This window comes from Silene latifolia, chromosome X, assembly GCF_048544455.1.
Source record: "Silene latifolia isolate original U9 population chromosome X, ASM4854445v1, whole genome shotgun sequence".
NCBI classification, from domain to species: domain Eukaryota; kingdom Viridiplantae; phylum Streptophyta; class Magnoliopsida; order Caryophyllales; family Caryophyllaceae; genus Silene; species Silene latifolia.
This window is the reverse complement of record NC_133537.1, coordinates 329077304-329149392: the sequence shown is the minus strand read 5'-3', so window position 1 is coordinate 329149392 and position 72089 is coordinate 329077304. Positions and strand designations below refer to the sequence as shown.

At 34.8% G+C, this 72089-nt stretch overlaps 4 protein-coding genes across 6 annotated transcripts; 3 read left to right on the top strand and 1 right to left on the bottom strand.

Annotated features, from left to right (window-relative positions):
- The first annotated feature begins 28542 nt into the window (after positions 1–28542).
- On the top strand, positions 28543–30790 carry LOC141620815 (uncharacterized). The gene is made up of 8 exons (XM_074437584.1): positions 28543–28602; positions 28675–28945; positions 29027–29111; positions 29190–29317; positions 29434–29518; positions 29909–30194; positions 30281–30460; positions 30674–30790. Exons 1-8 carry the CDS (start codon positions 28543–28545, stop codon positions 30788–30790), a joined length of 1212 nt encoding a protein of 403 aa, XP_074293685.1.
- Positions 30791–38442: 7652 nt separating this feature from the next.
- On the top strand, positions 38443–40596 carry LOC141620814 (uncharacterized). The gene is made up of 3 exons (XM_074437583.1): positions 38443–38624; positions 38712–38983; positions 39746–40596. The coding sequence occupies exons 1-3, from the start codon at positions 38443–38445 to the stop codon at positions 40594–40596; spliced, it is 1305 nt and encodes a 434-aa protein (XP_074293684.1).
- A 677-nt stretch (positions 40597–41273) lies between these two features.
- Positions 41274–45445, top strand: LOC141620813 (uncharacterized). Its single transcript, XM_074437582.1, has 4 exons — positions 41274–41885; positions 41992–42505; positions 45107–45252; positions 45428–45445. The coding sequence occupies exons 1-4, from the start codon at positions 41274–41276 to the stop codon at positions 45443–45445; spliced, it is 1290 nt and encodes a 429-aa protein (XP_074293683.1).
- A 671-nt stretch (positions 45446–46116) lies between these two features.
- LOC141618486 (glutamate synthase 1 [NADH], chloroplastic-like) lies at positions 46117–59496 on the bottom strand. 3 transcript variants are annotated; one of them, XM_074435600.1, is made up of 22 exons: positions 58815–59496; positions 58156–58275; positions 57247–57360; positions 56622–56774; positions 56188–56288; positions 56000–56096; positions 55459–55568; positions 55054–55157; positions 54787–54966; positions 54164–54507; positions 54005–54075; positions 53248–53717; positions 52160–53029; positions 51593–51747; positions 51177–51338; positions 49472–51082; positions 49083–49301; positions 48594–48862; positions 47953–48258; positions 47429–47696; positions 46950–47207; positions 46117–46712 (listed from the first exon to the last, which is right to left on the bottom strand). In XM_074435600.1, the coding sequence occupies exons 1-22, from the start codon at positions 59196–59198 to the stop codon at positions 46446–46448; spliced, it is 6633 nt and encodes a 2210-aa protein (XP_074291701.1). In that variant the 5' UTR covers positions 59199–59496; the 3' UTR covers positions 46117–46445. The 3 variants fall into 3 exon arrangements, with proteins under 3 accessions (XP_074291701.1, XP_074291702.1, XP_074291703.1); XM_074435601.1 differs by having other exon boundaries at positions 49083–49295; XM_074435602.1 differs by lacking the exons at positions 56000–56096; positions 56188–56288; positions 56622–56774; ... (1 more) ...; positions 58156–58275; positions 58815–59496 and adding an exon at positions 55812–55924.
- Positions 59497–72089: the final 12593 nt, after the last annotated feature.

Genomic DNA, 72089 nt, shown 5'->3' with positions numbered 1-72089 from the left:
CAACCCCCTTAAAAAATATTAACTTTCCTTTTATATATTAATTAAATAATTTATTCATATCCTTATTTGTCATTTTACAAAAATCTAAACAATCTGCTAATTTAAAACTGTCAATTATCAAACACCTCTAAAACAATTCTGCTAAATAAATCTGATAGTCAAACCTGCTAAATCATTATGCTAGTCAAATCTGCTTTCTAAATCTGCTTCTGCTAATATTAATCCGTTGTTTACCAAACAGGACCATAAAGGTGTTCATTCTCATTGATAGCAACATCATATAATTTGAACCCTTGAAAAACGGATATAGGGAAATGGACGGAGGTAGGGGTCAGACATGATGATCACATTCGGAAAATGTCATTCCCGTAACTCAAATACTCAAATAGATCCGGAGCTCGTCGACATAATGTTCGATTGCAAATCTAAAAATCAAAATAGATGATTTCTTTGTAAGTAGCAAGTAAAAAAAAAAATATGACTACACATTACAAAATTAAAATTTAAAATGATGGATAGTTTACATATATATTTGCAAACTTAGAAAAGGAGAAAAACTCGAGAAAACAAACATTTTTAACTCTTGTTTATTTTGTCTCCGAGAGACAAATAAAGAAGCATTTGTATTATGGAACATATACTCCTTCATCCCAATCTTCTGTTCACCTTTTTTTTCTTTATAAAGAGTATTTTAATCAAAAGTAAACATATAAATGAGACGAAAGAAATATTATTCAATTAATGCAATATTCAATTGTATAACTATTAGAGGTTTAGGGTTTAAGTCAGTTTAAAGTTATACTCGTAGTTAATTGTACGAGGAGGTTTTAATTAATTTATAATTACAAAATCAAAGGGACCATTAATTTAAATGCCTCAAATATGACTTACCATGCAGTGATACAAACTACTTAATGGTCCCTTTGATTTTGTAATTATAAATGCCTCAAATATGACTTACCATGCAGTGATACAAACTACTATGGATTATTTAAAGGATTAATTAATGGGAATAATCCATACTATGGACGCCCTTCCTATAATAATCTAAACTACGTTTTAACTCACTATAATCCCAACTATCCCACTTTCTTCCGACATTACCCCCAAATGACCAGCTACCTGTTATTCAGGTAACCTATGCTTAAATGATCACATGTCTTTATTTTCCTATTTTCTCACCTACTCAATCTTAATCACTCCCTTAATCTTTGTCAATCTTCTTCCTACTCTTACCCAATTCTAAACCATATCTCAACTTACCCAAAAACACCAACAAATTACAATTCCTACTCACATGGCCTAATTAATTAAAACTTAACTTAAAAGCAATTACCCCGTCACTAGCAATCCCCACCCAAATGCAAAAATTTCCAAGATTTTTACCCACAAACCATCCTATGCTTCATCAATGGCCATTCCACCATCATATTCATAAGATCATGGCAACTGACAATTTTTACCATCATTTCCAACACCAATAACCCTACCTGACATTAACCCACAACCACCAAGCAACCCATCGACAACCAGCAGCACGTTCGCCCACCATTCGAGGCGTCATCGGCTCGGCCCATCTGCATCCGAGCATCGCTTGTGGTGCCACCACCACCATTGTTCAAGTCAACCCACTCGATTTGCGTGTTCAGACACCAAATGAAACAAAATGAAGGAGATTGTGAAACAAAATGAAGGAGATTGTGAAGCACAAAATCAAACCGTGATTTTTCATAACCTTAGATCCCCATTTTAATTGGGTAGTAAACGTTAATTTGAGATTAGGACGGTTATGGAGTAGTGTTGTTATGGTGGCCGTAGGAGGTCCATGAGTCGGGGTAGCGGTTCTGTGGTGGTGATTGTGGGTGGACAATAACGGTTGTGGAGGTGGTGGTGACAGGGGCGAATCTAAGAATAAAATTTTGGGGTAGCGAATTTTTCTAATATTGTTTTATATTTATGTTAAGGTCCACATATAAGAATTTTAGGATAGCAAAAACCGATAAATTTAAACATTTTCCGAAATTTTGGGGTAGCGAGTGCTACGCTTTGCTACTAGCTAGGTTCTCTTCTGGGTGGTGATATGGTGATGGAGGAGGGATTGGGATGGCAAACAATTAAGAAGGGGGTGGAGTCAGGTAACTAAAAAAGCACACTAAAATAAAGGAGGTAAGTTAACTTGTTAAACTAAAGATATTTAGGAAAGAATGAAAAAAAAAGAAAAAAAAAGGTTCAAGGAAGAAGAAGAAGATAGAGGAAGAGAAAAAAAAGTTGCAGAAGAGGGAGAGAAAGAATGGTGAAGGAGAAGAAGGAATAAAAATAAGGACTGACCGGCTTTTACAGGTAATAAAAATGACCAAGTTCAATCAGGGAAGGGTGTGGGATAGTTAGGATTATTGTGAGTTAAAACGTAGTTTGAATTATTATAGGAAGGGCGTCCATAGTATGGATTATTCCTATTAATTAATCCTTATTTAAATGACTCCCTTTGATTTAAATGCCTCAACTATGGATTATTTCTGCCAAGAGGAGGAAGGATTCCAACGTCCAGTATCCAACCCGCAACTTCTTTTAAAAAGTACTTTCTAAATGATGATGAAGATTTACCTTCATAAACAACCCCATAAAAATATGGAAAATGGAAAATATGGAAAATGAGTTAGCGCAGTAATAATCGTATATGCAAGTCCAATTAGTTGCAATCTTTCCTTTGTTTAAAGGAAAATGATATAGTGACACCTGGTGTTACTAAAAGTCGGTAACACCAATGCTATTTTAGTAAATTTCTCCTATACCTTATTTCTCTCAACAACTTTTTGAAATTCAAATTAGTTATAATAAAAGGGTAATTTTGACAATTCATTATTTTAGATAGAGAAAAAAAAATAGAATTTTTGATTTACCACCAATTATACATCTCTTCAATTTGCTCTCATCACTCAATCAACGAAGTTCATCATCAATATTTGCCTCATTGTATTAATAATTTGAATGGCGATTCTTGACTTTTTGAATTATACAAACAACCTTTTTTCTTTACTTCATCCAACAATAGTGTTATGTGTCTTTTCGTCCCACAAGTACTCCGTATGTGACAGAGAAATTTCATTATATGAAAACTATTAATTACCATCGTGTGCTCATGATGATCAAAATGAATTTGATTATTGGAGAACCATCAAAGCGACATTCATATCGTACTGGAATTCTGGGAAGTTGATGATTTAATTTGTTATACTTTATTAGGAGTATTTGTGTAACTGCAAATTACCATCATAACCTTTTAAGTTGGCGCAAACTTAGAAACATGAATTATCATTTCTGATTTTTATATTCTATTTTAAATTGGGTGTTACGAAACTCAGTAACACCCGGTGTCGCCCTAGCACCTCCCTTGTTTAAACTATTTCGCTGCCCATTATGCCAACCAAAGTTCTTCCTTCTCTTGACATACTCCTTGTAAAATGAATGATAAAACTAAAATGACAAAATATGGGAATTAGTCACAGAATGGCAACAATAATAAGAATACAAAAACTTGTGAAGAAAGAAATAGGAAGGATTTGTTTTCTAATCAATGTATGATGTATGATTTTTAAGAAGAACGTTACAGAGTATTTGATTAATGAACATTCCGTATGTGCGATTTTAAAACTGGGACCATGAAAGTTAATTAGGATTATTGATTCTTCCTTTAATTGTATTGAGATTTGCCCTACTAAATAAATATAACTATTGAGGATTGAATATTTTTATTATGGAATGTTAGATGTTTTGTGCGATTATGAGGCCATAATCTTAGTTTTCAGTTGCAGAAAACTAATCAATTGAGATTCTTAACATCGTTTATTAGTTACACTTTTGGTCATAGATGTATTTTTAATTAGTAATAATAATTATAATTATTTTATTTAAGGACAGTTAGATATTTTTTTTTTAGCAATTGAGATTCTTAGCATTTTTTACGTGATTGCAATTGCAATAATTTTTTTTTTTTTTTTATAGAATTGCGAGTGACACGTGGCATCTATAGGGGCTGTGACACGTGGCGATCAAAAGGGTGGGCGGTTATTGCTTTAATATAATATATGATTGCGAGTGACACGTGGCATCTATAGGGGCTGTGACACGTGGCGATCAAAAGGGTGGGCGGTTATTGCTTTAATATAATATATGATATGTAAATTACTACAAATACGGAATAGTTCGTTTAACCATCGCGTGATATCATATAATTTATTATGTTAGCTTTTACAATAACCGATTCATACACAACCCTGCTAAAAAAAAATTACATATTATAAAAGCTTTATTTTTCAATCTTCTCCTAAAAAGTAATAGAGCAAAAGGGTAGTTAAATAATTTCATCTAGCAATATTATATGAGTGGCCCTAAATACACTATTAAGATGTCCTAGATTAATTTTCAACCTCTCAAATGCAATTATTATAATAAATTAGGGGTATTTTCGTCAATTACTTATAATTGAAATATTACTGTAGATTTTGTGAGTGTATTTATTTATTTACACCGTATTATATTAGCAAACACGGGCTCTGCAAATAGGACAATCTCTGGATGTAGCTCCAGCCAAATGTAGCATCCACTTATTGACGCAATCAGCATGGAAATAATGATCACATCTAGGTAAACGTCCAATTATGTCCTTCGCTTGATACTCTACCATACAAATTGTACATACATCTTTTTCACCTTCGCTTGTTGAGCTTATATCCGTTTCTTTTATTTCACTCAAAATAATAGCAGGTCGAAATTTTGGGTCAGTTTCGAATCTCAGGCGCAACCGAGTAGATTGCCTAGGCAACTCTACATTGGACTCTTCACGCCTAGGCAACTGTACATTGGACTCTTCACGGCCTGATTCTACCAAACGGGCCGGTCTTCGTATCACGATTGCCCAACGGATTAATGTCATTAATCTGTGGATTAATGTCATTACTCTGTCGCCCCATAAAATATATACAGCATAACTCCCAAAGCCAAGTACGCATAGTAAATAAAAGGCTGACACTACACCCAAGATTATAAGGGCCTTGGTTATATCTGAAACAAACATTTTTCCTTCATTAATTTGTCATCATATGGTATTGAAATTTTTAAAGAAAACAAAACACAAATTATGTTTTACATTTACGTAAAAATATATTTTGAAAAAGTTATAAAACCTAAACTTTTAAATCTATTAAAAAAAACTAGGAATTTTCCCGGTTAAATTACCCTCAATTATAAATTGGGCCTTAATAGTAAATAGGTTTGATTATTTTAAAATATTGGGCTTAAACTTTTGTTGATTCTATACAAATGTTGGTCTACTTTATAATTCTTATTTCTCAATATTTGTAGAGAAATATATCAAACTTAAATACTTTAGACTACCATATATTTTACGTATAGTTCTGGGCCCATTTGAGAGTTATTCTTTTAGGCGGAAAAACTACTAAGGGGTCGTTTGGTTCAAGAAGGTAGAATGGAATGGATTAGAATCTTATACTATAGAGGTATGGATTGAGATCCCCATACATGGGCGGATTTAAAGGGGGTGATGGGGGTGAACCCTCACCCCCATTAATCTTGAAGAAAAACAGATATATGCTTATTTATGTGCCAATATTTCATCAAATCTTAGTGGCTTAGTGGTAGAAGCAATCTTCCACCATCAAAGCCACCCGAGATCAAGCCCCAATAAATGCATTTTTTACCTTTTAATTTTGCATATAATTAATTGAAAATGTTCTTAGGAAGGATCGAATCTGCGTCATCTTAATTGCAATTTACATTCATTCAACCAACATGATAAAGGGAATATAATGATATTTTAAAGAAGCCTAATCATATTTAAAAATAAGTACTTCGTATTTCGTCGAGCCTGCCATTACTAAATTGTTTTAGTATTTATCAAGAATTAGTATATTAAATATAAGTTTTTATTAATAGGGGCCTATCTTTTAAATATCGCATAAGGCCCCCAAAATGTTAGGAGCTTAATCGAGTAATTATATTTTGGCGTTTTTTTTTATGTTATAAATTTTATTAAACACCCCCATTTCATAAATCCTAGATTCGCCACTGTCCCCATACCACTTTAAACTTGTTTGGTATGTTTATTTTTTACACTATGGGGGAATGGAGTTGGAAACTTGGGTGAAAACTTAGGTATGAGATTTTAGGGGGTTGGAATGGAATTAGAATTCATCAGTATCTAACTCCATTCCAAAACAAGTCAACGAAACACTAGATTTGCCCGAATCCATTCCTATCCATTCCAAACCCCTCAACCAAACACCCCCTAAGAGTTTTATTCTCTTAGTAGTATGGGAGATTCATTTTTATTTATTAAAAAAAATTTAAAGATAACTACTAAGAGATACTCCCTCCTATTCATTTTAACTCTCCCCATTTCCTTTTTCATCTATTCACATAACTCTTCCCCTTTCCTTATTTAATAAAATTTTATACTTATTTTAATCACCTTACCCCACAACAATACCCCACAATACTCATACTTTATCTTATTTTAATCACCTTACCCCACAACAATACTTATTTTAATCATTTTATCCCACAATAATACCTTCCTTCTCTCCAATTACCTTATACTTTACAATAAAATAATCCTCCCCTTAATTTGCGTGCCTTTTTGAAAGGGGAGAGTTAAAATGAATAGGAGGGAGTAGGTTTTTATAATGTGAGAATGACAAAATTATATTGCGACAAATAAATATACATTACATTTTGTGAGGGTTTAAATTGTGTGATCACGAGTGCAATTGAATAATAAAAACAAAAGTAATGAAGACCTTTAAATCAATTAACAAAAATATATTTGGAAGAGTCATTCTATTTATTAAAAACAAAACCTAAAAATAATTACTAAGAGATAGGTTTTTATAATGTGAGAATGAAAGAATTATACTGCGACAAATTAAACACACATGAGATTCTGAAAGGGATTAAATTGCGTGCAATAAACAAGTATGTATTTACACGTACAGTGATCACGAGTGCGATTGAATAATAAAAACAAAAGTAATGAATATTAAGTACAATAGTGTTATTATAAACGAAATGAAAAAATAGAAAATATATTACATTTTTCTTTAATACTTTCAATTAAATATGTATAACTCAAGCATAAAACATATTACATTTATAAAATGTTGATCATGCATAACTAACTATCACTGATCAGTTATAATTTAAATTATTTAAATTATATTTTAAAACATTGAAGTTAAAATTACAAAAATAAGATTTGATAAAGATTAATTTATTTTATTTATAAGTAAAAATACATATATGAATTATATTATTTTTCTTCAATTATAATAATAAAATTTTCAAGCGCGAATCGCGGGATACTACCTAGTCCATTATATAAGCTGGTGCCCTTTATTCTTTTTTTTGTTTTTTTCTATTTCTAAAAATAGGATTGAATTGATGAATTAATTTATTTAAATAAGGACTTTTGAATAATTAGTTATATATTTTATTATAATTGTAAATCTACAAGGAACTCATTTTTTAGAGCAAAATCAATTGAACTTTCATTTTCGTAATTTTATTCAATTATTTTAACAGAAAACTAACGGGTCCAGAATTAATGCAGAACAGAGACTTGGTAAACAGATTGGGTCGTGTTGAGTCCGTGTTCGTGATACATGTAAACAAGTTACAAAACCTTCAACCCAAACTCGACCAACCTAAATATCGTGTCGTGTTCGTATCGACATAAATGGGTCATTAAATGGGTTATCAAACCTGAACTCAAACCCGTTAATTTGTTGTCGTGTTGTCGTGTTATGTCAGTGTTTGGAAAGTGTAAATTACATAGTTATGTGATGGAGTGTGGGGAAAAATAGGATTAATTTTGGAAATAAGTCATTCGTGTTTATTAGAGAGCTCAACCCAAACCCAGCCTAATTAAATTTGGTGTCGGGTTCGTGTCGACCCACTTACATAAATGGATCATTAAGCCTAAACCCAAACTCACTAATTTCATGTCCGGTTTGTGTCGTGTTTTCTAGTCGTGTCATTGTTTGTCAGCTCCAACTAGACCTCTCAAACGGGTCGGGCGGGTCAGGTTTCGTGCCGGGTCAGAATACGAGTCGGGTCAGATATGGGTCGGGTCATACGGGTCACGGGTCGGGTTAGGATCAGAATACGGGTCAATAAATAATTTCTAATGTCTTTTTTTAACGATTTTTTTAATCAAAAAACTTTTTTTTTTAAAATGTAATACAAATTTAAAATTAATATTTTAATCATATTTAATGTTAATATTAACTATATCAACATAATTATTAAAATAAAGTTTTTTAAAATTATTTTATTATTAAATTTATAAAAGTGGTATAAAATTGACATTTTAATTGTGTTTGTAATTTTAAGTAATAAAAAAAATTAACTATTATTCAAATATAATATATAAATATTAATATTTTAATAAAATTCTTGATTTACATTTGACCCAACGGATCGACCTCTTCAGGTCGGGTCTCGACCCTAAAAAACGGGTCATTTCGGGTTCGGGTCAAATGAGTCACCGGGTCGGCTTGGGTCAAAATTTGACAGGTCTAGCTCCAACAGAACCAGAGCAACAATAATAGTAACTTGAGGTTGTTTTGGAATAGATTTGTTGAGATCTCTTCTCATATGCGTGTGAAGAGAATTGTTCCACATTGATAGAAAAATAATAAAAGGACTAGCTTATAAGTAAATGGGCTACTCCTCCGATCACCAATTGATTCTAAGAAAACCTCACTTTCTTGTGCGCTGGTCTTATACACCTATTTCTAAAAGCGTATTGCAGAGAGCTCAACGAGATTCAAGCTTGATATTATTGTGATAGACCGGTCAAATTTCGAATTATTTTGGATAATTGTTTCTTGATGATTAATATGAAGAAATGGATTAAATCAAAAGAAGGAAGAAGAATACCTTTGCAAGTTGGAACATTTGAACAAACTATATCTTGAGGTTGTGGAGGATCATTAGAATTAGTCATCACCGCACACATGCGACCGTTGAGCTCGCATGGTTGACACTCTGGCATAAACCATGAGAGCCTAAGGTCCTTGTTGAGCTCCAACGTCGTCGAAAATGTTGCATAATCACGCAATGATTCCGGCCATTGAACCGGAACCATGACCATTGATGCTATAACAACACAAGTAGGTGGCGGCAAGACGGTACCCTTTGATAATGTAGCATAGACGAAATAATTTGCACCACTAAGGCAATTTATAGGACTTACCATATGAATTGAATTATTAATCATGGTTGAACAATTGAAGAAATCATAATTTTGATGGTAAATTCCGGAAAATGGAGTGTTAGAAAGATTGAAATTAAGTAGTTTTTTAGGGAGGCAATTGTTTGGGTCATTAACCCATAATTCTTGGGCACCATAGTTTATATACTTGATGGACAAGTTTCCGAGGCCTGGGAGGTCAAGTACGGTCTGCTTAGAGCCGAGATCACAAGACACGTCGAAACCCGGGTACCCACATGTAATTGGTTGCTTTGAACCCTTTAAACGGAATGGAAACCGGATACCCGGGGAGCGGGAATTGGCGCACTTAATGGTGCTAGGGCAACGTAAGCTGATCACATAGTTAGGGAAATGGGTGAAAAAAAGAAGGAAAATGGTGGTGATTGGTAGAAGTAAACCCATGGGATTAAGGTGGTTTAGATGTGTTCTTTTGAAATAAATGTTGTAAATATTGTGGAGTGTTAACTCTTAATGTATGGTATACTTGATCGTTTTATATCCCATTTCTTCTTTCAAATAACTAATTAATATATTTTAATTTTTCATTATCAATATAACACGTTTTGTAGTGTAATTAGATTCGTTAGATCGTAGCAGAATTTGATCTCAACCGCTAAGGAAAATGAATTTCCATTTACTTTTAAACTGGAGAAAATTCTTACACGTTTTAAATTTGCTGGTAAGTTTATAAGTGTTAAAATGATCAAGTGTAGGATCAGGCTCATCAAACCTATTCAATATATTTTATTTTTTTCATTTATTATCGATATAACACGTTTTGTAGTGAAAATGGATTTCCATTTACTTTTAAACTGGAGAGAATTCTTACGCATTTTAAATCTGCTAGTGAGTTTACAAGTGTTGAAATGATCAAATGTAGGATCAGGCTCATCAAACATATTCAATATATTCTATTTTTTTCATTTATCAATACAACACATTTTGTAGTGAAATTAGATTTGTTAGATCGTAGCACAATTTGATCTCGATTGCCGAAGAAAATGAATTTCTATTTACTTTTAAACTGGAGAGAATTCTTATGCGTTTTAAATCTGCTAGTGAGTTTACAAGTGTTGGAATGATCAAACGTAGGATCAGGCTCATCAAACCTATTCAATGTCGACAATTTCTCATGTATGCATATGGGCGTATTATTGTATTCCTTATATACTACAAGAAGCGTTCAATTATGTGTATGATCAACTTTGCAAGGTATTCAATGAAAATGAAACAATACAGTCTATGTTCTATTCTTCGTGAGGATGTTCTAGGTGTTTCTTTATCTCATGTCGTAGCTAGTTAGTTTCGGGGCTTTGCCCCTCTTGTATACAAAAAAAAAAAAAAAATTATCTCTGACTCTCAGATATTCATCAATAAAGCTTGTAAATTCGGTGGTCAAAATCGAAGGCCCGATTCCGCTGCCCGTAGTTGCCCATGACCTTAGACGCCCCTGCCCATATCCTCTTCTATTCATGTAGGATACTCACGGGTGGAAATATTGATAATAACGATCATTATTTCCGTAATATTCCGAATATTACCTCCTATTACTTGATCAACACAATTTCCGATGAGAAGCCTGTTTTAAACCGTCATTGAAGAATGCTTGATTTAAACAACATTCACATATCTAAGACAATCCAAAAACATTACAAATTTCCAATTGTATACTCTAATCAACACGAGTTCTACAAACAGGACAAGTCCTTGTTACAATTCCGGGCCATTGTAGCAACCACTTATTGATGCAATCAGCATGGAAATAATGACCACACGTTGGTAAATTTCCAATTTTGTCCTTCACTTGATACTCTACCATGCAAATTGGACATGCATTTTTTTCACCTTCCCTTGTTGGGCTTGAGCGACCCGTTTCTTCAATCTCACTCAAAACAATATTGGGCTGTAATTCAGAGGACCTAAGGCCCAATAGAATGAATTGTCTAGCAAACTCTGCATTGAAGTCTTCTAGGCCCAATTCTGCTAAATGGGCCGGTCTTTGTGTTACGACCGGCTCGGGAATTGACCAGTCTTCGTATCGAGCTCGGACCCAAATGTATAGATAGGCTAGTAGGAATATAATGGTTGGTGAACAAATGATTAGTCCCACGGCAATGAAGGTGGTGATGGGTAGTTTTTCTATCTTTGTACCTGAAAATATGATATGCATGAACAATTTTAAAATTTACTCTGTATATAAGACAGTGAAATTAAAACTTAGGTTTCGTTTAATTGTCCCTTGTAAAATATGTGAATTGAAAGTTTTAATGAATTACAAAATGAGAAGTTGTTTGGTTTACATTTTTTAGGCAAAATGTAGGTAATTGTTAACTCCTATGGAATTCAACGCCTACATTCGCAAACAAATGTTATATTTTATCGAATTCAGGTGAATTATCTACTCTTTAGGAAACAATTCACATGAATTGCATTGTCCTGTGTTGATTCAATTCGTTGATCAACCAAACGATACCTCAATGTAATTTGTTTGTGAACTCATTAGAATGTAGAATTTAACCAGTGACGAAGCTAGGATTTCAGCTTAACGGGGTGGAGTTCAACGAGGATGAACGGGTAATGGCGTTATAGTATAAGCTAAACTTAAAAGAACCAAAATTTTAACTACAATCTTTGGAATTTCCATCCTCCAGCAATCCATCCTGCGAGAACAAGCGTCCCTGCTAACCCTACTGTTGAGCTTATTGTGTTGATGATGACAAACCAAATGTTACTAATGTTTTTTCTTAAGTTTACTTAATAGGAATTGTCGATTTGTTGATTCAAGACGATTGAAGCGTTGGATGAAGACCGCCTTGTATTTAATTTGGGTCATTAGAATTGAGATAAAAAATATTGAGTTTGCTATGTCAAGGCAACAAAGTGTCGCCACCGTTGTTTGTTTCTAGACGGATAAACCATGCTTTTCAAAGATGTCTTTTAAATTATTGAACAAGTTTGTGAGGAATCCTAACCAACTATTTGAGTAATTGGTTTAGTTGGTAACTTGTAAACTTTGCCCAAATTGGTTAAATGTTTTAGGATTGATTTTTTGAAAGCACTTTCAAAGCCTTCCTTTCTTGTGCAAGTCACATGTGTGACTCTTGACAAGGAAAGGAAATTTTACTTTTCAAAAGCTTATTTTTCAGATTAACCACTTTGGTGCAAGTAAGAAAAAAAATCAAATCTTTTGTCACATATTACTTGTCTTTGGATTGACTTTCAAACTTGATTTTTTATATTAAAAGACTCCTCCTTTTTCTCTATAAAAGGAGTGCTTCACTCCTTGAGAAAGACACACCACACATAGCTAAAATCTGAGAAAGAGATAGAAAACATTTGCAAAAGCTCTTAATATTTTCAAGTGTCTAAAATCTTTTGGTTGCAAATTTTTCTTATTTCTTACAAGTCTCAAAATGGTTTATTCATCTAGTATGACATAGCTCAATATCTTCTTTCTCTTAGTTAGATCGACATTGAGTCTCTCCCGTTCTTAAGTGAACAAATTAGAGACATTTGATCTTGTAACTACTTGAGAATTAGATGAGCTTTAGAAACGGAGTAGTTTCTTGAATAGCACAATCGGAGTAGATTGTGGGGATCTCGTTGTAATAGAATAATTGTAGTTAGAGTTAATTACATTATCAAATTATTAATGAGAAGTAGATTGGACGTAGGCCTATAGAGTGTAGGCCAAACCAATTCAAAACGATTGTGTTGAACTTATTTTGTTTATTCATTTCTCACGCAATTCTTAGTTTGTCGTTTTTATTATCTTCACAAAAGTCTACTATATCATTGTCACGTTGGTCCGTTGTTTACGCTTTATACAAAGACAACAAGTTACAGTCCGTTACACTGTTGCCTTCATCATAACCAACGACACTTCTTTTAATCTCCATTTAAAAGAGGTTGTGTTAGGTATTTGAGATATCATTTCAATTAACTAACTTAAATCAATTAAGTTAAGTTAAAATTTTTAAAAGGTACCTAATTCACCCCCTCCCCCTCTTAGGTACTTCGGGATCCTAAACTCTTCACCTACTCTCGCTCCACCCGTGAATTTGATCTCAGTAGAGAGCAAATACCGGCGGGCCAACGTTGCTTGTTACATAATTAAGTCAATGTCTTGTTGTGTACTAAGATGACGCTTGCTTGCTCTCAACTGAGTTTCTATGCATGAACGTTTTCACAAGTACAATATACGTAAGAGTAGAGGTGTTCTCGGGCCAGACTCTTCTGGTGAGGCCCTGATCAGGCCCGTGAGTGAGGCGGGCCGGGACGGATTGTGGGAGATATAACCCGGGCCAAGCCCGTGTTCTGTTTTAGGTGGGGCCAAGGGCAGGCCGGGCTAGAAATTTAGGACCCGGGCCAAGGACGGGTCCGGCCAAGGACGGGTCCGGCCAAGGTCGGGTCAGCCCATGCTGATGGCCAGCTCTATATGAGAGTGATCAGTGGAATTTGAACTGAAATTCGAGCCTCCAATTTATCATCCACATGACCACAATACCTTCATTTTACATCCTTGTGATCAACTACTGAGTATCATAATTTGCAATTGAGATCCTCTCTATTTCTTTCTCATCATTTTCTCTCCCAAGCTCATTTAATAATATTTTTCTTTTACACACTATTAACCCTTTTATTTCTATGCATTAATGTGCAACCGTTCGATATTGATAAGATGCAATCTAAACCGTTAAAAGGAACTTACCTCTCCATTTCTTTTTAGAAAATGGAGAGGATTCTACTCTTATTATGATAGATACGGTCATGCGACTCATGCACATCTTTCTATTCTCGGATAAAGGCCCTGTTTGGTAATCAGCAGATTAATATTAGCAGAAGCAGATTGGTCAAGCAGATTATAAATGACAGATTGGATTAACAGGTTTGACTAGTATATTTCAATTAGCAGATTTAGTAGAAGTGTTTGGTAATTAGCAGATTTTGGTTAATAGAATGTTGTATCTATATGTAGATTGTTGACGGATTCATATTTGACAATCTACTAATGTGAATATGCTGGGTAGAGCAGCATATTGAAAAACAGTAGATTGAGCTCCAATCTACTCTTTCAATATGTCATTTACCAAACACTCAAAATAGTAGATTGGTGAGTCAAACATGCTAAAAGTCTTGAATATGCTGAAAAATTTTCAATCCGCCGTTTACCAAACACCCCCAAAATGTCTTTCACTACTCTACGTAAAGTATAACTACTAGTCCTACCATTAATCCATTACCACTCCACAACTATCTATTTTTGTGAGATCCTTATTAGCAACTAGCATTTTTTATCAATATAATATTCCTAATAACTTATTATTAACGGTACGTAACCGTTTTATAAAGGTTTTGAATTAGAAGAACGAGTCATTATTCATACTCCGTATTACATTATTGATTCAACTATTATCCCAGATAAAATATGGTTTTCTACGTCAAAAATCCTAATTTTTGAAAATGTTTAGTTTCGTGTCATGTCAAATTGTCCGAGTATTGTACAAGCACCACGCCAAATAAAATCTAATTATATGCATCACATTATCAATTTCATTATCCTTTTAAACTTATGATGGCGTCTTGTGACGCTTTATTATTTTCCTAATAATTCAAAACGATATTTAATACCGTGCAAATAAATCCAAAGGAAAATAAAGTCGACCCAGTTTATTTTCAATAACAAATAGAGTTTGCATAACAAAAGTCACTACAACCAGCCAACCAGGGACGAAACTAGGTTTAAATAATGCATAGGGCCAGAATATCGGCTTGTGCTTAGCTCCATCCCCGACTACAACCATGTAGTCATAGTACGTACTATAATTGAAACTAGGTTTCAATTTTATTTCTATAATAACAATCATGAATGATGACTTTCACAATATTAATTAACATAAATAAATTAATTAAATAATTAGTAACAAGAAGAATACCGTTGCTAGATGGAATATTCGAACATACTATAACTCGCGAGCCACTAGAATTAGTCTCCAGTCCACACATCTGACCGTTGAGCTCGCATGGTTGACACTCTGGCATGAACCACGACAGCCTAAGGTCCTCATTCAACTCCGACGATGTCAAAAAAGCCGCATTATCACGAAACGAAGCCGGCCTTTGAACGGGGATCATCACCATCGTTGCCATAACAATACATGTCTCTGGTGGTGAAACCGAGCCGTTCGAAGGAGTAGCATAGACGAAATAATGTGAATTACTAAGACAATTTATTGGACCGAGAGTATGAGTTTTGATCATGGAAGTACAATTGAAGAAATCGAAATTTCGATGGTAAATTCCGGAAAATGGAGTGTTGGAAAGATTGAAATTGAGGAGTTTTTGAGGGAGACAATTGTTGGGATCGTTAACCCATATTTCTTGTGCACCGTAGTCTATATTTTTGATGTACAAGTTTCCAAGGCCTTGGAGGTTAAGAAGGGTTTGTTTTGAGGTACGATCACATGACACGTCGAAACCTGGGTACCCGCAAGTGATTGGTTGATCCGAGTCGTTTAATTGGAACGGGAATCGGATATCCGGGAGACGGGATTCGGCACACCTAGAGACTGGGCAGGTTGAGCTACTAGACACATGATTAGGAATATGGGTGACAAAAAGAAGAACATTAATGGTGATTAGTGAGGTTAAATCCATGGGATTAATTGTGTTAATTTGAAATATAATTGCGTTGATTTAACTGTTAATGGTAGTTAACGGATTGTAATTATATAAAGTTGGTCATTTTCATGGATTTGATTAATTAGTCAAGGAAAGTGATTGGTATGTTGCTAATAGGTTGTACGGTACGTTTGCAAGTACAATTGCCAACTTGAGAAACTTTTTATGTGCAAAAGAAATAGAGAATTGACATCAACTACGTGCCCCGATAGCGCCAAGGCACAAGTAGAGTTGTAGAGATATAGAAATTTATACATAATTATATCCGAATCTGAATATATCTGAATCGATAAGAACTGAATTGATTGACTTGAATAAAAAAAATGTTTATTTTTTCATAAATACACTCAAATTTAGGTGTTTTTTCATTTATTCTTTATTTATTAATAGTATTATGAATTATTACATTCAAGTTGAAAAGAATAAGACCCATTTAAGCTAATTTTTTACTCTCAGTTCAAGAAAATTATGACCCGAAATTCAACTGAACTGAAGTAAACCCGGCATTGATCGTACCGACTTGCTTGAAACAACACAAACCGATTAAAGTTGTTAACCGAAATGAACCTGATCGAAATCGGTTTGAAATCGAAATTAAGTTCAACCCGAATAAATTAAACCGATTAAACCCGATTCAAAACTGAACTAAATAACTCATTTACCAGGTCTAATTCTACTACTAGATAGTTGTAACGCATGGGCTAGTGCCTAGGCCCAATAGAACCACCACTTGTCTACCAAACTCACATCAATCTCATTAACTCCCATTCAAAATGAGTGTCTTTGTTTTTTGTGGGGTAAAAAGAATTACAAGGGTGACTATTTTACTTACGAAGTTGAACACAGATCGTAAATATCATTATTTATAATTTTATCAATTAAACTAATCGACGTTTGGAGAATAAGTGTCCTTGTCAAATTGTCTGTCAAGTTGTAAATCTTGTGACCAGATTAAGTTTCAAACTATCAATCATGTACGGGATGAACTTGGTCTAAGATTTAACCGGGTTCACATGTAAGGAGTAAGTTTGAGAGACCATCTCTCACTACCTTAAATGAAAGATAATCATTAAATAACCAAGAATTAGTAAAAAAAAGATAAAATTAAATAAAAATGATAATTGCTTATTACTCCCTCTGTCCCGGTCATTTGTTGTCCTTTTCCATTTTGGGGTGTCTCAATCATTTGTTGTCCTTTCTATTTTAGGATTGCATTTGATGAACAATTTGATCATTCATACTCAATTTCATCCACATGTCATTTAGTAATTGGTCATTTCCTCTTTCCTTGGTCTTTGTGCCAAAACGAAAGGACAACAAATGACCGGGACGGAGGGAGTATAAGAGAGGTCTCGCTCACTAACATTAATGAAAGACCGTCTCTCCCAATTTGTATGTGACGGTCTATAGGCAAAGAAGCGTACGTTTCTATACCTTAAATACCTCCATCATATACGGTGTCGGAATTACGGATAACATACAAGATTCCCCGATTAATAGAAACTAGGTTAAGAGCAAAAAGGGTTCGTACCTTATATGGTACTCCGTAACAAAGAACTAGGGCAACAAGTCATACTAGATTAAAGAAAAGGTTCTCAACAAATCCGGCGAAAAATAGGTAAACTATGCTTCTACTTTATCAGTCAATGTTCCTCCTTATTTTCGTGTTATTGGTAGATGTACAAATTTGATAAGTACGGCTAAGCGTCTTGCTAATCTCAGCTAATTTGTCCACTTGATCGAATACCTCTATTTAGTAATTAATCCACCGCTAATGCTGATAACGTGTCGAGTAGACTTTGAGTTTGGCAAGTACACAGCCTGACGAGCTACCATGAGTTACCGCTCCAGACTTAAGGTTTGAGCCGGTGTGTTATAGTGCTCGTACGAGCTGAGCTTTGATCAATTTTTTACCGAGTTGAACTAAAATTGCTCGCGAGCTGTCACGTCTCATTATTATACTATCTACCACTATGTTCCATTTATTAATTCAAAACACCTAATTAATAGAGTAATAGGTAATCAAACTAGATTAAGAAGATCTTGGAATATAACCCTAAAATAAAGGACAACGGTTCGACATTATTCTATCTTCTATAATGACGACAAAAAATAATGACCTTATACGCTATTACTACAAATAAATAATGAAGTTGAACTAGGAATATCCTTTTAGGCTCATTCAAGTTGATCAAAATCCTTGTCACATAATTTTGGCATTAAATCTACCCAATCCATGCATACGTATAGGGTAACAACCAATATTATTAAACCAAGTGGTGTTATAGTCCAGTGGTAACCGGATTAAACCTTGAAACTTGGAGAAATGCAGGAGTTGAGAGGTCCTGAGTTCGACTACCAGCTGGGGCGATGATCACTTGGCCACTGCACCCCCCGAAGGGGATGGCTTACATCATTACATGGTCCATGTGGTGGTGCGGGAATACATGAGCCTGGGGGATTCAACCCCCTCGTCATAAAAAAAAAAAAAAAAAAAAACAATATTAGAGTCTAATGATAGTGTATAATCACGATTATCATAAATAACACGGAATGTATAATAGATGATCGATGTCGTCTCACAATATAAGACAATCTCTTTGTATATACAAATATACAATCAAGAAGCAAGAAGAGCTCGTACCATTGCTAATTAAAGAGAAATAGGAACATACATCAGATGTACTACCTCAGATCTCATTAGTTTTTGATCTTATGTGTATTTTTTCTGAACTTTTAAAAGTTTATAAGTTACATTTTAATTTTTTGCCGTCAAAACTCAAATTTAACTGAGCTTATATGTAATGTTTTTGAGTTATATTGTAATTTTTTGAGTTTAATGTCTAATTGAATGATATCAGAAACTTTATAGTAAAACTCGAAAACTTTAAAACAAAACTCGAAAACTTTATTATAATGCTCAAAAACTAAGCAATTGGTGGTAATACATCGGATATATAATCCACTTATTGCTAATTAAACACGAATACTATCATACAACCAGTTATATATTAGGGATCGTACAACCAACATATATCTAACCGAGTTTATGTGTAATCTTTTTTGAGTTTTCTTTTTTAAAAAAAAAAGAAAAATTATGTTACGTGAGTGAGTTCATAAATTTTATGATATAACTCGGATTCTTTAAAATAAATTCAGAATTACCGTCAGTTATACTACAACTGATTGTATAGTCTATTAAATACAACTAATTGGAGTATTCGAACATACGTTATTTAGGGAACCACTTGAGTTAGTCTCCATACCACACAATTTACAGTTGAGCTCGAATGGCTCACATTCTAGCAATCTAGCATGAACAATGTGAGCCTAAGGTCCGCACTCCTCACTGAACTCGGACCGCTCCGAAAATTCATGTTGTGTAAGCATGGTAACCATTGAACCGAAACCTTGGCCATTTTGGATGGTGATGATGTAAGAGGGGTTAAAACGGTGCCGTTCGATGAGGTAGCATAGACAAAATAATTGAAAACAATATTTTATACCATTCATACAACCCGAAAGCAAAGGAAGACAACGACGCTCAATTTTCGAGAACATAATTAAGCGTCTGTTATCCTTAGTCAGTCACGATATCAGATCTTAAAATGGAAAATAAGGGGAATAATATTTGAAGAACAACTTATCTTATATGTAAGTACACTAAACAAACGTGTCAATTCAAGGTGGCCAAGTACATACCCCTTAGAAGCAGCGGTGGAGCGAGGGTGGCTAGCCCTGATAAAAAAAAATGAAGAAACTAAAATTTCTAGTTAAATTTTCAGAAAAATATCAAGTTTTATTCTATAGCATTATTCGTTCGCCTCGTTGAAATTTTTCGCTTCCATAACGACAAATCATGGCTCCTCACAACATACTGTTAGAATTTTGACAATGGAATGTAGTGAGCCCGATATTCTCAACATGGATAATTTTATTTATGTGTTTTAATATGTGTGATATTATTACATGAGGTTTGGGGGAGACGACTTTGATAAGACCTACTTAACTCCCTCCTTCCCGATCAATTATTGTTGTCCTTTGGTTTTGGCACAAACACCAAAGAAAGAGAAGAGGATTAAGTATAAAATTACAAGTGGAACAAATTGAGTGTGAATGATCAGATTGTTCATCAATGCAATCCTAAAATAGAAAGGACAACAATTGACTGAGACACCTTTAAATAAAATAGGACAACAAATGACTGGGACAGAAGGAGTAATTAGCTGATACCTGATAGCCAACAGGATGTAATATGCACAATTATTCCACATCGATCTCTTCATTTAGTGTGCATCATATTTCAATAATAGCAAGACAATAAACACAAGCCATATTTCAGAAAAAATATAAGTTTATTCTATAGCATTTTTTGTTCGCCTCCGTTGAAATTTTTCGCCTCCATAACACAAATCATGGCTCCTCACAACATAATTGTTAGAATTTTGACAGTGGAATGTAGTGAGCCCGATATTCTCAACATGGATAATTTTATTTATGTGTTAAATATGTGTGATATTTCATGAGCTAGGTTTAGGGAGACGATTTTGGTGAAACCTACTTAGCTCCATTGTTGGACCTTAGTTGCTTATTAGGACTACACACATGAAATGGTGCATAATGGCCTATTTATAAGATAATAAGTGAAACAAATTGAGTGTGAATGATCAAATTGTTCATCAAATGCAATCCTAACATAGAAATGACAACAATTGACTAAAACGCTTTAAATAAAATAGGACAACAAATAACCGGGACAGAAGGAGTAATCAGCTGATGGCCAACAGGATGTAATATGCACAATTCCACATCTCTTCATTTAGTGTATCATATTATCAATAATTGCAAGACAATAAACACAAACCCTAAATAATTTACAAAATAATCAATCACCAACACGAGCTCTACAAATAGGACAAGTCTTCCCTATAATTCTAGGCGATTTTATCAACCACGTATTAATGCAAAATGCATGGAAATAATGACCACACGTAGGTAAACTTCCAATTTTATCCTTGACTTCATACTCTCCCATGCAAATTGCGCACGTATTATTATCATCATCACCCTCCCTTGTTGCACCTAAACCTTCCTCTTCTATCTCACTAAAAACTATATTCGGCTGAAAATCCGGGTCGGCATCCGCCCTAAGACCCAACAGAACCATTTGTCTTGCGAACTCTATGTTGAACTCTTCAAGTCCGCCCAATTCCACCAAATGGGACGGACCATTATTCGACCTTTGTGTTAGAATTGATCGGTTTTGTTGTAGTGTACTTGTCGATCGTCTTTCGATACAAGCTCGTATCCAAATCCATATAGAAGCGATTATGCATATAATGGATGGCGAGCATATGACTAGTATTATAGCAATAACCGTTGTTTTGGGTAATTTTTCGGTCTTTGTACCTGAAAACCAAACATGAAATTGTAAATTGTAATGGCCGTGTGCTTCATTTGACACGCATTTATGTACCTTAAAGCGGTTTTGTCGTAAGGAAGAAATATAAGATTCATTTGATTAATACTCGCTTCATTTTAATCAACAAGACCGAGTAAAAACTAGGTTAAGAACAAAAGAGTTCAAAGTTCATCAATCATCGGTAAAACGGTCTCTTTATATAAAGACACTCATTTATTAATAACAATAATAAAAAAAAAATTCTTTATATAAAAGGACTGTCTCATATAGTAAGACCTTTTTATTCTAAGAAAGTCATAATTTCAACAAATAATTCAATTTAAGTTGTAATGTTATCCAACTATTATAAATGAGTAAGACCGTCTTACTTTAAAATAGGTTATACTTAGGGATGGCAATTGATAGGATCCTATAAGATCCAGATCCAGTCCATATTTACAGAATCTGAAATTTTCATATCCATATCCGATCCGTAGGATCTGGATTGGATCAGGATCTATCCATATCCTTTTGCTAGTAAGAGAAAGCTCCCTCTTAAAATATGAAAATAAAGTCTTGTGAAATTATAATAACAATAAAAAAGTCTTTTTTTAACCGAAAAATGTTAATCAGAAAAAATCGGTTTGACTTATGAAAAAAATAAAAAAATCAAACCATATAGAATTATTATTTGTTTAACTTAATTTATTGTTTAAGAAAATGAAATAAAAGTGGATCTAAGGGTAGGATCTGGATCTCGACCATACGATCTGTATCCAGATCCTTATCCACTGGATCTGAAATATTGCAATCCATATCCGCTCCGTAGGATCTGGGCAGGATCTGGATTCCATTGACATCCCTAGTTATACTACCTCCGTTTTTATTTGATCTACCCATTTGTTAAATATATGAGTATAGTATTTTAATAAAATAGGTAGATCATATAAAAATGGAGGAAGTAGCCTATTTCAGTTATTTGGAGACAAAGAACTAGGGCAACAAGTCAACTAGATGGATTAAAGAAGAGGATATCAAAAAATCCGGCGAAAAATAGGTAAAATTAAGCTAGTTTACCAGTCAAAGTTGCTCCTTTTCATGTTATTGGTAGTTGTATTAATTTGATAAGTACGGTAACACGTCTTCTAATCTCAGCTATTTTGTCTCTTAATCACTTTCATCTTAACCACTTATTCAGTTAAACCATAATTAGTTAATTACAGTCTTACATATTTTCTCCGTAGTTGATTACTAGTCCACTTCACTACACTACTAGTCTACCACTATCGATTTTTATAATGCAATAATTTAAGACGGATATATTTCTCTTAAATAATAAAATAGGTTAAATAGATGGATAAGATAAAATGTAGAATGTATAAAGAATGACAAATTCTTATTCCATCTACTTATATAGAGTAGTTTTTGATCTGTTTTACACTTAAGATATAGATAGAGTCATCTTATTAAGAGTCTGAAACCAGCTGACAATTAAGTTAACAACTCTACATTAATTATCATCATATAATAATCATATATAATCCTATCCCAATAGAGTAATTTGGCTTATAAAATTGGATTAGCTAGATCTTGGAGCATAACCCAAAAAGAAATGACAAGAGTTCAACTTTAATTTATTCTGTCTTCTATGACAACCAAGAAGTTATGACCTTATATTAATTATTGCTTTATTAATTTGTTAAAAATAATAAATAATTAGCTTGAACTTGGAATATCCTATTTGCTTATCAAGTTGATCAATAAAATGACATATATTTATGCCAATTAAATCTACACATCCCATGCATCATACATATAGCGCAACGATCAAAATCAGAGCCTAACGATATTTTACATAATCACGATCATAAATGACTAACAGGGTTTAATATCATATATATGCATATAACCCCAAAATTAACTCATGACATGAAATCTACCCGTTCCATGTCATATCATATCATATATATAGCGCAACGACCAAAATCAGAATACGACAATAATTTACATAGTCACGACCATAAGTGACACGTAGTTTGATATCATATGCATATAACCCCGAAAAAGGGAGAGTTCATTATTTTTCTATATTCCAACAAATATTCAATAACAATAAATCAAAATGATGACCTATATGATTAGTGTATAACATTACTCTAAGACAAAATTGAATTATAAAATTAAGGAGCAAGAAGAGCACATACCGTTACTAATCGGAATATTCGAACAGACGGTAATTAGGGAACCATTCGAGTTAGTCTCCAAACCACACATTTGACCGTTGAGCTCACATGGTTGGCACTCTGGCATGAACCATGTTAGCCTAAGATCTTCATTGAGCTCGGACTGGTCCGAAAATGTCGTGTTATGTAACCATGGTGGCCATTGAACGGGTACCTTGACAATTTTTGGTAGTGATGTAAGGTTACATGTAGGAAGGGTCAAAACGGTGCCGTTTGATGGGGTAGCATACACAAAATAATTTGTACCACTAAGACATTTAATTGGACCTATCATATTATGACTTCTGCCATCGTCATTATTACTATTACTATTACTATTATTATTACTGCTGGTATTGATCATGGTTGAACAGTTAAAAAACCCAAAATCTTGAAGATAAATACCGGAAAATGGAGAATTAGAAAGATTTAAGCTAAGGAGTTTTTGAGGGAGACAATTGTTAGGATCATTAACCCAAATTTCTTGGGCACCATAGTCTATATTGTTGATGAACATATTTCCTAACCCTTGGAGCTCAATAAAGGTACGATTCGAGGTAGGATCACACGACCCGTCAAAACCCGGTGACCCACAAATGGTCGGATGCTCCGAATTCTTCAACCGGAATGGGTATCGGATATCCGGGTGACCGGACTCGCCGCCGCACCTAGAGATGGGGCAATTTACATTGGCAAGGTTATTAGGTAGATGGGTCAACAATAAGAGAAGGAAAATGGATGTGATTAGTGAGATTAGATCCATGGAGAGAGTAATTGAGGTGTTTAATTTGACAAGATTAGAGTATAATTGAGATGTTTAATGTCTTAATTGTACTTTAGATTGACCATTTTAATATCAAGTTGTCAGATTATAAGGATTAATTAATTAATGAAAGCGATAAGTTTGTCGCCCGTTGTTGCTGCTAATAGATTGTAACAAGTGCAACTTACATGTAGATTAATATTTGCAAAATGCCAAGTTGGTAACTTTTTATGTGCTTCACTTTTTTACTTTAGGGCCACATGGAATTAGCCAGTGGAGAATCTTAAGCAACAAAAATATGACTTTTTTTTTTTATGGGGTAGATAATTTTTGTTTAAGAATGTATTAACTTAAGATAAAGATGGGAATAAAAAGAGTTTGTTAGAGATTTTAAGTTAAGACGGTTTTAAGTAAGATCAACTGAATCATCTTACGTGTACTATGTAAAATCAGCACAAATTGAAGGTTTGGACAAATTTACTTTAGTGTGTTGAGAAGTTAAGATTACTTAAGATTAGTTAATTTCAATTTAGTGTAATATTATATTTTTAATTGTCTCTAAAGTTTCCTCTCCCTTCTCTCTAAAAAAAAAACCCTATAGTTTATTTTGTGCCGCCGCCTCCACTTCCCACACACTGCTCCTCCGTCTTCCCCTATCCTATCGCCGGAGATGGGGTCATCTCGCCTGTCTCCGGCGATCCAATGTCACATCTCGTTCTTAGTTGTCTCCTTTAAGCCTGATCTCACTCCTTTTTTTATGATTTGTCTGGCGGCTCACGGTGTGCTCTCGGGTGTTTCTTCGGCCGTCACGATGGTGTTCAATGTTTTTCTCTGATCCCGTCCAACCGATTCCCTGTCCTGTCACCGAAGGTCTCGTATGCAACCCAGGGGTGTTCCCCATTTCCCTCGCCCCTTCCCCCCACCCCTGGTATGGCTTCTTCTCCAAACTGGTCTGCTCGTGTCGATGAGCATAGCTCATCTTGTTGTGTCGTTGTGCTCTAGTGGTGGTGGTTTTGGGCCGATATGGTGTTCCCCTTCCCCTCGCCCCTTTCCCTACCTATCGGTCCCATTTCCCGTGTCACTAGTGTATGTCTTAGTTGTTTTTTTGGTCGGTCTTTTTGCATGGGTGCTGGTGGTCCTGGGGAGTCTCCTTTGGATAAAGGGGTGTCTTTGTTGGTGTCTTGGTGTTTGCTGGATTGGCTGGGTCTTTTGAGCAGTGTCCGTTGAGTCCGTCGCTTTCGTCGGTTGGAGGGAGATCATGGTTGTTGGGGCTTTCTCTGTTTGTTTGAGATGTGCGTGGTAGGGTTGAGTCGGAGTTCGGGCAGTGTTTGTGGGTTGGTTAGGATGCGGGGGTCTCCAGTTTGTTTAATGTTTCATCCTTGTTTATTGTTTTTCTTGTTATTCCGAATAATAGCCTTCTCTAGGTTTTTGGCTTCTTCATGGATATCCGGGATGTCCTGTCCTCTTCTCCATGTGGCTCCTTCATGGATGTTTGAGGTGTCTTGTCCTCTTCTCCATCTAGTTATCTTATTCTGCATTTTTATCAATATAAAGTTTAGTAGCATGTTAAAGACAATGGTAACTTTGCATCTTGTGCGTGTTGTGTCCATCTGTATATGGCATTCAGAGTTGGTCTTGGTTATGGTCAGGGGACTGTTCAAGTTGGTTGCTTTCTCGCTACCTTCCTACTTACTCGTTTTTCTGGGTTACGTGGTTCTTGTCCGTTGGGTTTGGTCCTTAAAGTGTAGGAGTTTTCTCTCCTCTGGAGGCAGACTCTCAAGGTCTGTTTTCCGCCTTTTCTTTCTAAGTCCTTGTGGCGTAAGTGCACTTTGCCCTCTCTCATTTGGTCAAAGGTTCCGTTGGGTTCCAGACGATGTGTTTCACAGCCAAGGGGATGAATCTCCGAGAAACTTTTTTTTGTCTCGTTGCAGGTATTTCTCCGAAGCTCAGTTGATTAAGATGAGTATGTAACTATATGTTCGATCATTTGGAGAGCTATGATCGTCCTTCCAAGAATGAAGTGGATGTTGAAATTGGTCTTCGTGTTCAGTCATCCGTACACCATCAACACGATTTAGTGACCTGACGTAGTTACTTTTTTGTCTTAGTTTACGATGTTTCTAAAATAAGTGCATTTGACCATATGAGTCAGATGCCATTTGTATAAGAATCTTTTTTTACAGCTGCCAAAAAAAAAAAAAAAACTTAGTGTAATATTTATTGTTCATTTAGGGCCGGCTTAGAGTGTGTTCAACCCGTTTGACGGAACAGGTCCCTTGATTTTGAGGGGGCCTATAATCTGAACTTCTGTCTGTTATAGGTTATACATATAGCGCAAGTTAGCATTACAAATCCAGGTTTGTCGCAGTGGTAGATGCGCTTCCTTATGTCTTAAAGATCACATGTTCGATCCTCAATAGCTGTTGTTATAGTTTTTATTGTTTTGCCAATGGTTTTTTTTGTAGTTTTTTACATTTTTATGTCATATTTGATGTAATACAAATATTTTTAGGGGCATATTTTTGAAACTACGCACAGGACCACGAAATTAGGGCCTCAGAAATATCGGAGACGGCTCTGTGTTCATTTATAGTATATTGAAAAAAGAAAAAAAATTGTGTAAAGAATTTGAATATTTTTAACTTTAGTGACTCGAGTTTAGGGGAAATAATGTCAAAGCAATGGGAATCAGGGGCAGATTTGGGGGTAGTATTGGTTAGGCATGTGCCTACCCCCAAATTCGAGAAATAAATTGTTATTGGTGCATGTGAGAGAGTTCTAAAATGAGAATTCTTGATTTTCATGTTGCTTATTATTGTAGTGAAATGTAATATAACATCAAATAGAAAGCACACCTTTAATGCTTATCTTATCTATATAAATTAAGAAGACAATACTCATCGTACAGCGCGCCACGTCATAAATGCAATTTCTTTTTTTTTTCGAAAATCCAGGTTATGGTGGGACCCATGTGTGTGCAACGTATTTAATTATTCAGAAATCCGTCTTTTAAAACATGCGCTAAAATCCGTCTCGGAACAAATTATATAAAATCATCTTATGGAATACTTCTTCGAATTAATATTATGATAAAATTTTATACATTCCGTGTAAAGAAAATGAATAACATTTACGCAGAATTAATTACAAATGCGAGTAAACGTAACTGAATTACATAATTTTTAAAACAAAATTACACAATAAAATTACATAATTTCAGGAAGGAATTACACTTATATACGGATCGAACATACATCGGGAATGAAATACAAAATGAATAACATGTATTTTTGTTATAAATAATTTTACCTTGCAGTAACAAAATCACAACATAATTTTTTAAAAATAGAGGGTACAAAAATGTTTTTTTAAAATATCAATAATGAAGGCATATGTACTTGGAATATAAAACTCGGCATCTGAACTATCAGCCGCGCGCACCGAAATTGGTAGGTGACGATGATAGGAAACCGAGTTAATATAGTCTTCATTTAATTTACAAGTGATTAAAAAAATTTTAATAATTTTATTTTAATAATTTTTTTTATAAATAATTCACAATTGTTATAACAAATATTTTTTAAATAATAAAAACACGATAAGATAAGTCGAAACACTTTAAAATATGTTGTTTTTTAAAAAAATAATCCTCTCAGATCTGTATAGAAAGTCGTTCATCACCGAGGATTTATGTACTTGGAGCAAAAATTCTGGCAATTTAACTATCAGTCTCGCACTGCGAATTCGGAAGATGACAAAGATAGGCTACCGAGTAATTTCTACTTCTACAAGTACGAATGATAGGCAACGTTATTATCATCATGATAAATACACTTGGACCGTCCAGCCATGAAATCCGAAACTGCATTAAATTCAAATAATCAGCTTATTCTGAGATAAGGGCATATGCAGTTAAATATGGCATGGCAGCAGTTACAGCAGTTTCAAAGAAGTGGAGTTGAGGGGTAATGGTAGTAGTGGGGGATTTAGGGTTTAGTAAGAGGTTATATTTTCTTATATATAGGATTGCAAACATTCAGAGTATGTCACAAAAACCCAATATTGCAAAGATAATCAAAACCTTGAGATTATGGCACACATCCAGAGTATTCCAATTTCGAGCATCACCAAAGAAACAGCAAGGACAGAGTAACTAACAGTTCGGGTTATGAGATTGTGGTACAAAATGTCGGAGACAAATCCTAAGGAAGTGAAAGGGGTAGAACTCATCCTAATTGACGAAAATGTAAGTCTCCTTTTTCCTGTGGCAATTTTCAAATTATTGTGACGAGTTATTAACTAATACGAATGAATGCAGGGAGACACAATTCAGGAATCAATCAACCAAAGGCTGACTCGCCTTTTCTTAGAGCACCTTAATGAAGGGAGCACATACAAAATCAGAAGGTTCAGTGTATCATCAAACCGAGTGGGACTTGACATGACAACAATTCACCCGTGCAAGATTTGGTTCGAGTACAGCATTAGGGTGGTACCCATTCCTAATGTAGATATTCCACCTTTTACCCATCCTTTCTACACTTTCAATAAGGTGGTCTTTGGTGCAATGCCGAATAGACTTTATATTGGTAAGCAACAATGGCCTAGAATTTATTTTTCATATATGCACCATAAATGTTAACTAACAAGAGTCAAAAATTCTGGGTCAGACGTAATTGGAAGGTTGGAGCACGTTTATCCAATAAGAGACAGCCATGGCAAGAGAAGGAGGACTATTGTTTTGGGCAATAATCTGTAAGTTCACAATATTCTATAAACGATATACTAAACTTAACACCATAACAACATAATCATTACAAACTGTTTTTTCAGGAACCAAAACTTGTGCTGCTCATTGTTTGGGGACTACGTTCAGCAAATTTCAGAAATCGAGCAAGAGTTCATTAACAAACCAAAGCCAATGTTGGTTATGCTATTCGTGAAACGTTCTGTTTATGAAGGTATAAAATTCTGGTCATTCAAAAACCAATTTCAGTAATACAAACACTTTGATTACATGCAAAGTATAAGAAAAAAAATGTTGGAAAAAATTCACTCATTTTTTTCTACTATGTAGGGGAAGATAGCATTACATCAACATGGGGTGCAACAAATATATTGGTTAATCCAGATATGAACGAGGTGAACGTGTTCAACAATAGGTATGACAACTAAATCCGTTTAATGTGATGTGATTGTCTTTAGGGCAATAGTAAGTGCATTCATAGTTATTGACCAGAAAAATGCACAACATTAAAAGTCCAGAAACCGTCCACAAAATAAAGCAGTCGAGAAACGTCCAGAAAAATATACAAAATGAAACAGTCCAAATAGAGTCCAGAAACTCTTTAATTTTTTTTTTTTACTTTCCCATTTCAGCTTTAAATTAATTAAGCCATTTTTCTTACCAATTTTCCAGATGATGATGAACCCGTCTTTGGGGCTCCAGAAACTGTTGGGTACCATCCTCCCATCCTCGCAAGTGCAAACACCAAAACTTTATCAGAGATATCAAATTTAACTAAATGAGGGGCATATGCCATAATGGCCAGGATTATTGAGTTAGATACATCTAGTAATAGTTGGTACTACTACTCATGCAAAGAATGCAGATCAAAAGTGAAGCAAGGGGAAGATGGGTTGTGGTATTGTGACAAGGAAAAAATTAACAATAATTGCACAATGAAGGGTTGGGGGTACCATCACCAATTCCAAGGTTTCAAGTTAAGTTTTTTTGTTACATATGAAGATCCGGATTTGGTTGAATTCATTATTTGGGATGATGTAATGGTTGATTTGCTTGGGAAAACAGCACAATCCATCCTTGACGAAGATGAGGTAACCTTAAACTCATTTACATACAATTTGCAAAAATATCAATCCAACTTATAATGTTACTGATTAATGTTTACATATCGTTTCAGATGTACCGTGTCGTCCCTCCCCCAGATTTCAGGCCTCTACTTGACAGGACATTTGTGGCAAAAATAAGAGCTACTGATTTATATAACATTGAGCAAAAATCAAAGTCATTTGGGGTGATCAGTTTATGTGATGATCCAAGAACAATTGCTAAGTGGGATGCCATGAATAATTCAAGAAAGGTATGACATCAATTAATGACTAATATATACACACGATGTATTTTTTTTTGTTTCGTTTTACTAATAAATATCGTCCTTTCCTTTAGGAACAAGCTATTTCAACTTCGACAAGGGACACATCGGGATCAGACTCAATGATGGTGAACTGAATTTTAACTAGAACTAATTTTTTTGATACTAATGGCTTTTTCAGTAACCATTTTTTTTGGTTAGGAGCAAATGAGAGAAATAGTTGAGTCCGAACCTGTGCTAAATTCTCAAGAGATCACACCACAGAAAGGTGTCGTGGAGACGGCTGAAGCATCCGACAAATCATCTGCAACAAACTGAAGGAAATTAAGATGGGCAAGCAGCTTATGGAGTTCTAAAAAACATTTCAACTATTAAGCAATTTCTGGACCACGTTGTTAAAGGACATTTGTGTTTTTGTTTTTGAACTTTATTGTTTTTTGTACTGTTTTGGACCAAGGTTGTTTCAAGTTGTAATAGAACAATTTAGGTTGTCATATTTAAGATAGATGTATAGCAAGTTTATTATGCAGACAATCAAAGAAGCTGAAGGACAAACGGATGCAACTACACTTCAAATATGGAGCTTTACGGACATCAAAGATTGGATACAATTTTAAAGAAGCAAGTAGATGACAAAGATGCATCATATTGGATAAGCTAGCAACATCATCGAACCTTATTTATATTATACTTTTCAACTATTGTATTTCAATTTGACAAAGAATTAATGAACTTTTCTCAACATTATCAAATTTAATTCTTTACTTTTCATTTCCAATTTACGATACATGTCATTAGTCATTAATAAGTGATGTAATTACAAAAGCAACACGTTTTGTTCAGCCAACAGTAATAGAGTACATTCGTTATCCAACCAACGAGTTAACAAAAAATGTTGGACGAGTAATTGACATATATTGAAATACATGGAAAAAAACGGATGTATAGAATTGCACAATTTATAACAAGTTTTGAGAATGTTATTGTAGCTTAGTCAGGGAATATGTAAGCAAAAACGTCTGGAAATCAATGTCAATTATTTTTCAACTTAACTGACGGTTAAAGCAGTTATGGTAAACTATCCATGATGCACTACTTGCAGTTTCTAAGTTAGTGGACAATAGTTGAGTCAACTAAACAAAGTAGTTATCCATTTAGGTGAGAAATGGAAGCAAATTATTCTCAAATAATGGCCACAAAATGCATTTATAGAATACAAAATAAATGAAACACATTTTAGTTTACCAGTTTTTTAAGATCAATTAAATAGATAATCAATTAGAAACTGTCAAATTTTGCACATATTTTGCATCATCTTGAGAAGCATCAAAACATGGAAAAGGGGAATTCAAGTACAAGCCAAAAAAAAGGAGAAGACAACAAGGAATGAACAATGAAAATAGTAAGTTTCTTAAAAATTTTCTATAAATTAAAAACTCTGTTACAATGTGTTATTGATTACTTAACTTCATCCATCTTTCATGAACAATATGCATGCTTCCAATGAAAAAATAGACTGATCCCATAACCTGCAATTTAAGATATTTTCATTAGTATTAAGTTCATGACTATAACTTAAAAAGGAAAGTTTTATAAACAGTCAATGATTAAATATCACTTAACTTAGATTTTTGAAACCTTCAGAATGTTTCTGCAACAAGCAAGATAAGAAATGTTAGTAAATTATCTTCCCAGAAAGGGTAATATGAAATTGAAAGGTATATTACAAGAACAAAATCAGTAAACGCACTTAACTTTTCACATGTCGATAAATGATCTGCAAACAAGTGTAGAACAATTAGTATGATTTGTATTTATTAGAATACAACTGACAACTGTGCAAGCAAAATGAGTTCAGAAATGTAACAAATTGAAACCTGAGTGTGAAAGACAACAGTTGGGTTAGGTCAGGTGGCAACAGGTTGGGTTGGGTTGGGTGGGGTCAACATTGTTAAAAAGTAAAGGTTAGGTTGGGTTGGGTTGGGTTAGGTGAACCAGTTGGGTTGGGTCGGGTCGGGTTAGGTCAAACAGTTGGGTTGGGTTGGGTCGGGTTAGGTCAATAATTGGGTTGGGTTGGGTTGGGTTAGGTCAAACAGTTGGGTTGGATTAGGTCAACCAGTTGGGTTGGGTTGGGTTAGGTCAATCCATGTTGGGTTAGTTGGGTTGGGTTAGGTAAAGTGTTGGGTTGGGTTAGGTCAAGCCATGTTGGGTTGGGTTAGGTTACCCATGTTGGGATGGTTGAGTTGGGTTGGGTCAACCCATGATGGGTTGGGTTGGATTATGTAAACGGTTTGGGTTGGATGATGTCAACCCATTCGAGTTTGGTGGGTTAGGTGAACTTGGGTTTCATGGGTCGGGTCAAGTCATGTAGGGTTTGGGTCAACTCATATTTGGATGGGGCGGGTAAAGTCATGTTGGCTTGACAGGTTGGGCTGGGTTAAACTCTATTGGAATTATGTTAGGTCTGACTGGATTGGGTTGGCCCATGTGACCAAATTTGGGTTGGTTCAGGTCATACAATTGGGTTAGGTCAGAGTCAATTGGGTTGGGCCATGTGAGCCATAATTTGGCCATGTGAGCCATTATTTGTTATCATTTTTATACAGATAAAATAGTACAAAAATTAATGATGCAATTTATTTATCTAATAAAATTGGTAATTTAATTTTTCAAATAACCAAAAAAAATTGAATAGTCAATAAATGCAAGGAGGTGGAGAGAGTTAAGATCAAGTAAATCCACCTTCTAAGTGTGAGTCCATAAGTCCTCTTTAGGGCCTGTGGATGAGGGAGATGGATGGCTAAGATCAAAACAAAAAAAAGGGATTAATAGGCTAAACTAAACCCCCTCTCTCTACTCATCCTAATTAATCTCAACATCTTAATTAATCACTAATCTTAACATATATACTTTTCCACCCAACATCTTCTCTCTCATCTCACACAATTTCAATCTTTCTCTCCCTCTCTAAAACCCAAATCTCTCAAAAACCCAAAAAATCCCAAAAACCCCAAAAATCCCCAAAACTAAAAGAACCCTCTCTTCCTCACCGGCCACCACCACCAGCTACCACCGCCGGCCACCACCACCGCCGGCCACCATTCGCACCGTCGGTCGACGTTTTTTTTTGTTTTGTTTTTTGTTTTGTTTTGTTTTGGTGTTTGTGTTTTTTTCCTCCTTCATATCTCTCCTTTTTTATTTTAGTTTTAGATCTACTAAATAGATCTTATATTATTTTAGTCACATTTATTTTTCGGTTTCTTGTAGTTGGTGGTGGTGGTATTGGTTATATTTATTTTTTTCGGTTTATTTTTTGTAGTCACATTTTTTTTCTTGTAGTCTATTTTTTTCGGTTTAATCACATTTATTTTTTTCGGTTTCGGTTTCTTGTACTATTTTTTTTCTTCGTATTTTGTGTGTTGTTTTTATTGTCGGTGAAATTATGAAAAAGTTAGATCTAGTTTTGAAAATTAAACCTAGATGTATTACACTTTGAAAATTAAACCTAGATCTATAGTAAAGTTACACTTATATTCATCTTTATTAAAGTTACACTTTTATCCATTAAAATTATACTTTTTTTTATTAAAATTATACTTTTTTCTATTAAAGTTACATTTTTGTTCTGTTAAAGGTTACATTTTTCTCTATTATTAAAATTACAGTTTTATCTCTTAAAATTACACTTTTTATTATTAAAGTTACACTTTTTCTGTTAAAGTTACATTTTTCTCATTATTAAAGTTACACTTTTATCCATTAAAATTACATTTTTTTTTATTAAAGTTACACATTTTTCTATTAAAGTTACATTTTTTTCTGTTAAAGTTACATTTTTCTCTATTATTAAAATTACACTTTTATCTCTTAAAATTACACTTTTTGTTATTAAAGTTACACTTTTTCTGTTAAAATTACATTTTTCTCTATTATTAAAGTTACACTTTTTTCCATTAAAATTACACTTTTATCTATTAAAATTACACTTATCTCCATTAAAGTTATATTTATCTCTATTAAGGTTACCCTCTCAAATGACTAAAGTTATACTCGCAATGGACTAAAATTACACGACTAAAGTAACACTCTCAATGCATTAAAGTTACACTTTTAATATGGACTAGAGAATAGAGATACACTCTCAATGGACTAAAATTACAATTTAATGGACTAAAATTACACTTTCATGGAATAAAGTTACACTTTTGGACTAAAATTACAATTTAATAGACTAAAATTATAATTTAATGGACTAAAATTACACTTTAATGAACTAAAGTTACACTTCTAAACGATTAAAGTTACACTTATAAATCACTCAGTTTACAATGAGTTGTGTTAAAAGTTTTAAAAAATTTTAAAAATTTAAAAAAAATTCTCAAAATTTGTCGTAAAATTTGAAAAATCCGTCAAAACCGCTTTCTTTTTGTTAAAGTTACACTTTTTTTGTTAAAATTACACATTTAAAAGAGTAGAAGTGTCATAAAATTTGTATAATAAACTTTTTCTCTAAAAAAAATTGTATAAACTTACAAGTTTCAAAATAATATACGTCAAAACCGCTTCGTAGTTTAAAATTATAATTTTTTCTGTTAAAGTTACACTTTAAAAATACTAAAATGTCGTAAACTCGTCTCAAAATTACAAAAAACAAAATAAATTACGTCAAAACCGCTTTTTTTTGTTAAGTTACACTTTTTTCCGTTAAAATTACACTCGTAAAACTTGTATAAACTTTGAAGCATAAGAAGACTTTTTTTTTTTTGTTAAGTGTATGATAATGAATTAGTGAATGTATAATTAAAGCTAGAGAGAGAAAGTGAGATTAATTATTTAATTAGTGTATAGAAAACTCAGTGGTGTTAAATATGTTTTTTTGCTTTCAATCTCAACCATCCTTAGTGGAAGATTTAAGGGATGTAGAGAGGACTTATGGACTCAAATATTTAGGTGGACTCATAAGAACTTGACTCGAGGTGGAGAAACGTATTTATATTAATTCATTCATTGAAAACACCAAAAGACGTATGAACACACCCTTCCAGCATAATTTTGAACAGCAACAGAGAATAAACGTGGATTTTTTTTACATGCAGAATTCTATGTGTTCCAACTCGAAAATCATGCTACAAACCACAGTTCTATGATTATGAATTAAAATTATCCAATTTAACAAACATGCAATAACCACGGAACTGTCATTCTTAAGTAATAAAAATAAAAAACTATGCAACAACCATGGATCTTTCATTTTCAATGTTTAATAATAACAGTAGTCAGTGTTTAATATTCAATCTTTCATATTCAATGTTTAATAATAACAGTAGTCAGTGTTTATATGAAAATCAGAAAATTCGATTGTTCATATAAAATTCACGACAAACAGATCTAATAAATATGCAGAAAATCGCAAAAGATATTAACAAAATAGGATTTTTTTTTTTGTTTATAGCATTTTTAAGTCAATATCCTCATAGATCTAATAAAAAAAATGTCGAAAAATGCAATCAATTAAATTAATCTTAAATATTAATTTTTCAATTGTTACATGTATGCATCTAAACATTCAATTTATGAAAATCATGTGAAAAAAATAATTTAGAAGGCGAAAAATACATAAAAATAGAGATAAATAAGGAACTCACCATCAATAGACCATCTTTAATAGACGCATCTAAAACCAAAGTTGGAAGCCTTCACCTTCTTCATGAATGTCAATCTGCATGCGAGGAAAAGATGTCAGCAAAGCAATTAATATTTAATCAAAGCGGCATGTATGGAACATCTTTATTAAGCGCAATAAAAATTAACAAAAACAAAACGCAGAGCTCATTTTGCATTAATTAGATCCGTATTTAACAGATCTGCTATATTACGAAAAACAAATGCAAAAAATATTAAGAAAAAATGATTTAAAATTGTTAACAGCATGTGTATCAAATAAACTCATAGATCTAATAAAAACTCATTGTAAAAAAGCAAGCAGTGAAATTGATCTTTAAAAAAAAATTCTATGTCGATTTTGTAATTAGCAATAACTCATAAAATTGATAGATCTAAGAAAATAAACAAACATTTAAAAAAACTCGAATATAATTTGAAATTAATTTATAAATCGACGGAAATAACAACAAAGAATACAGTAAAAGTGAACTTACCATTAATACATCTTTAAAAAACGCTCCTAAGAACAAGATTTCGACCATCCATAAATGCGATAAGAAGAGGTAGGAGGATGAAGGGTTGGGAATCGGAATTAGGGAGGACGACGGAGGAGATGGTAGTAAGCAATCTTTAATGATAAAAGTTAGGGTTTCATAGGAGGATGGTAGTATGGAAGATGTAATCAGAGAATGAAGTAGAGAGAGGAGGGAGAGCAAGGCGGAGGTATGTAATGATAAAGGGAGACGAAAATTTTAGGGTTTGATGGGGGGATGGGTTTATATAATGTGGGTAATAATTAGGGTTTTCTTGATATTGGGCTTCAAATTGGTGTGGACGGGAATTGTAGAAATTTTGAGCCCAAATTACTATATAATAGGTTAGTATTAGGGTTTTTTACTTACTTGGGCTGGACGGGAATGAAAGAATCGGTGAGCCCAAATTAGGGTTTTCTTGAAATTGGGCTTGAAATTGGTCTGGACGTGAATTGTAGAAAGGTTGAGCCCAAAATATTATTTCTGTCAGCCCATGTTTGATATTGTGTGTGTTTTTATTTTTGTTCGGGATGTGTTTATATACGGTCCACGTAGTTTACACTGTGAAAATGTACATTATAATATAACGTTTGACATAATTTGTCTTTGCCGTTATGCTTGACCAATATAGGAGTTCAGATAGCACAAAGAAACTTGATGATTACGGACAATATGCCACAATCAATGTCAAATCCTCGAGTACCGCTATCTGACATTATGAACGGTACTTCTTTATTTGTAATTGTTAATATTTCAATACATATATTCAAGTTTTTCAATTTTAATTTTTATCCTTTTTCATTTGTTGTTTTCACAAATTTATAATACGGCAGTACCAATTGTGAACATTTCAGTTTCTCATACTCCATGTCATCGAAGCAGAAGAACAATCGTAAGTGAACAGTTAGCGATAAGAACCCCGCCAAGTAACGTTTCTAATGATCCTACTCCATCATATGCCAACACTGTTATTCTAACGCCTAATCAGTTACGAGCGAGAACGACAAGAGAAAAAAGACAGTCGCGATTCTCTAAGAAACATGTTGCTAATGTTCATAGTGGAGTTTCTCAAAATACGGTCAATTTTACACCAGCAACCTCCAACGTCACAGGTATATATCTATATTTAATTTTTTACATTTAACACGTATTAATGTTTGTGACAGCCTTAATTTTTATTAAAAACGTTGTGTAGAACTTATATGTAGTCCGACCGATGTTGTTGAGCGCTTAGTGAGAGATCTATGTGCTGAATATGGTGAAGCTTTCAGTGAAGTGATTCCGTCTGTAAACCGAATTGAACAATCATCCGATAGTTGTGTTTTTAATGCATCTTATTCACATGGAGAATCTTCGAGAACTCAGCAAAATTCTTCTGTGCCGTTAAATAATGATGGTTAGTTCAATCATGACTTTTTATTTTTTAATTTGAATTGCAACATGCTTTGGTTATTGTAGTCTAATTTTTATGTCTTAATTTATGAATTTTGTTTTGAAAATTATTTAGCATGGGAAGGCTATTGGGACTGTGGTGATGCAGAATATGAGTGCGGGAAATGTCACGCATTGATGTGCTTTGAGGAGAGAAAAGATAAAAGACGTGGTACAAGACGTCCTAAGTTCTCACTTTATTGTTCTGATGGAAAAGTTGAACTCGCATTTCTACAGTAGCCGCCTGAACTTATAAAGTCGGTGTTGACCGGTCAGCATCGATTTAGCAACCATTATAGAGAAAACATTAGAGCTTATAACTCGATGTTCTCATTCACTTCTATGGGCGGTAAAATCGATCATTCCATCAATCAAGGTAAAGGACCGTACACCTTTAGGATGGGAGATCAAAATTGTCATCGGATAGGGACTTTGGTACCGACCGGAGATGTAAGGCCAAAGTTCTGTCAACTTTACATATATGATATGGAAGAGGAAGTTCAAAATCGAAAAAATGCCATTAGGTAAATATATTTTCTTTCCGTAATAATTTTTTTTTTGTAGAGTATAATATTTTTTTTCGTAGGCAATAATTTTATTTTTAATTGTAGTCCAGGGGATCCATCAAGGTTCAATGACGAGTTAATACGATTGTTGGAAAATATGATTGACTCTCACAATACAATTGCAAAGACATTTAGGAAGGTTAGGGATAGACTGGCTGTAAATACAGACAGTGAAGTGAGTATCAAACTTATTTCAAGGAGATCAAGTAATGGAAGAACTTACAATCTTCCAACAGTTTCAGAGGTAGCAGCTTTAATTGAGGGGGATATTGGTCCACATATGGAGAAGCGAGATATTATTGTGAGAAGGTCGTGCGGTGGTTTACAACGGATATCTGAGTTGCACCCTTTATACACCCCCTTACAATATCTTTTGTTAATTCCATCCTGAGAAGATGGGTATAGGCCAGGTATCCTACATAGTACTTCTTCTATTGGTGTTAGCACGAGTGACCAACCACGTGAAGAAACAACGTGTAGGGAGTGGTTTGCTTATCATCTTATAGAGAGACCACCAGATGTTGAATTTCCAACGATCTTATTATCTGGTAAGGCATTCCACCAATTTTTAGTTGATTGTTATATGCTGGTCGAATCGCATAGGCTGAATTTCATTCGTTTTAACCAAGATCGACTTCGAGTTGATAATTATAAGAACCTCTCAAATGTTGTTGGAATAGGAGATGTTGAGCCATCTTCGGCGGGTACTCGGTTTATCGTGCCTTCTTCTTTCCCGGAGGTGACAAGTGGAAAAAAGCATATTTCCTTGATACCATGACTATTTGTAAGTGGTTTGGTTATCAAGATTTATTCATCACTTTCACCTGTAATCCAAAGTGGCCGGAAATAGTACTATTTGTTTCTAAAAGAGGGTTGCGACCCGAGGACCGTCCAGATATTGTCTGTCGCGTCTTTAAAATGAAGCTCGATGAGTTGATTAGGGACTTAAAGGATCGACATATTTTTGGAAGAGCGCGAGGAGGTACTACCAATTGCTAATCTTTTAACTTAATATATCGTTTCTAACATAGCATTACTGTAGAAAAATCTAATAATATTTATGAACGTCTTTTTTGCAGTCGTGTATACTATTGAATTTAAAAAACGTGGACTCCCTCATGCCCATATAGTATTGTTCCTACATCGGGAGGACAAATTTCCTACAGCCGCAGATGTCGACAAAATCATTTCCGCGGAGATTCCTAATCCGACTACAGATCCCGTCTTACATAGTGTTGTTTGCGAGTATATGCTTCATGGACCGTGTGGTAAAGCAAAGCCCTCATGTCCGTGTATGGTCGGAGACAACTACTCAAAATATTACCAAAAGCCGTGCACCGAGAGAACAACAGTTGACGGTGATGGGTACCCTATATACAAGAGAAGCAAGAAAGGAGTTACGGTGATTAAAGATGATGTGCCCCTGGGAAATAATTTTGTCATTCCATATAACTCTCAGTTGTTGTTGAAATATCGGGCTCATATCAATGTCGAATGGTGTAATCAATCTAGATCCATAAAGTACCTATTTAAGTACATTAACAAGGGCTCTGATCGAGTTACCATGCAGTCGTCTTACACACGATGTAATGAGGAGAACCCTGGTCGATTTGATAAGATTAAGAGGTTTTACGGTTGTCGATATCTCTGTGCATGTGAAGCCGCTTGGAGAATTTTTGGGTTTGATATCCACTACAGAACTCATGCTGTTGAAAGGCTACAGTACCATCTTCCAGACGAGCAACCTATTGTCTTCCACGATGATGATTGGGTTGATGAGGTCGTAGAAAATACTTCGCTCGGGGTGTCACAATTTCTTAATTGGATGGGCTGTAATAATTCGACAGTAGAAGAGATGCAGGTTGCTGAAGAATTATTGTACTGTGAATTTCCAACCAAATTTGTTTGGAAAAAGAAAGTTCGCCAATAGAGCCTTAGGAAAAAAGGATTTACAATTGGTAGGTTGGTTCACGTTTCCCCGCAATGTGTTGAGTTGTATTTCATGAGAGTAATGTTGAATCACGTTAAGGGACCAAAATATTTTGAGGATATTAGGACTGTGAATTATTTTGTTCATCCGACATTTAGAGAAGCATGTTATGCATTGGGATTAATTGGTGATGATCGAGAGTATATTGCAGCTATCAAGGAAGCAGCTGATTGGGGGTATGGCTTCTACTTGAGAAATTTGTTCGCGACGTTATTATTTTCTGGCACTTTGTCTATGCCGAGCAGAGTCTGGGACGAAACTTGGCAACTGCTATCGGACATCCTTCATAGGCAACGCACTGTTCTTAACAATCAAGGTGTATCTTCATTTAATAGTAAACATTTACCGCTATTTTAATTAGAAGAACTTTAAAACAATTCTTCATATTTCGCATTCTTACCTTCATCTATTCTATGAATTTATTGCTGCAGTATATAAAATCACATAGATAATATTGCAACTTTTTTAACCACAGATTTACAGCTTACCGATGAAGAGTTGCAAAATTATGCACTTATTGATATTGAAAATTCTCTTCAAATAGTTCACTTCGTCGATTTGAGGGAATGTCGTTCCCAGACATGTCTGCAACGACACATCATCGAAATAGTTTAGTCATGGATGCGTTGTCGTACGATAGACAGTCCTTGAGTGAAGAACATGAGATTCGGTTATCTTCAATGACTGACGAGCTGAGGTTGGTGTATAATGAAGTTACGGAAGCTGCTTTAAATAACAAAGGAGGGGTGTTCTTCGTTTATGGATATGGTGGAACTGGGAAAACTTTCCTTTGGAGAGCTTTGTGTGCCTGTTTCAGGAGTAAGGGCGATATTGTTGTGGCTATTGCGTCAAGTGGAATTGCAGCAACATTGATACCAGGTGGTGTAACAGCTCATTCCAGGTTTGGAATTTCCATTAATGTAACGGAGGATTGCATATGCTCCCGAATTAAGCCCGACAGTGATTTAGCTGAACTTTTGATACGTGCTAAACTCATAATATGGGATGAAGCACCAATGACTCATAGGCATTGCTTTGAGGCCCTTGATAAAAGTTTAAAAGATGTAACGCGTGTTTTGGACGTGGGAAATGCTAAACTGCCGTTTGGTGGGAAAGTTGTGGTATTCGGGGGTGATTTTAGACAGACATTACCGGTTGTTTCAAAAGGAAGTAGAGCAGATGTTGTGGCTGCATCCCTGTGTTCATCGTATTTATGGTCTTTCTGCAAGGTATATATTTCTTTCTTTAAATATCAATTACCGTTTTATGTGAGTCTTACTTAAATTATTATTGTCGTACTGTATTTAAATTATATAAAACATATACCACGTATAGGTACTTAGATTAACCAAAAATATGCGATTGCAAGTTGGTAGTTCAAGTGACAATGTTGAGGAGTTACGAAAAATCTCCGAATGGCTCTTAGAGATTGGAGATGGTATAGCAGGCGGTGAAAATGATGGAGAAGTTGATCTAGAATTACCAGCCGACTTACTAATTCAAGATGTGACGAATCCTATTAAGACATTAGTAGATGTCACTTATCCGGATCTGCTAGCACAATTGTGGAATCCGGAATATCTCCAACAAAGGGCAATCCTGGCCCCTACTCACGAGATTGTTGAATCAGTAAATGAATATGTTTTATCGCTTATTAAAAAGGATGAGAGAATTTATTTAAGCTCCGATGAGGCATGTAGTGATGACAGAGGTACAGGTGACGGTGACATTCACTCTACTGAATTCCTCAACAGTATTAAATGTGCCGGACTCCCGAATCACCAATTGAAGTTGAAGGTCGGTGTTATGGTGATGCTTCTGCGAAACATTGATCAATCACGTGGGTTGTGTAACGGCACGAGACTAATTGTGACTGATCTGGGGACACGCGTGATAAGATGTATTGTCTTAACTGGTAGTCATAAAGGTGATAGAGTGCATATTGCTCGACTAACACTTACTCCATCGGACACGAGTAGATTTCCGGTACGTTTTAGTAGAAGACAATTCCCCATCGCTGTTTGTTTTGCAATGACGATAAACAAGAGTCAATGATAGTCTTTATCTCAGTCAAAGATCTATCTTCCAAGACCAGGTGTTTAGTCATGGCCGGACTTTATGTCGCACTTTCCAAGGTCACCCGAAAAGAAGGCTTGAAAATTTTAATTTGTGATTCAGATATGCGTACTTCTACTACGACTACTAATGTAGTGTATCATGAAATTTTTCAATTTTTAGAATAACTTGCATATGTTAAAGTTGATTATTAGATTATATTTCTTTTATCCGAATGTAAAGTTTTTTATGTATGCATTTTTTATTTACAAGAGTAGATTACGTTATTTCCTTATAAACCAGTGCATGTGAACACATGTTTGTAACAAATTTAAACATTAATTATGTACATCGTTGATTTAGACCAATTAGATAGGTACAATAGAAATGCAAAAACAAATATACATCAAAAAACATTCATTCTGGCCCAAATACATACCCGTGCAATTTTGCACGGGTTTAAAACTAGTTATTTTTATTTGATGTTATATTACATTAAGAAATAAATTGTTATTGGTGCATATGAGAGAGTTCCAAAATGAGATTATATTTAAGTATATTTGGTACTAATTGGACAATTGCTGAATTTCTATTTGATGTATATATATTACATTTCATTACAATAATAAGCATTAAAGGTAATGTATCTCAATGGTTTACATATATAGATATGAAGTATAAGGTCTTGGGTTTCAAGCAATGGAAGAAACATGGGTTAAACCAAGGCCGACAATCAGACAAAAATGCTAAAAATTAAAACCGTCAAACCGCAGTACACCAAATGAAAAATACCTATTTTTCTCATTTACGATTGTCTTAACTTAAGACGGTTCTCACACCTGAACAAATAGAGTTGATAATAAAAAATGGTGTAAGGTCTGAAGTTAGGACGGTTTTAAACCAGAAGATAAACGACTAAATGAGGCGAAAAATATCAATTAAAAATGGAAAAGATTATTCTTCCTTATCCAAACCAACAACACTTGAGGTGTGTAATGATCAAGTGATCACATACCAAGAAACCAACCACATAAATCACACCAAAAACAACAATTACACCTGTTTCACCACACGCCAATTATTGCAGTAATCATGACCAGAATCCCACGCATCAAATTCCCTCTGAGACGCCCTCAATCTTCAACTTCTGGTACTTCAAATTTCCTTGCTGTTTTATGCCATTTAATTTGACATCAATTAATTTCCTTATATTCAAAGGTTTCAACTTTTGTATGAAATTTTTAGTAAATGTTGAATCTTTGTTATAAAATGATGATTTTGTATTTTTGTCATGCCTGTTCTTGCATAATTCTGACTTTAGCCTATATGGGTGTGTTGATCTTAGTTTAGCTACTATCTCCGTCCTCGTCATTTGTCGAACTTTGACTAAAATCCTACTCACCACGAATAAAAAAAATAAGGGATATTCTCTCGTGTACACCTCAACTTTTTCATTCTCTATGATATACCCCTCTTTTCATGCAAAAAAATTTGACTGTCAATAACTCTGGGCTACAAGTTCAGAATACGATAAACTTTTTTTCCAAATTGACCGTTTTTAAGAGGTCTTCCGTTTGAAAAAAAATTCACCGACGTCTCAACTCGTAGACGAGAATTATGGTCGGTCAAAGTTTATTCGTTAAAAAATGTTTGACCAACCATAACTACCGGCTACGAGTTCAAAAAGCGGCGATTTTTTTTTTTTCAAATTGATGGCCTTGACGAGATAATTGGTTTGAAAAAAAAAAATAACCGTTTTCTGAACTCGTAACAGAGAATTATTGACGGTCAAAGTTTTTTTGCGAAAAAAAAGGTACACCATAGAAAATGAAAAAGTTCGGGGGTACACGAGAGAATATCCCAAAAAATAAAAAAATGATTGAAAAAATGATTGGGACGGAGGTAGTATTGTTCATCATAGACTTGCTACACTTTGTTCCTATCATATGGTATTTAATCTGTTATGCACACTTGCATTTGATGGAGAAAGTGAGGACAACAATTGGGTTCATGAGGGTAAGTATTGGTATGATGATGTATATATCAGTGACGGAGGCATGATTTAGGGCTAAGGGTCTTATTAGGAAGTGCAGCTACTATGGCACACTAATCTGCGATTTTCATATATACTTGTCCCGTGGAAAAAAAGGATTACGCATATCTGAGGTAATACCTCATACCTTGTAGTTTTTTAGTGTAATGTTTTAGTAAATATGCTCAAAAACTTTATACTAAAGCAGAATTCAAAAACTTTAAAATAAAACTCAAAAAATAAACAATAAAAGTTACTACCTCAGATGTATAGTTTATGAACTGTTGTCCCGTGGATTACTGGTACCTATGCTGCTGTCATGCTAGTCCCTGTTTCTTAATATCTGTATTTGATGTTGCACAGGTACAGTGCCCCAAACAAAGGCACCTTCGGAAACAATGACTTCTCACAAGATACCATCCTCAAAGGCACCCAGTACTTCAGGTGGCTCAGCTTCAGAGCAGCCTAAACGCACACCTCTGTCTGACAAGGAGATAGAAGCTGTTTTGGTATTTTACTGTTTTCTTTTCTAATCCATATCGTCTTTTAACCAATTTATGCAAAACATAATCGAAAAGTCATTTAATTGGTAATGGCCTAATATCTCAGGAGATGTCAACTAGTTTAGTTGGTAATGGCCTAATATCTTTTTATTTTTAATATTTTGCACAACTCCATTTGCAGTTGGGTGGTGGCGATTGACTTGAGACAGTTCTCCGGAATAAAATGTCACTCTTAACGCCGTTCTGTTTATAGTCTTCCTCTCCGTACTTACTTTTGCTGATGAAGTTCCGCCCCCTGCTTCCATTTGTCGTCCCTGCAAAGGTCAAAGAGTAATCAAAAGTATCCTCTTAAGGCAATTTTTTTGTGTCCTCTTGATGTCGGTTGTAACAGGAACATTACTTCATTACTTGATTTCTTGTTTATGTATACAATTTGCATCAATGTTCAGCAACTTTTCTTAAGAAACTCATTACATTATTGTATCATGCAAGTAGTTAACACCCTTTCTATTTCCATTTCGGACAGTTTTTTAGTTAACACTTTGCTTAATACATCGACACAACATTGTAGACTAAATGTTGTTAGTGATTTGGTGCTCAGTGATTTTAATTCTAGTGATTTAACCGCTAATTATGTATTATGTTTACTCCATTAAAGAGTAATGTCGACAATGTACAAAAACTGATTTAGGTATCAGCGGGGACTATGAATCAGCTCTCAACACACATTGTTCTTTCTAACCGATCTGAAGTACGTCATAATTTCATCAATTAAGCTAGTCAACATCTGCTAACAACCGACTAATTAACACCCACGCTCAATTAGCTAGTTTTATAAATGTCGTAACGAATGAGATCAAACATGCAAGATTGGCAACTGAACTTTCCTTGATTAAAAATCAAAGCAGGCCTTGGCCTTGAAAAGTTTGTCTACAAATAAATAGATAAAACTTTCCAAAATGTCATAAAGTTTAAACACAAGACAAAACTTTACACCACTACCTCATGAGACCTTTCAGGTACACAAGAGGAAAGAGGTCAAACCATATAAACAAAAAAATGTGGTAAGAAAATTAACACTACCACTGTTATTTTTAGCCACACGAACTCGGTCGTCTTCAACACAACTTCCAAATTCTCCTAACCTACAACTTCTGAATCTTCGCGAGATCTATACCCTTTTGAATAAGGTCGATGGTTCAGAGCACAGTTGCTGCTCGCTCTGGTTGCCTTGATGATTGTTGGGTTGACGGGTTAACAGCAACATCTTCTTCGTCTGGGGTGAGGTACTTGTCGACTTGGGCAGCAGCTTGACGGCCCTCTGAGATGGCCCACACGACCAATGACTGACCACGTCGACAATCTCCAGCTGCAAATACCCCTTCCACATTGGTCGAGAATCGACCATAGTCTGCCTTGAAGTTTGACCGGTTGTCTCGTTCCAAGCCCAACTTGTCAGCAACATTCTGCAGGAATGTCCAACGGAAAGGTTAACGACTAAGCTAAGTAAAACTTATTTTTCCACGTAACTTGTGGTCCACAAAGGAGGCAAAACTCTGCTTCCTAGGATTTAACTCTATTGCATTTTGAATGAATCAAACTCGAGAGCACTAGTTAAGCTATATATATCAGCTGCATACCAACTATCCCAATTCCCAAGCGCTAAAGGGTATAAAGAAGGAAAAGGAATTCAGGATACTAACCGCTTCTGGACCAAGGAAGCCCATAGCCAGAAGGACTAAATCTGCCTCGATGATTTCTTCGCTGCCTTCAACTTCCTTAAACTGGAATCTTCCACTGGCATCCTTCTCCCATTGGACACGCACCAATTCAAGGCCCTTCACATTACCATTTTCATCTCCCAGAAAACGCTTTGTAAGAACCTCGTATGTTCTTGGGTCCTTGCCAAATTTGGTGGCAGCCTCCTGATGCCCATAATCAACACGGAAAATACGAGGCCACTGCAAAATATAAGAATAATGACTTAGATAACTGCTTAATTTACACCTGCAAAGACAACAAATACCTAATAACCAGCAACTAATAGACAAGTAAATCTCCTGAAGCGGCCATTTTAACTTCTAAATAAAGTAATCTTACAATAAATCATTAGAAGGAAGTCTCATATGAGAATCTTATCAAATTCAGAGTTCAGTACAAGAAAAAATGAAGGTAAGCTAACCTGTGGCCAAGGATTTCCGGGAGCTCTAGACTTCGGTGGCTCGGGCATAAGTTCCAAATTCACAACACCAGTGCAGCCATGACGGATAGATGTACCAATGCAATCTGTGCCGGTATCACCTCCACCAATAACCACTACCTTCTTGCCCTTGGCAGATATATATTTACCATCATCTAGATTACTATCAAGTAAACTTTTAGTATTGGCGTGTAAAAATTCCATGGCAAAATGGACTCCTGACAAGTCTCGGCCTTCAATGGGAAGGTCCCTGCAACAGCCACCATCATAAAAAATCTTACATTAGGTAATTAGGGTAAGTATTATATCAAGCTAGCCAATATGCCTAATGTAAGATGGTCTTATAATATGTAAAATTCATTTCATTATATAGAGAAATGTTTGGTCTCAAATGTGAAACAAGCCACAATACTCCTGTGAAATTCATTTAGTTATTAAAATTAAAGTTGGTCTCAAATGTAAAATTGTCTTCATTCTGTGCAATATAATTAAACTTGAGGTTGTACCTTGGTTTTGTAGAACCAACAGCCAAGACAATGGCGTCATTCTCCTTCTTGAGCCGATCAAACGAATATAACTCATCCTTTCCAACATTGGCATTTACCACAAAATTAATACCTTCCTCAGCCATGAGGTTGACCCGTCGCTGAACTACATCGATTTTGTCCGCCTTCATGTTGGGGACTCCATACATCATCAGCCCTCCGATTCTATCAGCTCGCTCATACACTGTCACAAGATGACCCATCTTGTTAAGCTGGTCTGCAGCGGCCATGCCAGCAGGTCCACCTCCAACAATAGCTACCTTTTTCCTGAAATAATAATACAGAAGCAATTAGACCCCGTAGATAGCTACTTTATTCTTGAAATAGAAAAATTTCAAAGCAATCAGATCATGAAGATGTTTTAAAGGTCATGGCCTATGTTACTCATACTCAGTTCATACGAGTATGTCCTAAAAACAGACTCAGCTACTTGAATGAAATCCGTCATTTCTTTGGCTTGATATGAAGTGTCCAAATGGCATACCCATGTCCAAGTCGTGTGACACACGGATGCGCCAAGTCATATGATTAGTCAAAGTAACATAGACAGCCACATTTACAAGAATAACTACACAATGGAGAGTTAAAATGCTAACACATACCCTGTTCTCTTTTGTGGAGGCCTTGGCACCATCCATCCTTCCTCAAAGGCTTTGTCTATGATGGTACACTCAATGGTTTTGATAGACACGGGGTTCTCAATGATGCCAAGAACGCATGAACCTTCACAAGGAGCTGGACAAACTCGGCCAGTGAACTCAGGGAAGTTATTTGTTTCCAATAGTCGATCGAGAGCTTCACGCCACCTATTCTGGTAAACCAACTCGTTAAATTCAGGAATTTTGTTTCCTAGTGGACATCCTGAATTCTCCTGTCAACGTAAGACAACAGCCAAAATTATAGGTCAATTACAAATTCGAAATAATATATATGGTGAGAAGAATTCATTTACATTCCTTAAACTTGGCTGAGATGGTCTTATATGTGAGACCAACCCATGAATGAACAGTACAAGGAGTCTCACATGTGAGAACGTCTCATACAAAAGTCACTGCTCCATGAAACATTAAGAATTACTCTAAAAGTCTTACCTGATGGCAAAAGGGAGTGCCACAATCCATACAGCGAGCAGATTGAGTCTTCAACAATTGGGCAGGTCTTGCTTCATCCATGACCTCCTTCCAGTCCTCAATTCTTTCTTTAGGATCACGATACTGAATTCCTTCACGTTCATAAGCAACAAAACCACGATGCTTTTGGGCATCAGGTACCCGAGATGGACGCCTGGGCTCCTCAACCACCTCCTGTTTCTTCATAAACAAGAGTAATATCAATAAAAATTGGTTCACAGGAACTCTTTAGATTTAAATAAATAAATAAAACATCACCCCACAAGATCTCCTGCAATTTGCAGGTAAGGGTGTACAACGAAAATTGCAAAAAAAAACAGTTATTAAGCATATATTATTGCATCAGTTACCTCATCAGCTTGTCCATTTATTGTTAGCGACGCCATTTTCTTAAGCTCTTCGAAAGCATCTTTTTCCTGAACCTCAACTTCATCATTCTCTTCATTGGCATTTTCTTCATTGGCAACATTTCCTCCCACCTCCTGGGACGAACCCTCAGTTTTCATGCTTGCAAGAATCCGCTTGTAATCCCTTGGGAAGACCTTAATAAATGACGGTAAAAGATTATCAAAATCTGCAAGCACTTCCTGCGCTAACTTGCTGCTGGTGTGTCGGAAGTGCTGTTGGATCATCATTTTTAATGTCATTATGTCCTCTTCTTCTTCAACTTTGTCAAGATCCACTAACTCGGGATTACATCGAGATCTGAATTTCCCGTCCACATCAAGCACATAGGCTATTCCACCACTCATTCCAGCAGCAAAGTTCCTACCAGTTTTTCCAAGAACTACAACTGTTCCACCGGTCATGTACTCACAACCATGATCACCGACACCTTCTACAACAGCTTTTGCCCCTGAATTACGCACACAGAATCTTTCAGCTGCCATGCCATTGAAATAGGCTTCTCCAGTAGTAGCTCCATATAAAGCCACATTGCCGATCACTATATTCTCTTTTGGATCAAATCCACTACTCTTTGGAGGATACACAACAATCTTACCACCCGACAACCCCTTACCAACATAGTCATTGCTATCCCCTTCAAGCTCCAAAGTTACGCCGGGGCAAAGAAAAGCTCCTAAACTCTGGCCGGCACTTCCAAAAAGCTTAATATGGATGGTGTCCATAGGTAGCCCAGCCAAGTGATAGCGCTTTGTCACCTCATGGCTAAGCATGGTCCCAACAGCCCGATTTGTGTTGCGAATTGGAGTTTCAATATATACGGGAAGGCTTTTATCCAAAGCTGCTTTGGATAAAGAGATCAATTCCTGGTCCAAGGCCAAGTCCAAGCCATGATCTTGCTTTTGGATACATCGTTGAGCGGCACCTGGACGAATGCTAGAAGCCGGCGTAAGCAAAAGAGAGAGGTCGATATTTTTCAACTTCTCATTGCTATGGGTAACTTGTTCATCAACTTCAAGCATATCAGAACGACCCACCATTTCATCAAGTTTCTTGAACCCTAGCTGAGACATTATCTCCCTAACCTCTTCCGCAAGCATGAAAAAGAAATTTATAACATGCTCAGGTTCCCCGGCAAACTTAGCTCGCAAAACCGGGTCTTGTGTGGCAATGCCCACTGGACAAGTGTTTTTATGGCATTTTCTCATCATAATGCACCCTAATGTTATCAGAGGTGCGGTACTAAATCCAAACTCCTCGGCTCCAAGAAGGGCTGCAATTGCTACATCCCTTCCTGTTTTAAGCTGCCCGTCTGTTTGAAGAACCGCACGACCACGAAGGTCATTGGCAACTAGGGTTTGGTGGGTCTCAGCTAGCCCAAGTTCCCAAGGAAGCCCAGCATTCTTTATACCAGTCCACCGAGAAGCCCCAGTTCCTCCATCATGTCCAGATATCAAAACATGGTCTGCATGTCCTTTCACTACACCAGATGCAATTACTCCAACCCCAGCTTCAGATACTAGCTTTACACTGACTCTCGCCCCTGGGTTAGCGTTCTGTATTATAGAAAGTAATGTCAGAAACTCCTACAGCTTTTACATGCATTAAAAAAAATAAGAACAATGTATACAGTTATGATATTTTATATACCTTCAAATCATGGATAAGTTGGGCCAGATCCTCAATTGAATAAATATCATGATGAGGAGGAGGGCTTATGAGCCCAACACCAGCAGTAGAATTCCTAGTGACAGCAATATCACCAATAACCTTATGTCCAGGAAGCTCACCTCCTTCACCAGGCTTAGCACCCTATATATGGGGATAAGACACGAAAATGAGTACATAGTAGGATTTACAGCGAAGACACGAATTCAGCATAAAAGATCTTCTCACCACATTTAATATGTAGGGACAAGTTAACACTGCATCATCTGTCCATTAACCAAAATTCATAAACAATTGGAAACCTCCATTCCTATCGAATGCAGGGATTAACTAGAGATGAAGTTTAGGATAGTGTAAGTTTCAGTGACAAAATCAATTGCTTATACTGCCAGCTTTACCTGAGCCATCTTTATTTGTAGTTCATCAGCATTTGTCAGATAATAACTTGAAACACCAAATCTTCCACTTGCCACCTGCTTTATTGCACTCCGTTTGGGATTCCTAGAACCATCTGAAAGTGGCTCCAGACGGGACGGGTTTTCACCTCCCTCACCTAGGCAAAGATATTGCAGTCAGAAAAGTTATGCCAGAAAACTGTACGTACAACTCCATCGTCACGTGACTATAACAAACATAAAAACATACTCCATATATGAATTGTTTTACGTGAGAGCAACCCATTAGCCTAACAATCAATGGTGGAGACAAAGAGCTACCCCAAAAGCAATAATAAATATAATTTGTGTTAAAAATTTTGATTATTTTCTTCCTCCTTGCAAAATTTTCCCCTAAAATTTTCGAACAGCATTTTAGCCACCCGTTTCTTTGAATCTCAGCCCCGTCACTGCCTATAATTAAATTAAGAAATACAGGATTTGGGGATCGTCTCATGTAAGATTCACTAACACCAAACACCATTGAACAATAGATTACTGCTCTAAATTTATTTCGATCTGACCACATACCTGTGTTAGATTTTCCTCCAATCTTGTTCATAGCAATAGCTAGAGTAGAGTGGGCCTCCAGGGATATTGAACCATAACTCATGGCCCCGGTGCAGAACCGTTTCACAATCTCACTTGCAGGTTCTACCTCTTCCAGTGGAACCTTCGAGCCCACCTCCTTGAACTTTAGAAGCCCTCTCAAATTGCAAGATTTATTCAACTCATTAATACGCTTCGAATATTCTTTATAGGCTCCAACACTATTCGATCGTGCAGCCTCCTGCAATTTGGCAATGGCAAGGGGATCGTTAAGATGAAGCTCGCCACCTTTTCTCCAGTGATAGTCTCCTGGGTTTGGCAGAGCCACAGATTCTGCACTTCCAGCTGGAAGAACTCGCTTCGGAAATGCAATTTCATGAAGCTTCAGTGAGTCAGAAGCCAGAGCTTCAAAAGTTGCCCCTTCTACTCTACTAGGGGTTCCAGTAAAACATCTCTCCACAACTTCAGAAGAAAGTCCCACAGCTTCAAATATTTGAGCACCCTTATATGATGCCAGGGTGGATATACCCATCTTTGCAAGGACTTTCATCATTCCATAGTTGCTAGCTTTGAAGTATTTCTTGACTAGCTCTTCTTTTGAGTGAAATTCGCCACTTGACTTCGGTGGGATCTTTCCATCAACTTGCAGTCTTAAAATAGCCTCAACTGCCAAATACGGACAGATAGCATCTACACCAAAGCCAACCAAAGTACAAAAGTGATGTACTTCACGTGGTTCAGCCGACTCAATAACAAGGCCAACACGAGTGCGCTCCAGAGTCTTTACTAGATGCTGATGAACGGCACCAACAGCCAACAATGAACTCACAGCAACCCTACTTGGAGAAAAGGCTGCAAGGCAAAAGCAAAGAAAAAGATTAGTCATGCAGTCATTCTTCTTGTACATACGCGTGGGACCAGTGCATCAATCAAATAATTAAACAAAGATTACATAAATATTTAGGTTGTGAGACCGTCTCACACAAGACTAGCAGTACTCTTGTGAAGAGAACTTCTCATTCTTTTGTTTATAGAGTAGATAACCAAAGAAGAGAATGACAATATTGTACCTCTATCAGAAAGAACAAGCATTGTGTAACCCTCCTTTATCGCTGCTCTTGCTTCATTGCAGATCCTTTCTAAAGTCTCCTCCAACCCTTTTTTACCAAGGGTCTTGGGATATGTGATGTCAATGACCTTGCTACGCCAACCTCTATAGTCCATTTTTTTAATAGCTTCCATTTCTTCAACAGATAATAGAGGGCCCTTCAATGAAAGGCGATGACATTGCTCCTCAGTCGTTTCAGTAAGATCGCCTTCTGGACCAATCATACACTCCATTGATGTCACAATCTTCTCCCTTATAGGATCAATAGGAGGATTTGTCACTTGAGCAAACATTTGCTTAAAGTACTCAAATGTGAGTTTCTCCCTGTTTGACATCACAGCCAAGGGAGCATCATTTCCCATGGAGCCAAGTGCCTCTGTGCTATCTTTTGCCATAGGAAGCATCAGCATTTCAAGTGCTTCGATGGAATATCTGCGAAAAATACACAGGATGTTTAAATGTTTACCCTCCAAGGAAAAGCCACAAAAACTGAAAAACTACTTTAACTCAGAAATAGAAGTGACCCTGTGTTTTTTTAGAAACCATTTAAATTTAAATGCCAATCGTAAATCCAGCTAACCATTTTTGTAAAATCAGATACCAATTAGTGAACCATTTTATATCATTAGTAACCTTTTCCCATTTAATAGTCTCATATTGACTAATTGCATGACAGTCAAGAGGCTTAGATATTCTGATATATAATGATTATCACTTACCCGAAGGCCTTTAGAGGAGCCAGTAAACCCTGAACTCCCATATTCTCCATGTCCTCATCTTGATTTGATACCTGAAATAAAGTGACAGCACAAATTCCTATCAAAGCATCCCACTAGATAACTAACTATATACCAAATTATTAATCGCTAGTAACTTACGGGCACAGCTCCAGAAATGGGTGGTGCCACCCTTTCTGTCTCAGCAACAGAATCAACTATGTCCTTCAATACTATCTTCTGTCTCTTTAGCCAGTCACCGTATGGCCGAGCAAAGGAATATTGCTTCTTAAGAGCCTCATCATCTACAACAATATGTTTGTCAAAATCAACCAAAAGCATCATTCCGGGGTTCAAACGTCCCTTCTTCGCTACGTCTTCTGGCGCGATGTCTACCACTCCAACCTCACTCGCCATTATGACTCGCCCACTGTGTGTTATGTAGAATCGTCCAGGGCGCAACCCATTTCGGTCCAAAGTGGCTCCGAGGTATCTGCCATCAGTGACTGGACAGAAAATAAAAGTCAGAAATATAAGTGGTGAGAACAACCATAAAATATTAAATTCGGTTTTGATTCTAATTCCAACCGAAGCATCTGTCACACCCTAATCTTTCTAAATGCGGCTAATATTGCCTCAAAATCTTGCCAACTCTTGCTAACTATGGTCAATATAATATGGCCCTGGAGATATTTTAGAACAGTCTTTCGGCGTCAAGATCTTTATTTATTATCATGAGGGTAACTACAAGAGTATGGAGTTAAAAATTTAAGTAGAAGCTTTACATGTTATAAGGGCTGGGCCGTCCCATGGTTCCATCAGGGATGAGAAGTACTCATAGAAGGCCCTTCTTTTAGGATCCATATTCTTGTCATTTTGCCAAGCTTCTGGAATCATCATCATAATAGCTTCAGGGAGACTTCTGCCAGCTCGAGTCAGTAGCTCAAGAACACCGTCAAACGCTCCTAAAATATCAGAAATAATAAGAGACCAGTCATTAGCACTTTCACTATTGGCAAAGCAAAGTAAACTCTATTTGTTGAAAGTCTCACCAGAGTCCGAAGAGCTGGCATCCACAATTGGCAAAAGCTTCTTCATTTCATTCTTTGACAGACCAAGCTCCTTGCATTTAAGTAGACCTTCACGAGCACGCATCCTGTAGGAGTTCAAATATATAGAAACCGTGAGAAGGGTATAAGCAGTCAGTTCTAGATTACAGCCAAATGGAAGGACACACCTCTAAATGTCCGGCTGTTTAAATTCCAGTAAATTGTTGGACAATCCACATTAACAGTTTTTAAAGATAGAAATGACGAAAAACTCAAAAACCCAATGAGCCTTGTATGAGACAATCTCACACATACAAGAGCAACCAAACACTTGGGGTTAATGGTTGGCCTCACATGTAAGACCCTCTCATACAAATTGATCATAAAACAATGGCAGGAATTAGTTACCAGTTCACGTTGCCACGAAGAGTGTTGATCTCCCCATTATGGCCCAACACGCGCATTGGCTGAGCACGATCCCAGCTTGGAAACGTGTTTGTGGAGAAGCGAGAATGTACCTAAAAGAAGATGAAACCAAAAGAAAAAAATAGTGACTGACTTTGTGTTTATATAAAGTATGAAGCCTTTTTTCAACCAATCTCACACCATTTGTTTTTAATGGAATTTTCATTGTCGTACTTCACAGTGCAGGAACTTGTACACACTAAACTAGCTTGATACACATTTACTTATCTATCTCTCCTCAATATCATCATATGTTGCACCAATTTCTGCAAAGATGATATAATGAGTTTTCTTACCGACTCACCCAGTGCATCCAATCCAGCAACCAAATTCAAGAAGTAATCAAGGAGTGGAAGAACTTAAGAGATCCTCAGAAGTCATTCCTCAACCTTGCACCTCGTCAGTTACCCGTAGTCCCCAAGCGTCTGGTTGTCGAAGTATAAGTTAGCGGACAAAAATACAAGTGAATAGAGAAAATATTTACCAGGGCCATGTAGCTCGTAAACCTTTCACTGCCTAGGTCCCAATAGTAGTACTCTTTAATTTGAGAAGGCTTCAACTGGCCTTTGTAGACAACAGTCCTGCAAAAATCAAGTACCAAGTTCATTAATTTCTCATTTCAAATCAGAAAGCACCACATACTTTATCAAAACTGGAAGTTCAAATGCAAACCTTGAGGACAAGGAACAAATGTAAAAGTCCTTAACACCACCATGTTGAAGGTTTAATGCAGCTCTTATCGCTACCATAGAGACCCTCCTTAGTATGTACATCTGCAAGAATAACAACAGAAATCATAAGCTAAGTGAAGAGATTTACGTAAACAAGCCGGCTACGAAGTTATACTTTTAAAATAAAAATGTTAAATCATGAACATTTGAGATGCAAGTTTCTCAAGATAACACTACTTGGGGATGTCGATTATATTGTTAAACATCATCAGTATTTATGGTGTTTGGGAGAGGGTACCATCAGTATTTACAGAGTATCATATATAGTTAACTACTTAACAAGAAATACAAGTTCCCAAGTTGGTCTCACATGTGAGAGACTCGTAGAAGAATGACTATGGTACACAACCAAAGAATTCAATCTTAAAAGCTGACCTGCTGCTCAATATCAGCTTTTGATCGAGGTGTTGGAGTAAGAAACACTTGTTCCACAACAGGCTCAGTCTGCAAAGCGGACTTGCCCAGTCCTGAGTTGTCTGTCGGAACTGACCGCCATCCGAGGACAGTATGCCCCAGTGACTCTGCAACCTACAAACAAACAAAAAAATCAAAATCAAACCAATTAATATTCAGCACAAAACTACATGAGGTATCCAAAGAAGGTATATTGAAAGTCGGATATTTAGTAGAAATGCTGGATCAGTGGATCCTACTGCATACATCAACATGATAAATTAATTGCAAATCGTTAGAATAGACAAATGTCACCTATTCGAAAACAATTTCCGACATTTAACATACATTACACTTCTTATAGATAAGTTTCTCAGACAGAGACAGAGATTTTAAACAGGCGTCAGTTATACATTAGCGTCGCGTCCTCTGGTGTATAAATTTTAAGCAAGTTCCATGATACCATACGCTCAAAACTATATGTGATTCGCTGGGGTAATTGCTGGTGTTGAGCAAATCATACACGGAAATCTAACACATGATCAATATGCTATGTATTCGTACATAATAATATTACAGCTTCAGGAAATTACAGAAAAAATAATACCTTTGTGAACACAGTTTTGCTTTCCTCCCTTCTGCTGCTAGAAGTAGGCAAGAAAAACATCCCAACTGCATATTGCCCCAAAGGCGGCAGCTCAAAACCAAGTTCCGACGTCACCTAAACCAATTAAACAAACAAAATTTCAATACCATAAAATCCATAAATTTTATAAACCAGAATACATTCAAACACATTTCAAATTTTTCTTAAAAGGGGGGAATAAATAAAAAAACATCAGAATATCAGATGTCTCCAAACAAACATAATACAAAAGATGTCCCATTGATTTGACACAGATATGCTTACTACTACCTGAATACAAAAGAACAGATGTCTCCGGACAAACATAACACAAAAGATGCTCCCATGTATTCGGAGCTAATTGCTCAAAAATTACGATTAGATCTTCTGTAAGACGGTCATACAAATATACAATAATCATATATGCTTACTAGTTTCTACTAACCAAAAACAGACAAAAACTTAACTCTCGAAGTACATTTTTATTTTTCGGAGCTAATTGCTCAATAATTACGATTATTCAGCAAGACGGTCATACAAATATACAATAATCGTATAATCATTGTACTCACCTGCACAAGAATTTGCTAAAAACACAGAATTAACTAACAGATACTGAATGAAGTGACAGATAACAGAATAAAAGATGCAATCTAATTATTCCAACTACTTTCACCAATCCACCAATTTAAAGCATACAATTATCCAACAGTCCACCACTTATAGAACTAGACCGTCTTTTATTATTATCGATAATTGAGTGTTTTTATATACAAAACCGGCCATCTCACAGTCTTACACAATAATTACTGTCAATCATTTGATCAGTGCAACCAGAACATGTCATAAAATATAATTATTAAAATTAAATTAAATATTAAATAATAGTACCTCAGAGAAGAAATCGTGGGGAAGACCAACAAGAATACCAGCACCATCACCAGTATTAGGTTCACATCCACACGCACCTCTATGAGTCATCCTCACTAACATCTCCATTGCATCCGTCACCTTCACATTTATAATCAATTAAATTCCGAGTTAGTCTTATTTAAGGCAGTCTTAAATTAAACTTAAGACATACAAGTACTCAACATCAATTTCAATTCTTAAATAAAAAATCAATACTCGACCAATAATCATAATCGAACAAATCCTCTCTCCGTCACAGTCAATTGTTTAAATCTCGAGATAGTCTTACTTAACATCATCTTAAATTAAACTTAAAACACACGATAATCCATAATAAATAGAATTTTGCATCAAATTTCAACATCAATTTTAATTATTTAAAAAAAATCAAATACTCAACTAATAATCATAATCGATCAATTGTACTAGCTACGTGACTTGTTTATTTTTACTTTTCTTATCTTTTACGAGTTTAATTAATTTCTCGTGTAGAACGGATCCGCAATCGTCAAAATCATAACGATTTTATTTTGACCGAAAAACAAAAAGTTAAAAAGTCGGTTATAAATGACTCGTTTTACACGCACTATTAAATAAAATAAAATAAAAATAAACAAATAATCGGAACAAATAATTACCGTTTTACGGCTACATTGACCGGATAACTCAGCAACAAATCCAACACCACAAGAATCCTTATCAAAACTCGGGTCGTACAATCCGAGCGGCTTTTCCGGAACCTGAGATAGTCCGGATCGGACAACAAACCTTAGCTTCGGATCCCTACCTGGACCTTCCGATTTCCAAACCTGTTTCCTTATCGCCGCTCCTCCTAATACCTTACTCCCTTCCCCGATCTCCGTCCTCCGAACCGCATAGGTTCGTGACGATCTCCTTCCGAACCTACGAACCGGCACAACTAGCGCTTGTTGCAGCTGCTGTCCTCGTTGTTGCCGGTCCAAACCGGAAACCGCCTTGCCTCGGAGATTCAGTACCGAACCTAATCCAGCTGTCGTCGACATCTCAACGATAATCACTTATCGTCGTCCTAAATATAATTAATATAATTGATTGATTAATTAATTTAATTATTTATATATCAATTAATTATATATTAATTAAATAATGTTCAGAAAATCGGAAACGACGAGGTTTGGAGAGTTCCGACGACAAAACGACGTCGTGTTGCAGAAACGGCGTCGTATAAGACGGAAAGTGCGCCGAAAAGAGGAGAGAGGAAATATTTAAGAGAGAGAAAATTTTAAAAAAATAATGAAGAAGAAGAAAGTGTTTAAGAAGACGACGGAGAGTTGTGTATATATAGGGAGGGAGGAGAGTAGTGAATCCTGATATATTTCGGAGAATTAAAATAAAAAAGAAAAGGGAAAATAAAAAGTGAAGAGTGTGGGGACCATAGATGACGTGACAGCTGGGAAGTTAGTGTCGGGAGTGCCACGTGGGAAGAGGAGTGTATGCGGCACGCGACAGCCGTGATAAGGGTATTTTAGTAATTTCAGGTTTGGGTTTAGTTTCCTGTGTGGAGTACACAACAAAACTAGGGGTTTTATTTTGTTGAGATTACGAGAGTTAATAAAAAAGTGAGCCGCCAGTTGGTTCGGTTACGAGGCGCCACGGTTCGTAATTGTTGGTTAGTTTGGTGATTGAAATAGGTGATTGGGACTTTGGGAGTAATTAAGAGTAATTAATTGGAGTTGGTGTTTGATTTGGAATTTGGGATATGGGATTTTGGTGTTGATTTTTTTGCTTTTTGGATTAGACTACAATTTTGATTTACTAGTTCTTATCCAACGATTAAATTCTAATTGAGCGTAGAATTTGAGATATTCATATTTCGTTTATATAATTGATCTTGGGTAAGACAGTTGTAAAATACTTTTTATATATGACCTTTTTTTTTTCACATTCACTATTTTTTTCAAATAGTTTTAAAAATATAAGACTAAATATTACAGTGGTATGATATGTATACTCATATAAATAAAAGAGTTTTTTCGTAAAGAATAAATAGTACCATTTTTATAATATTTTAACGAACAGCCTTTTGTAAATATTAAAATTAAAGGGTTGTCTTGAAAATGTAAAACGTTATATATAAAAAACGAGAGAGTGACATATTTACTGACTATATTACTATTACCCTGTACACGGAGTAGTATGGACATGTGGAAGATCGCAGTAAGGATCCTCTATCCCATTTGGTGTCCCATTTTATATCCGACACCATACATATTATGACACATCAACTAATTATACTCCCTCCAATTCACTATATTCTTCCCTATTTCCTTATTCGGATTATTCGGATTTTCTTCCCTAGATAAATGAAGTTTTGGGTTGATTTGTGGGTCCAAAAAATTGCAAAGACAGATGATCCTGTTTTGTGTGGGAAGATCGACTTTCTTATTTAATTCTTTTACATGTGTATACGTTGTGATGAATGTAAAACTTTCTCGACATTATAAGTTGTGATGAATGTAAAATTTTCTTGATATTTCTTTTAGATTAAAATAAGAGCAAGTGTGAGGGAGAGCAGAAAAAATGTAATATTGCTCAAAAATTATAATATTTATAAATGATAATATGTTCAGAAAAAATGTTCAAAAACTAAATCGTTGTGATGAATGTAAAATTTTCTTGATATTTTTTTAGATTAAAATAAATGTTGTATGGCATCAAACAGCTACAATTATCGGTTTGTAAATATAATATGATGATGTCCATTGTATTTTCAAAGCTTTTGTCCATTGAATATGATGACGGACTAATGACTTTTTTTAAAAACTATTAATAAAAAATTAAATTAAATTAGCTAATAATTTATAAATGCGGCCTGAATTCTGATGCAATATCTATGGTCTACACACGCTCAAATCTTTGCAATTCTTCTACTGGAAATGAATATCAAGAGCTACAATTATCGGTTTGTAAATATAATATGATGATGTCCATTGTATGGCATCAAGCAGCTTCAACGTCCATTGAATATGATGACGGACTAATGACTTTTTCTAAACAACTATTAATAATATTAAATTAAATTAGCTAATAATTTAGTGCGGCCTGAATTCTGATGCAATATCTATGGTCTACACACGCTCAAATCTTTGCAATTCTTCTACTCCCCAGAATATGACTACAATTATTTAATTAAACTAAATAAACAATTTACAATTATTTAATTAAACTAAATAAATAATTTAAAAAGTAGATTCCTAAGTATAGATAAAAGATAAACAATTAAAAAGATAATTTACAATCATGTTAGTCTAAAGACAAATTGGAATAATTAGGCATGGAGATAATTGTCAAAATTGTCAAGTGTGACAGAGGAGATCAAATTGGTAAGGACAAAGGACTAAGTGACACTTAACGAAAGTTGATTAAAAAGATGGTCTTATTTTTGGTATGGATTCCATCATATTATCTCCATATTATATTCCAACTTTGTTTTTGCTCATTGAAAGGTAGTATATCACATGCTTTATTCTTATAGTGAGATGTTATTTTTTTTTTCCTTCTTTTTTGTTTTTTTTTTCTTCTTTTTTTTTTTTTTTTTTTTTGATAAATCCGACCTACAGAGAGTAGAGCCGAGGAACAAAAACCACAAAATAGTACAAACAAACTGTTAAACACCAAAGAGACGTCATACCCCAGAGCCTTACTACTATCACAGTTCCACATTGCCCTCCTTATCTCTTCATCATCAGGGATGCACTCAAGCTCAGCACTTTGATCACTTGAAATGGAAGCAAAAGCTAAATTGTCCAGACACTCTACACTGTCACTGTCTGCTCTATAAAGTCTTTTAAAATATTTCACTATCTCTTTTCTTATTCTTTGAGGGTTCGTAAAAGTTCTGTTGTCCACTTTAATAGCTCCAATGAAGTTTCTTCTTTTCCTTATTGATGCCATAACATGAAAGTACCTGGTATTCTTATCCCTTAATTTCAAATTCTGGACCCTGGATATCTGCCTCCAATATTTCTCCTTCCTCATCAACCAAGTTTGGAGTAAGGCAAACAATGCCTTCCTTCTAGCAATAAGCACCTCGTCATCAAAACGAATCTCCAATTCCTTGTCCACTTTGTCTAATTGTTTTGTTAGTTCCTCCACCTTTAAGTTAATATCCCCAAACACTTCCCGGTTCCATTTTCTAATTGGAGTAACCAAAGCCCTAATCCTCTCCTGGAAAGGTGCATCTCCCAGCCTGGACCATTCTGACGTAAGTAATTCCTTGAAGCTCGGACATTGTAACCACGCATTGATGAACCTGAATGGCGGTCACTATATCTATTAGTAAATCACCGAGTATATATGTAATACTCCCTCCTTTCAACTTCACTTCACCGGTATTCCTTTTTCTTCTATTGATCTTCATTTTACATGTTTTTTTTGGCTGAGAAAATGACCATTTTACCCTTATTGAAAATCTATATTTACAAAAAATGTTATCCATACCCGACCCTAATCCACCATAAAGCTCCACCTTTATATATATTTTTTAATATTTTTAACCCCTTTATTATTTTTCCATATGTACTTTTAATAGTTTTTTTAATCCGCTCCTTAATACCCGTGCAAAAAGCAAACTTGCAAAGTGGAATTGATGGAGGGAGTGGTATGCAACCTGTGTATATTAATTATCAGACCATTCACCTAAGAGTCGACAGCGAGGCTCCAAATCTAGAAGGCATAGTCCTAGGCTATAAAGACCTCCACAATATTGCTTTTGGAGAGGTTTGACCCTAAGACCCTTGTAATTGGTTCAGTAAGTTTTATTAACCACATAAACAACAAAATTGCTCTCCCTTTTTTTGTATAATAATAAGTGCTACAATGACAAATTTGATACTGACACGATATGAACACGAGTTATACAATCTCAATCACCTTTTAAATTTACACGCCATTATATTTTATCTTAAAATTTGAATAATTAGACACTGATATTGATCTATTGATAACATAACTAACATGAGTTTAATATGTATAACTACATATATGTTATATGTATACGTCATTTTCACTATCTTCTACGAAAGGTGCCTTTTGATGTTGGTTGATTTATTTTGTTTACTTTTGACATTATTTATTATGATGTTCCGTGCTGTTTAATTGGTAAACTAGGATTATTTTAGTATATATAGGTAATTTCGATCAAATAATCATCCTTCTTGACTATGTATCAAATCTAAAATTGGGTTAGGTGTGAATTCTTTTTAAAAAACATTCTTTGGATGAAACTATTTTCTCTTCAAAACTATAGTTGCATGAAATTAATTAGCTCCCAAGTACTTTATAGTTTATACTCCTCCATACCATACCAATGGTAACATTGAGACTTTTCTCACTTGTCGAGACACGTTTTACAACGTGAATATCTTTCGTTACACATTAGTAAAAATTATAAAAATTTGATATTCTTATAGCATTCATGACGATAAATCAAACAAGATCTCACATGACTATATTTTGTCTTATAGATTAAGAATAACTAGCATTGGTGCCCGGCTTCGCCCGGGCTACCTTTACTTACCATAAAAATTTTTTTTTCATTAAATAAAATTACTTAAAGTTGCATAACCCATATATTTATTATTAATATATTTTTCTATGACATATCCTAAAATTACGATAAAATAAATTTTGAGACAAATTCACTACTCCCGCTATTAATATTTTACTCTTATTAATGAAACAATAGTAATAACATTTCACTACTTGCCCGTAATCATTGTTACTTTCACTACTCCCGCCGTAATTATTGTTATTGTCACTACTGCCGCATTAATATTGATAATTTCACTACTCCCGCCGTAATTATTGTTACTTTCACTATTGCCGCATTAATATTGATTATTTCACTACCCCGTTGTTGTTTCTACCACTTTCACTAATATCGCTGATAATATTGTTACTTTTACTATTCAAATGAGTGATTATTATCATATAATTATATCCAATGTTACTACAATTCTTTTCTTTACTGACGAAATTATTTTTACTACTTAGGCATGCAATTTTAAGAGGATTATATATTTATATAAATATATTACATATATGCATTAAATCAAATCGAAAGAATTATGCAATATTATATATTATGGAATCTAAGTTGAATTATTTATAACTTACTTATTATATTTTTGTATGTTAAATAATTAACATCTCTATACATCTAATAAACTAAAAAGTTTAATAAAATTGCATATATTTTAAATTTAATATATAATTTTATGATGATAATATTTCATAAGTGTGCAGGTTTATACTATTTATTTTAAGGAAATTGAACATCTTAATTAATTATTTTATTTTAAGGAAATTTACCATGTTTAGGAAAATTACCAAGCTTTTATATAATTTAATTTTAACCCAAACTATATAATATTTGCATTGAGATCCCTTAATCGGGTCCATCACACGGTGCTATTGATTTAAAACTATATAGTATAATTAATTTGTATAACTTTCTTTAATTACATTGAAGTCCCTTGGTTTCTGGAATTAATATATAGTATTGATATCGAAGATTCCCTACGACCATAAATAGTGTCAAGATTCCTAATGTTACCATTGGTGTGGTATGGAGGGAGTAGGATTTTTAAGAGAGTGATTATTGATACAAGCTAATACTAAAAAAAAAAAAAAAAAAAAAAAAAAAAATTAATGTCCATAGAACGTGGCCGCATCTAATTGTTATTGCTTGAGCATGCTGGTGAGTGGCCACCAATCATTGAGCATGGGCAATTGGCCATGGTTGCTTTGGTAGTGCTATTATTGATGAAAAACAATTGATCAATTAAAAAAACAATTAATGTAAAATTAGTTCATTGAATTATAAATCGCATTTATATATATTACAGAACAATACACAAACGACAAATACTAATTTACTTTTCTAAAATTCTTCAAATGCAATAAAGACGTAAAGTCGTGATAATTTTGTCAAAAGAGAAGTCCACATAAGATACCGGATTAATCTTATATATATATATATATAGTGTCCACCTCTTACATTTGAGTCCATAAGTTCCCTTTAGAGCCATTGGATGAGGAAGATGGAGGGTTGAGATTAAAAGCAAAAAAGAAGGGATTAAAGCTCATTAAACCCACTCTCTCACTACCTATACTAATTAATCACTAACTCTTCCTAATTAACTACTAATTTAATATATATACTTTTCCAAAACACCACTTCTCTCTCATATCTCATAATTTCACCCATTTTTTATCTCTCAAAAACCTCTCCTCTCTAAAAAACCAAACAAATTCAAAAACAAAAAAATCCCAAAATTCCCCCCCTTTTTCTCCCACCCCGCTGCCACTGTGCCGCGTCCACCCCACCACCACCACCCCACCACCACCACCCCACGCACCACCTACGCTCACCCACCACCACACCACGTCCTCGCCACCACTCACCCACCACCCACGACCCGACACCACCACTAGCCAACCCACGACCCACTACCCGACACCTTCTCTTCCTCTCCTCCCTCATTTCCGCTGCGGCCCCACAACCACCATTAGCCAACCCATGACCAACCACCATGTATGTCGACCACAACACCACCAACCACATTTATTGGGTCCTCCAACACCGCCATCAACAACCACCAACAACATCCTCAGCAACAACACCAAAAACACCAGATCTGAATGGGTTTCGTGAGGCGCGTGTGGTTGTTGCTTGTGGTAGTGGTGGTCGATGGTTGGGTCTCCTCCTCTACCAAGGTCGCGCCTTATCTTCTTCCCATTTTTTTTTTTTTTTTTTTAAAAAAAAAAAAATTTTGGGATTATGGTGGTTGGCAGTGATAAAGAGTGTTTTTTGTATAAAGAGTGTTTTTTTTTTGTTTTTTTTGTTTTGTTTTATACGAGTGTTAATGAGTTAGTGTGTTTTTATTACATTTGAGTCCATGAGTTGGTGTGTTTTTATTTTGGTTGTTAGTATGACATTAGTTTTGATTTTGGGTGTGTTAATGAGTTGTTTTGTTTTATACTTTTTTCTACTAGTATAACACTTTTTCGGCTAAAATTACACTTTTTGTTGTTAGAATTACACTTTTTTCCGTTAGAATTACACTTTTTTCCTCATTAAAATTACACTTTTCTTCATTAAAATTACACTTTTTTTTGTTAAAATTATACTTTTCCTCGCTAGAATACCACTTTTTTTGGCTAAAATTACACTTTTTGTTGTTAGAACTACACTTTTTTAGCTTAAAATTATACATTTTTCTGCTAAAATTACACTTTTTCTCCTAAAATTATACTTTTTGTTGTTAGAATTACACTTTTTTCGTTAAAATTACACTTTTCTTCATTAAAATTACACTTTTTGTTAGAATTACACTTTTTCTATTAAAATTATACTTTTTTTCTCGCTAGAATAACACTTTTTTCTAATTAAAATTACACTTTTTCTCTTAAAATTACACCTTTTGTTGTTGTTAGAATTACACTTTTTTCTATTAGAATTACACTTTTTTCTGTTAGAATTACACTTTTCTTCATTAAAATTACACTTTTTTCTATTAAGATTACACTTTTTGTTGTTAGAATTACACTTTTTTTCCTTAGAATTACACTTTTCTTCATTAAAATTACACTTTTTTCTGTTAAAATTACACTTTTTGTTGTTAGAATTACACTTTTTGTTGTTAGAATTACACTTTTTCCTGTTAGAATTACATTTACCTCTATTGGACTAATGCTACACTCGTAATGGACTTGGTCATATTCTCATATTCTCATTGGACTAATGTTACACTCTCAATGGACTATGGACTGTGGACTGAAATTATACTTTTCTGGACTAAAATTACACTTTTCCTGGACTAAAATTACATTCTCCTTGACTAAAAATAACAATCTCATTGGACTGAAATTACACTTACCTGGACTAAAATAACACTTTTTGTCATTAAAATAACACTCGTAAAATGCGAAATTACAATAACTTGTGATAAAATGACAAAAATTCAAAATATTATTCGTTAAAATCACTCGGAAAAGATTGAAGTTAAACTTGTAAAACGCTAAATTCTCGAAAATATTTCTTAAAATTACACTTTTTGCTGTTAGAATTACACTTGTAAAATCCTAAAATGTCGAAAACTTGTCTCGAAAAAAAAAATATGAAAAAAACGAAACAGTCGAAAAACTTGTCTCGAAAAAAAAAAAAAAACGAAAAAAATCGAAACAGAAAAAATGTTAACAAAATTTTCATAAACTTTGAAGTATAAGACAAAATATGGTGTTAATTGTGTATGATAATGAATTACTGAATGTATTATTAAAACTAGAGAGAGAAGTGAATTAATTAGTGTTAAGTGTATTTTTTGCTTTCAATCTCAACCTTCTACCATGCATGATCCAAGGGTTGTGGGAGGGACTTATGGACTCAAAAAAAAAAAGGGACTTAGAAGAACTTTGCTCTCTCTCTCTCTCTCTCTCTCTCTCTCTCTCTATATATATATATATATATATATATCACTCGGGGACGGTGACACAAGACACGACGGTACTGTTCATACACTGTTCATCCAGCCAGATAGATTTTACAAAACAGGAAGATTATTATATACTCAATGACCACTCCAAACACCCAAAACGCCAATCCCAGGCTAACACGGGTAAACAGGACGGTCCTATGAGCCTACAATAACCAGAAAAAGTTTAAACTATCAGCCAGATCTTAAAAGGGTATGAAGAGTAATATTGTTTCAAGTATTATCATCACCAAAAGTATAATCACCAGGAAGAACATTAATTAATTCTTTTAGCTAGTCATAGTTCAACATAAAGGATTTAGCCTATAAGGCTCATCCTTAAACTCAAAATTTTAATTAAAAATAGAAAAATAAAAACATAAAAGGAAATACTTACAAACTTAAGGTTGTGCTCAGTAGAAGAAAGTTTATTTAATTACTTGAGAGAATTTTTACAAGGGAGAGAGAGAGAGAGAAGGCAGTAGAGAACCTGATGCCTTCAACTATGATACAAGTCCTCTTTATATAAGCAGAGGAAAAACAAAAGACAACTAAGAGTGCGTAAGCACTTACGTCATGACCGACAGCATAATTGCTGCTTTTACAAAAGCAACTTTATCTTTATAAAAGATAAGACTGAATAATTTAAATAGTATTGGACATCTGTCCTTCTTCTATTAGTTTATCCTATTTTTCAACCATTCTGCTGCTTTCTTATCCTCATTGCTGAGTGGGATATCATCATCCGGATCCTGAGCATCCTGCATCAAATTGCTGTATGAGGTTTGGCTGTGTAATGAAGCCATTGACATATCAGAAGTAGAGGCTTCCTCGTCTCTTTTCTTCTTAAGAGTTTTTGCTAAGGCTTTCTGGTAGGCTTTTTGGTAAGCCGTCCTAATCTCCTCTTCGCTCATATCCTCAACATCTAGGGAATCTTCTTCCGCCCATAAATTGATGACAGCATCAATTTCCTTTCCTCTTCGGCTTTTATCAGCCTTTTCCTTATCTTCTAAGTAAGAAGTTAACTTACTTTTTAACAAATTAATTGTAATAATGGAGTTAAGTTCTCCTTTTGCATCAACCTCCATCATTGTCTTCCAAAATTTGGAATAAGACCTATTTTTAAGACAGAATAGATCTTGGGTATAACCCGTGGTAGGAACTGCTCCCCATATCCATGGAATGGAAAATTCCATAAAAAATTTTAAATCCTCAGGAATATAGTCCTGACCAGAGGGCTTAAGCCCTTGCCATTTTTCAAAATACTCTTTAAAGAGTTCTGGAAGAATTGCAGGGGTGGTGCCATAAAAATTCCACCATTTAATAAACCATGAGGGGACATTCATATTGTCCACATTGATTTTAATAAACCATGTATGAGTTTGAAACTCATTTTCATATAATAATGCTTTATCAAAGGCCTGGATATAATCCCAGTAGTTATATTTCATATGGACATCATTAACCATAATCGGTTTTTCTTCCATGGGGGATATTCCCCATTCATTTATGGGATGTATTTTCCCAATAATAATTTTTGAGAACTTAATCGATTCTCCTGTATAAAAATGTTTAAAAGTACAGTCATTATTTTTAAGAATCTCTTCATAGAAGAGTCTCTACTTATATGTTTCCTGGGTATAACCCAGTTTACCAAGATATCTCTTTCGCAGAGATACCGGGATTTGTTTCCCATTCTTTATCGATTCATTCGGAAAGAGTATAACTCTTTCTTCTTTATCATTGAGGATCATATCATCCTCTTTTTTAATAATAGTTTGTCACTGATGAGTACGAGGAAGAACTTCCGGGTATATCCGGTCTCCTTATTACTTCTGATCTGTTGGTTTCCATTGCAACCAACCTTTGATTACCATATTGAACAAGGATGTTAGGTCCTTGTCCCCGTCCTCTACCTCTAACAGAGGTTCCTCTGCCTCTTCCTCTGGAAGAGGTTCCTCGTCCTCTATAAGAGGATAATTCCATCTGAAATATATCTGCATAAGAAGTAGTCATAATTAAAAGCATATGACAATTTTTAATCGTATATAAATCCTTCAATACATTCATGGGTTTGTAAACGATATAATTCCAAAGTTCTATATTTACAGTCTATATAATAGGCTGAAAGCCTTTTCCTCAAGGATTGCTTAAAGCTAGGTCTTGGCCTTAAATAGTCATATTGGTATTTTATCTCCCTATGTCGTCTTATTCTTTGTAAATAATGCAGATATGTAATGTTGATCATAGGTCTTACTTTTTGTAAATAATATTGATATATCTTTATCATAAATATTCTCTAGTTAAAAAATCAGGAAGGTGATTATCTTCACCTTTTTTATAAATAATTTGGAAATCAAAAGGTGCCAAATGAGATTGCCATCTTGCAAACATTTGTTTTGACACATCATGTTTAAAATCTTTTGTAAACATATATTTAGCTGCTTTGCAGTCAGTCTTTACTATAAAAGGTTTATTATATAGGTCATCTTGAAATTTTAAGATACATTTAACAATAGCTAATACTTCTTTAGCTATGGTAGCATAATTACCTTGAGCTTTATTCCATTTACCCGAATAAAATCGAACAAGGAGTTCTTTTCTAGTAACTGGTTCTATTTGTTTTAATATACCACCATACCCTTTATCTGAGGCATCTGTTTCCACAATTTTTTCCCAATGGGGATTGGCTAAAGATAAACAAGGTAAAGATATAACTTTAGCTTTGATTTTTCTAACAATATTTGTATGGTCCTCTGTCCAAGGAGTTGCATTCTTTTTTAATCTATCATATAAAATAGCTGTATCTTCAGCAATATTTTTATAATAAGGAGATATATAATTAAGACTTCCTAGAAATCTTTGTAACTGAGTCTTATCTAATATTTCATCTGGAAACTTTGATCCAAATTCAATACTTCTATTAATAGGAATTATACTTCCTTTTTCTATGTTATGACCAAGAAATCTTATCTTGGTTTGGAAAAGTAACATCTTTGGTTTAGAAATTACTAATCCATTTCTAATAATAATTTTTTGGAAAATATCTAAATGCTTAAAATGCATTTCAATAGTTTTAGAAAAAACTAATATATCATAAAGTCTACATAATCATTAAAGATTTCATTCATAATTTTCTGGAATTCAGAAGGAGCATTTTTCAAGCCAAATGGCATGACATTCCATTCATATTGTCCAAATGGGACATTAAAAGCTGTTTTATACCTATCATCTGGATGTATTTGTATTTGCCAATAACCAGATTTTAAATCAAATTTGGAAAATACCACGAGAATCATATAGTCTCAATAAATCTTTTTATTAGGTATTGGATACCTAATCCATTTTAACACCTTGTTTAAAGGTTTATAATTAATTACAAGCCTGGGGACACCCCTTTCTTGCTCTGTATGTTTATTAACATAAAAAGCCGTACATGACCATGGTGACTTGGATGCTGTAATTAATTTTTTATCTAATAAAGAAGCTATTTCTTTTTGGCATAAGGCCAAATATTCCGAATTCATTTGACAGGGCCTTGCCTTAGTTGGAATGTTTTTCTCGTCAAAGTCTGTTTCATATGGAAGAGTTACTACATACTTCTTCCTGTCCCAAAATACAGAGGGATGATCCCCACATATTGTATTAGCAAAAGTATTGTTTATAAAAGTAATTTTACTTTGTAATTTAGGATTTTGTAATTTTTCATCAAGAGTTAACATTGTAACTTCTTGCTTTAGAAAATTTAATTGCTTTTCTTTATTTATTAAATGATCATATATTTGATGTAAAACCTTAGTAATAGGTTTTGTGATAAATTTAAAAGTAATAGAATCTCCTTTGTAAGTAGCAATAATCTTTTCATTATCTACATGAGTTATGGGATAAAGTTGATTTATAAAAGGAGTTCCTAATATAACTGGAGTGGTTAATTTATCTTTTACTAATAGAAAAGATGAAGCAATGCATTTTTTATCCACACAAATGTATGCCTTAGGGATTTTAAATTCAATATTTAACTTTTCTCCTCCCGCATGAGATAGAGTATGAGAGGTTTTTTCAAAATATTTGGTAGGTATTAATCCTTCTTGAATCACATTTAAATCAGCTCCGCTATCTACAAGAGCAATTAAATTATTTTCAAAATGATTGTTAATTTTTAAATTAATCTTTATATACCATTTTTGGTGAATAACAGATTCAATCGTCTGTAAAAATTCTGAATTAGTTCTTGTAGAAATTAGTTGGCAATTTTTTGGAGATTCTTCTCCTTTTTCTATAGCTTCATTATTTTCCACAATATTTTCTAAGTCATTTCTTAATTCTTTATCTTGATTAAGGACTTGTAACATTTCAAGATTAGATATTCTTATATCCTGGCTTTTTGTCTCTCCACGA

What these genes read in the sequence shown, in the direction of transcription:
- LOC141620815 (XM_074437584.1), top strand. Translation starts at nt 28,543, where the DNA reads ATGTCGGAGACAAATCCTAAGGAAGTGAAAGGGGTAGAACTCATCCTA. An exon ending in GCCGAATAGACTTTATATTG is followed by an intron (nt 28,946 to 29,026) that starts GTAAGCAACAAT and finishes ATTCTGGGTCAG; the next exon opens with ACGTAATTGGAAGGTTGGAG. An exon ending in CCATCCTTGACGAAGATGAG is followed by an intron (nt 30,195 to 30,280) that starts GTAACCTTAAAC and finishes ATATCGTTTCAG; the next exon opens with ATGTACCGTGTCGTCCCTCC.
- LOC141620814 (XM_074437583.1), top strand. Translation starts at nt 38,443, where the DNA reads ATGGGCGGTAAAATCGATCATTCCATCAATCAAGGTAAAGGACCGTAC. An exon ending in AATCGAAAAAATGCCATTAG is followed by an intron (nt 38,625 to 38,711) that starts GTAAATATATTT and finishes TTTTAATTGTAG; the next exon opens with TCCAGGGGATCCATCAAGGT. An exon ending in TATTGTGAGAAGGTCGTGCG is followed by an intron (nt 38,984 to 39,745) that starts GTGGTTTACAAC and finishes TCTTTTTTGCAG; the next exon opens with TCGTGTATACTATTGAATTT.
- LOC141620813 (XM_074437582.1), top strand. Translation starts at nt 41,274, where the DNA reads ATGGATGCGTTGTCGTACGATAGACAGTCCTTGAGTGAAGAACATGAG. An exon ending in ATTTATGGTCTTTCTGCAAG is followed by an intron (nt 41,886 to 41,991) that starts GTATATATTTCT and finishes TACCACGTATAG; the next exon opens with GTACTTAGATTAACCAAAAA. An exon ending in TGATCAATCACGTGGGTTGT is followed by an intron (nt 42,506 to 45,106) that starts GTAACGGCACGA and finishes GATGTTGCACAG; the next exon opens with GTACAGTGCCCCAAACAAAG.
- LOC141618486 (XM_074435600.1), bottom strand. Translation starts at nt 59,198, where the DNA reads ATGTCGACGACAGCTGGATTAGGTTCGGTACTGAATCTCCGAGGCAAG. An exon ending in TGGAGGAAAATCTAACACAG is followed by an intron (nt 51,748 to 52,159) that starts GTATGTGGTCAG and finishes ATCTTTGCCTAG; the next exon opens with GTGAGGGAGGTGAAAACCCG. An exon ending in CCTCCACAAAAGAGAACAGG is followed by an intron (nt 48,259 to 48,593) that starts GTATGTGTTAGC and finishes TTATTATTTCAG; the next exon opens with GAAAAAGGTAGCTATTGTTG.